We start from the raw sequence: 72,089 nt of genomic DNA, 5'->3' as shown, positions 1-72,089 counted from the left end.
CTGTACTGCAAAAGAAACAGTCAGGAAAGTGAAGAGACAACCAACAGAATGGGAAAAAAATATTTGCAAACTATGCAACTGATAAAGGGTTGATAACTAGAATCTACAAAGAAATCAAGAAACTCCACAAGATCAAAACAAACAACCCACTTAAGAGATGGGCCAAGGGCCTCAATAGACATTTTTCAAAAGAGGAAATCCAAATGTCCAACAGGCACATGAAAAAATGTTCAAGATCACTAGCAATCAGGGAAATGCAAATCAAAACCACAATGAGGTTTCACCTCACCCCAGTTAGAATGGCTCACATTCAGAAATCTACCAACAACAGATGCTGGCGAGGATGTGGGGAAAAAGGGACACTAACCCACTGTTGGTGGGAATGCAAACTGGTCAAGCCACTATGGAAGTCAGTCTGGAGATTCCTCAGAAACCTGAATATAACTCTACCATTCAACCCAGCCATCCCACTCGTTGGAATTTACCCAAAGGAAACAAAATTGGCAAAAAATAAGCTGTCTGCACATTAATGTTTATTGCAGCTCAATTCACAATAGCCAAGACCTGGAACCAACCCAAATGCCCATCAACACTAGACTGGATAAAGAAATTATGGGACATGTACTCTATAGAATACTATACAGCAGTCAAAAAAAATGAAACCTGGTCATTTGCAACAAGATGGAGGAATTTGGAAAACAACATGCTGAGTGAATTAAGCCAGTCCCAAAGGGACAAATATCATATGTTCTCCCTGATCGATGACAACTAACTGAGCACCAAAGGGGAAACTTGTTGAAGTGAAATGGACACTATGAGAAACAGTGACCTGATCAGCTCTTGTCCTGACGGTTGATGTACAATGTAATACTTCATCCATTATAGTATTTTTTTGTTCTAGTACCATTGGTTGAACTCTGTAATTAACACACAATTATTCTTAGGTGTTTAAATTTTAACTGAAAAGTGATCCTTGTTAGGAATTTGGAAAACATTATGTTGAGTGAAATAAGCCAATCCCAAAGGGACAAATACCACTTGTTCTCCTTGATAGGTGACAACTAACTGAGCACCAAAAACGAAACCTGTTAAAGTGAAATGAACATTATGAGAAATGCTGACTTGATCAGCCCTTGCCCTGACTGCTGATGAGCAACTTAATATGTTATCCCTCTTAGTATTTTTTTGTTTGTTCTATTTAATACTTTTGGTTGAATACTGTAATCAATACACAATTCTTCTTAAGTGCTGAAACTTAACTGAAAAGTGATCACTGTTAAATATAAGAGTGGGAATAAGAGAGGGAAGAGATGTGCAATTCGGGACATGCTCAAGCTGACTTACCTGAAACGGTAGAGTTAGAAACCTACCAGGGGATTCCAATTCAATCCCATCTAGGTGGCATGTACCAATGCCATCTCACTGTTCACAGTTGATCATAATGATAGGACTAAGAACCAAAGGGATCACATAAACAAGACTAGTGTCTGAAAACACTAGCTGATAGAATCAAAAAGGGAGAGAATGATCCAACATGGGAAGTGAGATACACAGCAGACCCATAGAATGGCAGATGTCCTAAACAGCACTCTGGCCTCAGAATCAGACCTTAAGCCATACGGATCTGGCTGAAGAGCCCATGAGAGTATTTCAGGCAAGGAAAGCCAAGACACTCTGGGGGAAAAAAAAGTAAATGAAAGATCTCCGCAAGTGAGATTCCAGTGGAAAGAACGGGTCATCAAAGAAGGAGTTAACTTTCTCTGAAGGGAGGAGAGAACTTCCACTTTGACTGTGACTTTGTCTAAATATGATCAGAGTCAGTGAACTCAGGGGGCTTCTATAGCCTTGGCAGCTCATGACAAGAGCCTAGGGTGATTACTGACGCCATAAACAAGGGTGTCAATTTGTTAAGTCAACAACAGGAGTCACTGTGCACTTACTCCTCATGTAGGATCTTTGTCCTTAGTGTGCTGTACATTAAGATTTAATGCTATAACTAGTACTCAAACAGTATTTTTCACTTTATGTTTCTTTGTGGGAGCAAACTGTTGAAATCTTTACTTAATGTATGCTAAATTGATCTTCTGTATATAAAGAGAATCAAAAATGAATCTTGATATGAATGGAAGGGGAGATGGAGTGGGAAAGGGAAGGGATCGGTTGGGAGGGACGTTATAGGGGGGAAGCCGTTGTAATCCATAAGCTGTACTTTGGAAATTTATATTCATTAAATTAAAGTTTAAAAAAAAAACTTCAAGTGTACATATCATGCAATAGAAACAGTTACCAGCCAGACGGAAAATGCCACCTCTACCCCATTGCTCATAGTTGCATTTCTAAATTTATAGAAGCATCTCATGTATGCTGTGAGCCACAGCACACAGCATTGTCTAAACTGTAAACCCCATCCTTCTTGGTCACGTCAAAATCATGCCAAAGCACTCATTCCAAGGAGGCATCAGTGAACAAGATTGCAAAGTGTTACAGGATACCCTTAGAAACTGAACAATGAAAAACATCAACCAGAATCTAGTGAGGTATACGTCTTCTGGATATTTGGAAGGGTTAGCTATAAAGTTTTGAAAACTATAAAGTTTTCAAAACAAGGGAATGAGTGGAGAAGGACATGGAATGGAACCAGCAGGAAATGGAATGAGTGGAGAAGGAAATGTGTCTCACTATTGTCAAAATCCCACAGGGAGAAGGGGACCCAGATTTTTCATGTCATTAAATGTTCTTATGTTTGAAAGTTCAAGGCTAACAGATATTTGCTGTCAAAGCAAAGAATTACTACATTTTCTGATGATGCCCTGATCAGTATATGATATGGCTAAGCTGTTGCATAATGTGTCTTCTCAGTCACTGGGATCAATCCCTCAAAGGCTACATGCATGCCATTCTTGTCTATCTCTAACTTTCATATCTGACATAAATCAAATACCTTTCAGGTGATCAGAGATGGCCAGTGCCACCCAGACTCGGAGGAAATGAAACATCTAGCAGACCATGCAAGGGTCAGAGGTGTTCTCTTCAATGTCGTCTGAAAGTGAGAATGAAAAGTGAATGGTCTTAGAGGACAGACTCAAAATGCCCAAAGGTTAGTTACAAGGGGAGAAAAAATAGCATGAAATGTAAGATGATAGCCTTAATGTACAATCTCAACACTAAAAGGTATAAACCATGCTTGACTGGTGGAAGACTAGAATATTCCATTTTCCTAATAATCTACCAAGGTTTTATAGCTTTCTAAATCACAACACTTCTGAAACAGAGGTCCAGGAACTCCCTTTCTCCTTTTCCATTTCCTCCTCTCTATTTCAAACACCAAATATATGGCTACTCCAATCTCTGACTACTTCCTCTTTAGATTGTACCTTTGGAAAAAGAAAATCTACATTTTTCACCTATTTGTGCCCCTGAGAAAGTCACCCAAGTGAATGTGGGTTTTCTCTCCCCTTTCTTACCCAATCTCATCTGTGGGAATTTGGAGAGATCTAGGAGTGTCCTAATCTGAGCAGAAATCCTTGTCCTGGAGAGTAGTGCTAAAGTAGAGGCCTCACTCTCCTTAAGCTGTAATGTGGGATGTCTTGTCCATCCCTGAAGCCCATTGAAGGGACTCTTCCTTGTCCTTAGTTCACTGCACATGGCATGATACAGATCAAAGAGTCACCTTGGGCAAAAGACAGGGGTCCCAGCTGATATCCTCAATGGTAAATACAAGAGCCAGAACATACTGTTAATTCTAGGATGCAAACCTCCACAAAGGGCACAGGGATACTTAGGGAAAAGACTTCAACCATGATTATTTTTTTATTAACTCCAATCCTATAACCGCTATAGAATGAATGTTTTGTGCAAATATGCAGAGGTTGAAATACTGCTCTGTATCATGATCATATTTGATGAGTTCTTTTGGGGGAATAATATTTTTTTATGAATTACCTACCCATTTTCTTGGATGTTTTGAACATGAGAATATGGAGAGAGATCATTACATCTCTCTAGCTGGTGAAGACAGTGAGAAGAGGAAAGGAAAAATGTCTTTTCTTGAGGCAAGAATGTGTTTTTAACAGACAACAACTTCATGCGTTTTGTTCCTGGTCTTCCCAGCCTCAGCAATTCAAAAAATAAATTTCTGTAGTTAAGTCACAAAGTCATGGTATGTTGTTATATGGAAACTCTAGGTGACTGACACAGCAATCAACTTTTGATGAACACTAGTTAATTTCATTTTTTTTCAACAGACAGCTTTCCTAATTCCTTAGATTTTGTATTTGTAGCAAATTCCACAACATGTTTTGGAATGTTCTATCTAAATTCCATGCACCACAAGGGAGAGAAACTGTTTTTAAAGGAAAGCATAATGAATTAAACACAAATCACTCTTCCTGAATTACTGTACATGTTCCATTCATGGCTGAAAAAATGGTTATCTATATTAGCACATCATTAAATGATTCCCTGAACAGCATCAACATGAATATAATTTTGCACAAGGTCATGGGATTGAAGAATAACTCACCTGAGGGCTATGTGGCTAGCAGAAGCAGGATATTTAAGTGTGGAGAATGGGGGAGCACAAGGCTTGGCATTTATAACTGTTAACCTCTGCCTTATCAAACCTTTGGCATCAACTCCTATCCCAAATCAGGAAACTAACTCCAATTCAGAGCCTGAATGAAGGAGAATCATGAAAATGCAGAACATTTAGAAGTTGTAAGAATCACTTATTGGGGGACTTCAAGTACTTTAGATCAAAAGGCACACCACCTAGTAAAGTTGAATGGCTGCCATCTATTTTATATGGAAATTTGAAAAGTATTTTCATATAAATAATTAGTATTGGTAGCAGTTCTAACTCCAAATTGGTCTTATTCTCTGAATCTTAACTCAAGACTTACATGCAGATAGATGTGCAGGCCAAGAAAAAACCTCATGCATTTCTACAGGCAGTGACACAAAACTTCCTCAAGGTTAGAACACAGGTGCCCTTTGTATTTCAAGTGTCCTGCGTATTCAGTCACGATGAGCAAACTACCTCCAGTTGACAGCTAGTTCATGCTTGCTGTGTTTCTGACAGGAAGAGGCATCTATCAAGTTTTGGGCACAGGAATTTATGTGTTTCCAATGAATCAAATTGTAATCTTGACTTTTCAACTATCCCTATTTTAAGATTTATTTTATTTATTTGAAAGAGTTACAGAGAGAAAGGTAGAAAGAGAGAGAGAGAGGTCTTCCATCCACTAGTTCACTACCCACATGGCTGCAATAGCAGGAATACACCGATCCAAAGCCAGCAGCCAGGAGTTTCTTCCAGGTCTCCCAGATGGGTGCAGGAGCCCAAGGACTTGGGCCATCTTCTACTGCTTTCCCAGGCCATAGCAGAGAGCTGGATTGGAAAAGGAGCAGCCTGGCACTTCAGGCCAGGGATGCCAGCACTTCAAGCCAGGGCTTTAACCCACTGCTCCACAGTGCTGGCCCTCAAGTGCCTTTTTATTATCTATGCTGCTTTCTGGGTGAGGTATGTTGAAAATTCTCCTTCTAAGCAAAAATGTAATCTCTGATCTATGTTCTTTCTCTTCCCTTTGTCATACTTCCAGTTATCCTCTAATTCCACGTCCTCTTCATCATCACCTCCTCCTCTTTTCTAGAAGAAAGCTATATTTGATCTCTGCAAACAGGCTTTTGCTGACAGATTGCAAGTGGATATAATATATATATATATAATATATATATATTATATTCCATCCTTTAGTTCTTCAAACAGGCAACCAGTAATAAGAAGATAAGCTACACTGGGAAATCTAATAGTTGGGGGTTTAATGTCTAATGCAGTTATTTTAAATTTAATATTGTTTTATTCTGCTGTAATCAACAATGGTCCATTTTTCTTTCATGTTTCTAATGAGGCTGCTTTATAAGGTCCTTCTTGTGTGATTTTTTTTTTTACCTTTGAAGTACCTGTATTCTTATCATGATATTTTCTTCCATTTAAGAATCATGTCAGTTTCTCCTGGTCATGAGATGGTTCCATGTTGAGTGATTTCATGTGCTTCTGCATACTCAGCATTTATCTTGGATTGCCACAGGAATTTGCCTCAGTTTGATGGAGAGCACCACACAAATATTTTCCTATTAGGATGGCTCTTGGCTTTGTCTGTTGTTGGTTCATGCAAAAATGTTCAAGTGTTTGCCATCCACTTCCTTTCTTCCTAGGGTTTTCTCCTCAAGCAAATTCAGCAAAGTAATGCAAATTATACTGTTTGAAAGATCTTGATGTTTTGTGGTAGAAACTTTCATGTTTTCTTTAGAAGAAAGAGAAGGGAATTTCAAATAAATGAACTTACTTCTGCATTAAAATAGGAAGAAGGGAAATCCAAAAACACAGGAAGCACAATTGGTCAGAGGCTTGGACTCACCACATGTGGAGTTGAATGCCACTGACCATCTCCAAATCTACCATAAGTCATCACAGAGTGCATCCCAACAGTCTCCCTGCTTCAGTAAGTTCTCAAGGTGATTCTGAGGGTTGCAGGAAGAAGGAAAGCAAACATAATTAACTTCCTTTTCAAATGCTAGAGTCTCCATGAGGTAAGACTTCCTATTCCAGAATAAAAAAAATTCCATAATATACTGTTCAAGTAAGAAGCAAATTTCCAGCCCAAGAGGGACAAAGTGCATTAGAATCATTTTACATTACAGGATTGCTAGGATTCACAAAAATGGTGGGGAAGAAGCCAGACGGAATCTTCCTCCTCACAATTCCCAACGAGAATCCCCACAGTCACCTACCCAACTCTGCTCAAGTCTAACAACCTATGAGAGAACCTAAAAGGACCACCAATCTGCAGAGCAGTGAGGAGCCAACAGAATCACTGGCACGAACACATGTTGCTCCTTTGCATTTTGGCCCTTCTGGGCTGCACACAAAGCCCCTTATCTTCAGTGTATGGTGCTAAGAAGAAAAGTGGGGTGTGGCCTTTTCTCATTCCCCATGCCTCATGAACCATATTCCTGTACAGAACATGGTTCCTGACTCTGTTCTCTCTTGAGAAACCTGTGCTCACAGTATTGAGGCTCCTGACTTGGCCTGAAGATCATTGTGGAGGCATTCATTATGCTGATGTGTGGATCTCTGCGATGTCACTCCAGAGGAGCTGACCTCAGGTTCCACAAGAAAGATCCTTTTAACCACCTTGAACCCACTCACGTGCATTCACTGCAGTACTGCAGGCAAGGCCAAATCCATCCTCTTCTTCTGACACCCTCTAGTGCCTGAGGGTGGTACTGACCCTGACTGCTAATACTGATAGAATTAAAAAGGAGAGAACAATCCAATATGGAAAGCAGGATACACAGCAGACTCATAGAATGACAGATGTCCTAAACAGAGCTCTGGCCTCACAATCACCCTTAAGTCATGAGGATCTGGCTAAAAAGCACATGAGAGTATTTCTGGCATGGAAAGCCAAGACACTGTGGCAAAAAAAATGACCTAAATGAAAAATCTCTGTGAGTGAGATCCCAGCAGAAAGAACATGCCATCATAGAAGGAGGTACCTTTCTCTGAAGAGAGGAGAGAACTTCCACTTTGACTATGGCCTTGTCTAAATAAGACAGGAGTTGACAAACTCAAGAGGCTTCCATAGCCTTGGCAGCTCATGACAAGAGTCTCAAGTGATTACTGACATCATAAATAAGAGTGTCAGTTGTTAAATCAACAACAGAAGTCGTTGTGCACTTACTCCCCATGCAGGATCTCTGTCATTATTGTGTTGAACTATGTGAATTAACAGTATAACTAGTACTCAAACAGTACTTTATACTTTGTGTTTCTGTGTGGGTTCAAAGAGTTGAAATCTTTACTTAGGGTATACTAAATTGATCTTCTATCTATAAAGATAATTGAAAATGAATCTTGATGAAGAATATGTTGGGTGAGGGAGTGGGAGATGGGATGGCTAGGGGGTGGGGGGGGAGGTTATGGGGGAAAAGCCACTATAATCTAAAAGTTGTACTTTATATTTATTAAATAAAAGTTAAAAAAAGAAAAATGAAATAAAGGGAGACCTGGGCATTAAGAGCAGTCGACAGCTGCAACTCAAGACTGGGTGAACTGAAACATCAATGTATAATGGAAAGCATCTCCATGGGAACACCAGAGGCCTTGCAGAAATAAACATGAGTGTGTACAGGAAGCCTGAAAGACTGTTTTGGTAGGAGTTGCCTCTAAGCAATGATTGGCCGTTGGTTTTCCTTTATCCTTTATACACACATAGATTTATTTGTCTTAAGGATATTATTGAACTATAAATGAGAACAGGCAAATTTTGCATTCAATGTAAAAATCAATGACAATGCACTTCTTTTTAATTAAATAAAGAAGCCTATTATAGAACAGACAGCTTATGAAAGGCAAGTCAGCACAGAATATACTATTCAGATAATACATAAACATATGATCTAGCTATGAATGATAGAAATTTTAATCAGAGATAGCAATGACACATTAACTCAGGAGTTAGTTTTTGCATGCAAAAATATAGAATTTTAGTTCCAGTGATCATGCCTTTACACACACACATACATACACAATTGTTTTAAAATACAAGGACTCAGATACCAACTGACTTGGATTTTAGAAGACACACCTGCTAATGGCTAATCCTATACAACTGAGTGTGACTCAGGAAATGTTGCTATGTTCTGAGACAACCATATATAGTTATGATATCTCCAACCCATGTGCTTCTCAGATTGTTGGAGCTGAAGACACTGCTGGAGGGTTTGGGGAGAAATAAGTAATTCTATAAAGAACCAACTACTGTGTTTGAGAGGATGGGGACATTTAATTTAAGATGCCTCAATTAGGGAAAAGGCTCTCAAAAGGATGTTGGAATCAGTCTGATCTGGTACTTCTTCACTTATCTTTTAAGAATAATGGAAACTGGAGCTGCGCTGTGGTGTAGTATGTTAAGTTTCCACTTGCAGTGCTGGTGTTCTACATGTTGGTGGCTGGAGTCCCAGCTGCTCCACATCTGATTCACATCCCTGTTAGAGTGAAAGAAACTCAACAACAACAAGCTAAACATCCAGGGAGAAATGGGAAATGACTTCAACATGATTTTTCAAAAAAACAGAAACTGAAGTGGCCAAAGGAACTTGAAATAATGCTCAGGATCACTAGCCATCAGGGAAATGAAATCGAAACCAGAATGAGGTTTCACCTTACCCATAAGAATGGCTCCCAGAGAGAAATCAACAAACAACCTATGCTGGGGAGGATTTTGGGGAAAAGGTACCCTAATCCACAGGTGATGGGAATGTAAATGGATGCAGTCATTGTGGAAGATATTATCGACCATAAGGGCTGAATATAGATCTTCCATATGATCCAGCAAACTGACTCCTAGGAATTTACACAAACCAAATGAAATCAGCATGAAAAAACATCATTGGTACCCCCATGTTCATTGCAGCTCAATTCAAAATAGTTAAGATATGGAATCAACCCAGATATCCACCAACTGATGACTGGACAAAAAAACCATGGTATGTTTACTCTAAGAATATTAATCAGCAGTTAAAAAAAAAAAAAAAAGAAATCCTGTCTTTTGCAACAACATTGATGAAACTGGAAAACATGATACTTAGAGAAAACAGCCAGTATCAAAAATGACACATACCATATGTGTTCTCTTATCTTTCATAACAAGTGCCTAAAATGTAATGTATTGGAGTGAAATTGATAATTTGTGATCCCATGTTTTTTTATAGCCTTTGTATCCATTATTGTGGAATTGTGTTGGTTTATTCATAGCATTTATAGGACACTTTACATATGGTAGGTCTAATCAAATGAGTATAAAGTAAACTAGAAGTCGGCACTGCAGCTCAATAGGCTAATCCTCCACCTGTGGTTCCAGCACCCCAGGTTCTAGTCCCGGTTGGGGCGCTGGATTCAGTCCCAGTTGCTCCTGTTCCAGTCCAGCTCTCTGCTGTGGCCAGGGAGTGCAGTGGAGGATGGCCTAAGTCCTTGGGTCCTGCATTCGCATGGGAGACCAGGAGAAGCACCTGGCTCCGGGCTTCGGATCAGCATGGTATGCCAGTCCCAGCACGCCGGCCCCAGTGCGCCAGCTGCAGAGGCCATTAATTGGTGAATCAACGGCAAAGGAAGAGCTTTCTCTCTGTCTCTCTCTCTCACTGTCCATTCTGTGGGAATAGGAGAGGGAGGAGGAAGAAGTGTGAGATTTCGGACAGGAGGGAGTGTTAGGTGGGAAACATCACTATGGTCCTACATTTGTATATATGTAATTCATGAGATATGTATACCTCAACTAAAATTTGAAATATAAACATATTGAGTAACTTGCAAACAATAAAATATATTTTTTAAAATGCAGAAGTAACAACAAAATATAAGTAATTCATGAACAATGGGAATAGGACATGATGGATATTTCTGCACAGATACATATATGACCAGAGGGCATTACAAAGGATGCTAATCTGAAATAAGCATGGACAAACCATTCTACACCAGTAGGAGCCTGCACCTCACATCCACCCCATGGCTACAAAAAATTTCAAAACTTTTCAAATGATGGAGATGACATAGGGAATTTGGAACCTTCAAACCATGATAGTGAGAAAGTTACAACACATTTGATATGTCACCTCCTTAACAAATCCGACATAAAATTAATTATGGCCAAAACATTTCACACCTAATAGTACATTCAAAAATTAAAAAATACACAAAATGCTCTTGTACATCAGAGTTTGTCTCCACAACATGCAAGTCAGTGTATGGTTAACTGGAAAAAAAAATTCAATGACTAACTACAAGGAATTATCAGTTCGTCATGAAAAAATATAGATATCTGCAATAATGTAGATGGTCATTGAATACACCATGCAAAACTAAAGGTCACCTAAATCCAAGGAGTCTGATCATTATTTTGTAGAAAACAATCAGGACCATAAAATCCATGGAAACAGATACAGATTGGTGGTTGTGTGAATGGCAAGGGAAGGGACTGAGAGTAAAACCATTAGCTGATAAGAAATTTGATTTGTAGTGATTAAAATATTTTAAAATATGACATAGAGGATGGTCACACAACAGAGTGAAATGTCCAAATGACATTACTTCAGTTTAAAGCTGTTACTTTGTTGAATTATTTTCTGCTCGGTATGTAAAAAATGCTTTTTCATGTTTGGTATTGGCAAAAGTATATCTAAAGCCAAAATAAATAATAAACAGGAATAAACAGATGGAAAAGAAGCTTGAAGAAACACATCCACATATGAAAACCTGGTGTGTGATGATCATATCCTTTCAAGTCTATATGAAAGGATATATAATTAAGGAGTTTCTGGACAATTCATTATACAGATTAAAATGATTTCACATGTATAATGGTTGCACTGAAAATATTCAAACTCTCTTATAAAGCTGACTTTAATGTAGACAGTAATAAACAAAAACAGCAAATGAACATGTAACTTATTTTATTAAATATGAATATTACAATGCCAACCAGCTGACAATAAAAAAACAGAAATGAAAAGTTTCAAGGAGAGCCTTTATCTGAGATGGGATTGTGTTTGTGATCATAAAACCCAGCCTAAGAAATTTGTACACAGTATTATTTTGAAGAAGAGAGGAGGACTGGCAGCAGTGAGGGGTGTAGTGGATATAACTACACCCGTAATCCCGACATCCCATGTGGGTACCTGTTCATATCCTGGCTGCTCCACTTGCAATTCAGCTCCCTGTTAATAATCCAGAAAAAGCAGTGGAAAATGTCATCCCTGACACTCACACGCACACCTGAATTAATCTTGCTTTGGCATGAACCAGTGTTGGGCCACTGCAGGTATCTTTACAGTCTATCACCAGATGGAAGGTTGTTAAAACTTTCCCTTTCTTTTCTGTGAATTGGTCCCTCAACAAAAACATTTTAAGGAAAATATGAATTGTTCATAAGGGGGTATATTCTGCAACTTATTTTTTAACAACAGAGTGCAAGATCAGTTTTATAAATTTTAGTTTCTAACCATTGAAAACTAAAAAAGCCTTAAGAGCTACTCTTCAGAATATCTGTTTCCTTGGGAACTATTCTATCCATTAATCCTTTCAAAGCATTCTTCTCAGGTCTTAGGAGAATAATGTAGCACTTGGGGACAAAGATGCAGCCCAGGAGCCCTGCACTGGAGCACAAGATGGAGAAGACCTCCACAGCCACCATGACCTTCCCCTTGGTGCTGTGGTAGACAGGCAGGAAGGTCACCCAGACACTGCAGAACACCAGCATGCTGAATGTCAAGAACTTGGCTTCATTGAACTTGTCAGGCAGATTCCTGCCTAGGAAAGCCACAGTGCAGCTCCCCAGAGCCAAGGAACCCAGGTAGCCCAGGACACAGTAGAAGGCAGTGACTGAGCCCTTGTTGCACACCAGGATGGTGTGGCCATGCTCAGAGTGAGCATCTGTGTCAATAAAGGGAGGAGAAGTCCCAAGCCAGATGGCACAGAGAGCCAGTTGGATCAGGGAGCAGATGGGAATAATGGATTTAGGTACCCCTGATATCAGCCAGTGTCTCATCCTTCTCCCTGGGGCAGTGACCTTGAAGGCCAGAAGCACAGTGATAGTTTTGGCCAGGGCAGTGGAAACAGCCACAGTGAACACCATTCCAAATGTGGTCTGCTGGAGGACACAGGTGGTTGTGTTGGGATGTCCAATAAACAGTAAGGAGCAGAGGAAGCAGAAGATGAGGGTGAAGAGCAGGATGTAGCTGAGACTATGATTGTTGGCCTTGACAATGGGAGTGTCTTGGTGCTTCAAAAAACACCAAGAACTGCAGCGGTGAGGACAGAGAAGCACAGAGCTGTGCAGACGAGGGTCATCCCCAGGGGCTCTTCAAAAGACAGAAAAGTCACCTTTTTGTGGAAGCACTGGTCTCACTCTTTGTTGGCATACTGATGATCTGGACACTTCACACACTGGTCTATATCTGGTGAGAAATGTACAATAACGTCATCCCAAGTTCAGTTATTTCTGATTCACAAGGACCTTCTAAATAGCTGAGTAGATTTAAGCAATATCTCCTTATTGTTTTTGAAGAGAGGAAACATAAATCACTTGCAATTAATTATGCCCATCTTTCCCATATTAGCCAGACTGCTATTACTTCATCTCCCTATTTTATCTTACATACTGTTGGGTACATTGCCTTTTTCTCCTAATGAAGCCTTAAGGTTTGTGCTCTGAACATATTCATGATGCTTTAAGCAATACCTTAATCTGTGTCATTTGTAACATCATGAATTCATGGTTTCTTTAGATTGGAAAGTGATGATCCAGAGGAATCCATGTGTCTTGAGGGCTAATCTGCCTTTCTACATGGCACATTCCTGATGCATTCTCGCTTTGAACAAGAGCAAGCACCCTCCCTCAACCATTACTTTAATGATGCAATTCATTTCCTATATTCATGGCCTAATAACAACCCACAGTTCACAAAATTTGTAATGAAAGATATATTTATTGTTTGATTGATTTAATTTGTTTGGATTGCCATGTTACAGATTGAGGAAGAATGACATGGAGAAAGTGGGAACTCTTCCATCTGCTAGTTCACAGCCTACATGGCCACAATAGCCAGAGATGAGCTGATCTATGGCCAGGAGCCAGCGGCTTCTTCCTGATCTCCCAATTGGGTACAGGGGCTCAAGCTCTTGGCTTCTCCTCCACTGGTTTTCCAGGCCATCAGCAGAGAGGTAGATCAGAAATGGAGCAATGGCCAGAGTTGTGGCACAGTAGGTTAATCCACTTTCTGTGGCCTCAGCATAAACAATGGGTGCCAATTCTAGTAACTGCTGCTCCTCTTCCAATCTAGCTCTCAGCTATGGCCTGGGAAAACAGTGGAAAAGGACCCAAGCACTTGGGCCCTTGCACCTGCATGGGAGACCTGAAAGAGCTCTTGGCTCCTGGCTTTGGATTTCAGAGCTCCAGGCATTGTGGCCATCTGGGGAGTGAACCAGCATATGGAGACCCCACTCTCTCTTTCTCTGCTTCTCTTTAACCCTGGCTTTCAAATAAACTAAGAAATCTTTTAAGAAAATAATATGCACAGAGCAGTGCCTCCTGGGTAATTTCTAGCACAAGTTGTAGTAAACATTCTTACCTCAACTTTGTTTCCAACCTTCACTCAAAATTTTCATAATTCTTAAGCAATCTGAAAATAACCTTTAGGGTTTAAAAGTGTTCTTTTTTGCATTCCATGGGTTATTTTAGCTCCTTGTTTACAAATCACAGATCTCTGTTGATTTATTTTTATGCAGTAATGCTAATTACTATCACTAGTATTTCATGGACTAATAAACTGAATTATATTGTGTGCACCAATTTAAGCATAATGGAGCCTCTTTAAAAAACACTGACAAGAACCAAATCAACAAGTCAGAGATGAAAAAGGCAATGTAACGAGAGACACCACTGAGAAAAAAAGTCATCAAGAATTACTACAAAGAACTGTATGCCCACAAATCAGGAATCCTAGAAGAAATGGATAGATTCCTGGATGCATAAAACCTACCTAAATTGAATCATGAGGAAATAGAACACCTAAACAGACAAATAACCAAGACAGAGATGGAATCAGTAATAAAGACACTCCCAAAAAAGAAAATCCCATGTCCCGGTGGCTTCACTGATGAATTCTTCCAGGCATTTAAAGAAGAACAAATCCCCATTCTTTTCAAACTATTCAAAACAATCAAAAAGTAGGGAATCCTTCCAGAACCCTTTTATGAAGGCTACTTTACATTAAGTTCCAATTCATAAAAAGACATGACAGAGAAAGAGAACTATATACTTCTGGAAACTATTATGGATGAAAAGGATTAATTACTACCTAAAGGTAGGAAGAATTTTCTCATTAGTCACATACCACTTCTTTTTGTTATTTTGTCAAAGATGAAGATTTATGGGACAGGTGTTAACTTCACCATGAAACAGGCACTGACTTACCTGTTTGGTTGGAAATCTCATTCTCTGAACAAGGTGTGCACAACAACAGGTAGGCTTTACCTTCAAATGGGTTTTCCTGAATCCAGGGCTACAACTCTCACTGCAGACTGAGCGTGGCATCTGAGAAAAATCAGATGAATATGGGTCACAGTTGGGACTGTTACCTAAGCTCAAAGTAGGGTATTTAGTCCTGGACAATTTATGCACTTAAATTGTAAGTACCTGTTTCTAATACACTGATTGCATGCCATATTGACTCTGTGCCATGAAATAGACTCAAACAAGTGGATGAACAAATGTGTTTATTATCCTTCCTCAGACACCATGAACAAAAGAAACATACATAGTTGGGAAGGGGAGTGGATTAATGTCTGTAAAGGTCTTTTTATGAAACCATGTGACACAAAACGCCAAACCAATTGTGGGTAACAATGTGTAATGTGAACTTTAAGTTAGGAACAACTTACCTCTGTAATTCCTGTGGCCCACTCTATTACATCCTCAGAGAGAGACAACAGTTGCTCATGTGGAGAAAACTGTCCTATTTTCACCTTACATCCAATACCTTTTGGAAAGTTCCACAAGTTGAGAATATCATACTCAGCATCCAATTTTCTCTTTTGATTCAAGTTCACTATGTCACCAGCAGGATTGGCAAATTGGAGGTGCTTGAGAAACAGGTGCAGCTAAAAGAAATGTGTCATCCTCTCATGAGACTGCCTAAGAATTTGTACAACAAACTCAAGTTAGAGAAAGCATCTTTGTAATCACAACTACACATAGGAGCATTATTGTAGCAACGCAATGAAGCCAAAAAAGGAAACCTGATAGAGAACTATATCACAGTAACTTGGATTTCAGTCATTTTCATTGAAAAACAAGGACAACCAAAAATCACTAGGTGTGAGATTCAAACAAAAGCTACACACACTCTATTATTTTCTCCATGTACTTATGGCAACAAACAGCAAAATGAAGTTACCCACATACAAATGTGTGAAAATTACATGAGATCATGATCTCCAGGATCCAGAAACTACTGAGCACTATCTGACACTGAAAGAGGAATTCTCCTACTGCTGAGTTTGAAAACAGAGACAACATCTACATATTTCACATATAAACATTAAATGGAGAGACTCTTGCATTCTTTTTAACACACATACTGATCCTTATTCACAATTACATCCCAGTAGTCAATGGAACCTTGTTGCTGATGGCAAACTAAATGAAGGGGGAAGATTTATATCTTAGAAACTGAAACAACTGCATGATTTCTGGTGTTTTGGAGAAAGGATCACAAGCTACTTGGTTTGAACACCTACGGAAGTTCTTAAGTGGATCACTCCAGGAGTACATGTCATGCAATAGAAACCAAATTACCTGCCAGGAAGAAAATGCCACCTTTGCCCCATTGTTTCCTGGCTGCATTTCTAACTCTTGTAGAAGCATCTCATGTACGCTGAGGGCCACAGCATACACAGCATTGTATATGTTGTAACTCCCATCACTCATAGTCATATCAAAATGATTCAGAGGCAATGATTCCAAGGAGGCATTCAGTGGACACTTCTGCAAGGTGTTGCAGGATACCCCAGAAACTGAGCAATCAAAAGCCAATGACCAGAATGTAGAGAGGTAAAAATCTGGGCATTTGGAAGGGTTAGCTGTCCGAAGAAATTTTTTGAAACCAAAAATCTCCCTATGGTGGTGTGAAAAAATGAGAGTCCCATGGAATGAGTGGAGCAGGAAATGTCCCTCAGAACTGGCAAAATCCCATTGTGAGGTGGTGACCCAGACTTTCCATGTCATTACATGTTCCCATGTTGGAAAGCTGATGCCTATGAGGGAATCAGTGTCACAGAAAAGAATCACCACATTTGCTGAAGATTTTATGATCTGATTGTGATACGGTCAGTGGACTGAAGAATGTGACTTCTCAGTGGCTGGGATCAGTTCCACAAAGTCTACACAGATGCCATTCTTCTGCATCTCAACTTTCAAATTGGACATAAACTGAAAACCTTTTGGGAGGTCTGATATGGCCAAACCCACCCAGGTCCAGCTGAAATGAAGCACCAGGGAGACCATGCCACGGGCCAGGGAAGTGTCTTTGGGGGCCATCTGATAGAGGGAAGGAAACTGACCACTGTCACTCAGAGGAGGTTCAAAAGTCCCAAGAGTCAGCTAAGGGAAAATGCAAGAAATCTGTGTAAGGTTATTGCTATAGTGTACAATCTTATTCCTGAAGAAATTAAGGAAACGATGGAAGTGTCAGAAGATTTTAGAATATTTCATTTTTCTTTTCTCCCACTACATGAGATCTTCCTAGTTCATGAGTCATTAGCTTCACAAGTTGACATAACCACTTCTCATTTTAACTCATCCACACCTCTGCTTCAGAATAAATGTCACTAATCCACCAATCCTTTGCATGCCTTCTCTTTAGATCACCCCCTGTGGCAAATATATAAGGTCACTGTTGCTTAAATTTTTGGGTCGAATAAGGGACCTAAATTGATGTTCTTTTTCCTTCTCTTTCCCTTGCACACTCACCTGTGGAATTTTGTAGAGTTCTAGCAGTGTCCCCATTTGGATAGCAATGCTTCTTCCTGATATTACAGCTACAGACTTGCTCTGTTTCCTACACGTGTAATTAGGAATGTCCTTTTCCAGTCCCGCAATCCAGATGAAAGGATTCTACATCACCATCATGTCACTGTGCATGATATTATAGAGATCAAATCCCAATGTCATATTGGGTAAAAGATGTGGATTCTTGTTGATCTCCTCAGTAGTGAAAACCAAGGCCAGAACATACTGGTAGTTTTTAGACTGAAATCTGTATGAAATGCACAAGGATCTTTAAGGGAAAAGCCTCCAATCCAGATTATCATCAATTCTACTGTAATTACTGTAATGGATGGCCATGGCCAAAAATTCATATGTTCTAATCCTTCTCTGTACATTTGCTAAGGAGAGAGTGTGAAGACTGCCATATTTGCAAGACACATGTCCACCTCAGAACCAAACTGCTACTCCCTAGATCTTGGTCTCCCAGATTAAATTATTCTGAAATATAAGATCTGCTGTTACACCATAATCTTGGGCATGTTTTCACATGGCTGACCATGCATTTGGATTTAAATCATCTCTGGCAACACCTACCTCTTTTACATTTTTTATTTGATATCTAACCTAAATAATAAATAGGCTCTGGAATGATTTCTCTAAAGTTCATTGACACCTAGGAAGAACATTGCAGTTGTCAAAGAAAGCATGATAAGGAAAGCACATCATCATGAGTATTGCTACTATAAATGTTTCCTATAATCACAAACTGCAATGATTCTTCATCTTATCAAATCATTAAACACTTCTTAAAACAGGAGTCATATGACCGTAAGGCTGCAGGTTTTAATGGGCAAAGAGAGTAACTCAACTGAAGGCTATGTGATCAGCAATAGGGATGCTGTCAGAGCACTGAATCGCAGATGGAAATCTGGAATTAATCCTGAAAAATCACTTCCCCATCAAATTTAGCCATCAACCACCATCTCAAGCCAGGAAAATGAAATCAGATTCAGAGCTTGAAAGATGGAAAGCAGTGAAAAAGTAGGGGCACTTTAGAGAAGCCTGAAACACTCAGTAGGTGGACTTGAAACACTGGGCTGTGAGACCTGTGACACTTTACAACTAAGACAGTTATGGATTTATTTAGAACACTAAGCATATGTTAAAGTAAATCATGACCAGTGGTATCAGTGTTTACTTCAAACAGACTTTCTTCACTCAGTTTTTCCTACAGAATTCAACATAAATAGCCTTCCATTCAATGAGCATGATGCATTTCTCCTTTCTGGGATCTGACATGTCACAAAAAATGTAAATGTGGAGCCCTTTGTATTTATTTCAGATGTCCTTTGTGTTGAGTCTTGATGAATAGACTAGGTCACGTACAATGCTTGCTAAGGGTCATTCTGTGCTCCAGAGGAAGTGACAGTTTTTTATTTCTTGGTTCATGGTGAAACGTAATATGCATCTATGTATATTATACACATATTCTCTCTATTTATATATAGGTGTTCTATAATCATGTATACAGTTGCTTTATATATATATTGTTTGATATATAGAGTTCCTACAAATATGTGTTATCAAATATTTCATTCATACTTTGTATGTAGAATGAGGAAAAATGAAAGACCTTGCTAAATGAATCAAATAATGTTCAGTTTTGTATTTCATATATCTCTGCTCCTCTCCTCATTCTTCTACACTTCCATCAATTCCCCATCCTCTCATTTTGTTCACCAGCTCCTGCCAGCACCAAAATATCTAGAACACTCTTTGACACACTGGGCTTTTTGAGAGTTTCCCTTTTGGTCTGTTTAGTGTTCTGTTTCTTGTCTCTAAGAACAGTTTATCAGTAGTTATTTTATGTTCTAAAGTTTATGAATCTAACATTGCAGGGTATAGTGTCTATTGATAATTAAGTGTTGCTTTTTTTCCCAAGTATCACCAATACAGGTACTTTCTACTGGGTTTGCTAAGATTTAATTTTGATCTCCCATTTGCATAGCATACATCTTGGAGGAACCTGGGCTCTATTCATAGCATCTTTTCCTGCTACTGGAAATTCACTACCTCCTGGTCTCTATCATTTCAGAGAACATTTAAATGGTGTGCTGTATGCAAAACATGGAGAATACTGCTGCTAATAATGGATAAATATTTATAAATGAGATACCATGTGCACATATAATATTAGGTGAATTTATAAATATCAATGTGAAGTGAATAATATCATTATAACAAGCTAGTATCCATTAGATATTTTCAGGAGAGATCTTTGGACAAATGCCTAAAATACTTAATTAGTTGTATCATGCTGTCCTAAAAGACAGTATATTGTGTTGGAATGAAATTTGAATATATATATATATGTATATGTATAATGACATATTTATATTTAGCTACAAAAAGAAAGTATCTGAAAGAGGAGCAGAAGCAGATAAAACCCCATCTGAAAGATATTTTCCTGAGAAAATGATAGAATCATGGACACATCGTCAATGTTGCCGATTACAACCATTAAAATTTTTATGGGTATATTCATCGTTAAAATTTAATTATTATTTTATTTGTGCAAAGGTGTTGCCCTGATATTTCTTTTATCTAATAAAAAGCTTACTTTCTTGAATTCCTTTTCTCCTTTATGACTGTAGAAGAAATGAGGTGTTCTTATGACCCCAAATCTAGCACATATTAGAAAACATTGTGAGCACATGTTGAAGAGCTCATCTAACTCAGATTTGTCCATTTCAATGCATGGGTTCTCTAACAATCTGCTACTGAGGCACAATAGGCCCCTAGCTGATGAACATGGATAGGGAATGACAAAAAGATAGCAACCAGACTCTCCCTCCTCCTATGAGGTAACATTTCCTGAACCATTAAAGATGCCAGGCAAGAAGAAATGTCTTTCTCTTGACCCCACACTAACTATCAGCAATTTTTAGGAGGGACAGAGGATGGACAGGGCAGGAACACAGAATGCATTTATCAATCATTAGCAGACCAAATAACAAGGAACTGTTATGCAAATCAAGGGAAATGATTATGACAAAGAGAACTTACCCTCTGAATGTTATATTATTTTTTGAATTATTCATGATTCTATCAATGAAGTATCTGTAAATGGGGAAAAAGGCAGCAATCTCAACATCTCCATCCTTGTAAAAACTCTGTTTCATGTGGTAAAAGCAGTAGCGATCATCACGACATGTCATAAGGCAATACAGCTGCAGAAAGAACAACAGAAAAATCAAAGGAAACATCTTTAAAGTCTGTGAAAAGCCCTAGGACACAATTGCAGTGGAACATGCAGGGTTATGCAGGTGCATATATATAGCATGCATATGTGTGTGTGTGTCTGGGTGTGTGTGATTGCTTGAATTAGGCCACATTAATACTGCTACATCTGACCTCTTTCCACCAGCTGTCCACTCATCCATGGGGGAACCTGAAACCCTTCCTGCCCTGAGGCTCTGAAGCTCAGGCCTTCTGTCCTGGTGGAAAACACAAGAAGAAAAACATGTTTGTGAATCATCCTCTTCACCCAGGTGCCAGGATTTCCTCCAAGTCCATGGATACAAAGACTCAAGGGCATAACACCTGTTAGTTATATTTGGTTTGAGGGCTTTGTCAATAAACCACTCCATGAACTTTTGGCAATTATGTACTGGGACTGCATCAGAGGGCATGAAGGGAGGCATCAAGTGAGGTTCTCAGTTGGGTTTCAGACCAGAAATCTCTAGTGTCAAAGAATTCAAAGACCTAAATAGCAACAGGCAACCACACATTTTCTTGATGCCACGCAGACCCCAAACCAATCCTGTTTATAGAGATACACACTAGGACATGTGATTTTCAATCACTGTGGGACCAGTAATCACCCTGAATGCACAAGTTCCCATTCAGGATGTCAAATCACTACATCTTTATTTGTAAAGCATGAAACCCTTCCACGGTGCTGTTAACCATGGTAATCCCATGCTGATCTGTTTTTGCACTTACAACCTTGGTTGATGCACTCATGAGAACTCAGGACTTTTTGAGTACTTCTCACTTTTTGCTATAAATCTGAAAATACCAGCCAGAATGTAGACTTCAGAATATTCATGGACAATGTGTGTTATGAAACAAACATGCACAAATTTCATCAATATATATTCATTATTATTTTGCTTAACTATTTCCCTCATATTCATCACTTTTTATCTTCTGCATTCATTTTTTTTTTGAATGGCAGAGTAAGACAGTGAAAGAAAGTGACAGAGAGAAAGGACTTCCTTCCATTGGTTCACTCCACAAATGGCCGTTATGGTCAGTGTGCTGTGTGGATCCGAAGCTAGGAGCCAGGTGTTTCCTCCTGGTCTCCCATGTGGGTGCAGGCACCCAAGCACATGGGCCATCCTCCACTGCCTTCCCAGGCCACAGCAGAGAGTTGGACTGGAAGAGGAGCAACCCTGACAGAACCGGTGCCCCAACCGGGACTAGAGCCCAGAGTGCCAGGGCTGCAGGTGGAGGCTTAGCCTAGTGACTCACAGCACAGGCCTATCTTCTGCATTCTTAATGTTGAATTTTATATTTTTTATAGCTTGGGATGAATGCTTCAAATGCAGAATTTCAGTCTTAGACAGAAATATATACGCTAATTGCATAAAAGTATAAAAATCTGAAATTATGCATTTCTGTCTAACTTTAACTTTAGCAACACTACCTTAAAAGTTAATAATATTTTTCTATTTGAGACTTTTTGTAATTTCTTTTGAAATCTAATAACATTTAGCTCACTATATAGCAATTTCCAAAAATGAAAGCAAGTGGACATTTGAGTTGGTAAGTACAGAGTTCTCTGTGTGTATAGGGAACACCCACATGAACTTATACTCAGTCTGCATCAGGAACACTGTCTCCAATGGACTTTATCCTGAACTGTCTTCTCAGGCTCAACACACTTCAAATCAAAATTAGAAATCACTATAAGCCCACTGCAAGAATAATGTCATAGCAAGCAGAAAAAGAAATAAAGCAAATCCACAACACAGATGTGCTCTAGCACATAGCACTCACTGTGTCAATTCTCAGTAGCTCCAAATTAGTTATGCTGCTATGCAAAGCCTACAATGGTGCATTTTTGTTAACTGTTCTGCATTATGTCCCACCCAAGAATCCCCACATCATGCATTTTCCAGCCATACTTCATCTGATGCAACTCCTCTGAATATAACAATACATAGTACCTTGCTAATTTTGCCACATATGGTAATCTACCAAGAATCTGTTTCTACCATTTTGTAGGGGAATTAGATAAGTGGTTCAATTCAAAGATGACACCCAAAGGAAGTAAGGTGGGTGGAACCCAAACTTGTTTACCACCAAAGCTAATTGGCCACACAACATCAGGAGAAGTGACAACAACTGATGATGAGCGTACAGACATATGGCTAGTCCTGTAAAAATCACCCCATAAAATGACCTTTAAGTGATTGGTTAGTTCTTTTGCCCTGCCCCAATGACTCTGCAGTTTTGTGCTTTAAAAGGGTTTGTTATGTGCACAATAAATGAGTTCTTGCTTGACTTGGCTCCCCGCTGCATCTGATTGTCTCTGGGATCATAAGGCTGGGAAAGGGGCAAGTGGTGCACTTACCTTTCCTTGTTCCCAGTTCATCCTTGTTTGGGTGGACTAAGACCCTGCACCATTATTCATCTTACCTAGGATTAACACTGTTGATTACTGGGGGAGTCCAAGATGGCTGAGAGGGAAGGGCATACTCTTCTAGTTTAGGAGTAGAAAAAGTAAAAGTGGAAGAAATACATTCTCAGGGGAGAGTTAGAGAGAAAAGTGCAGTTGGAATTCTATGGAAGGAAGAAGAATGTTGTGGATCAGTGTGGAAGGTGCAGATGTGCAGTACAATCAAGGACACACATAATCCCAGGAGCCCAGAGCCAGAGAAAGCAACAGCTTGGGGAAGGTGGGGAGATCAGACTGCAATCAGTGACCTGGGCCATGTTTGCATAACTGGAGGGAGAGCTTTCAAGAGTCAAACACCTGATAGAAATTGGGAGAATATAGCCACACATTCTTTTAGAAACATGTTTACAACTTATATGTTAAAAAGCAGAAGGAACAATAATAATATCATCAACAATGGGTATAGCAATTGAACAGACATTCTGCAGAGATAAATGAGCAAAAGGCCTTATCAAAGGTGCTAATCATCAGTAAACTTAGAGTGACCACCTCACATCTGTTCCATTGGCTATAACAGTTTTTGTTTTCAAGGATTTCATTTGAAAGGCAGAGGGAGAGGTTGAATGTGAGTGAGACAGAGAGAAAAAGAGAGAGAAAATGAGAGAGAGAGAGAGAGAGAGAGAGAGATTGTTTTCCATCCCCCAGGTCACTCTCCAAATGGCCACAATGGCTGGAGCTGAGCCAATTCAAAGCGGGGAGCCAGAGCTTCTTCTGGATTTCCCAGCCAGGTACAGGGGACCAAGCACTTCAGCCAGGTTCCACTGCTTTCTAAGATCATGGTAGAGCTGGATCAGAAATGGAGCAGCCAGTACTGGAACTGGTGCATATGGGAGGCTGGCACTAGAGGCAGTGGCTTTACCAGTTATGCCACAGCGTCAGCCACAATAATAGTTTTTGCAAGAAATTTGTATGCCTTAAACAAAAAAGATAAATAACAGAAAAAAGAAAAAAAGTAAAAAAGTAAAAATTTTTAAAAGTTCAAGGATACCTCTCATGAAATGGAAACCTGCCAGGCTGAAAATGCCACCTTTGCCCCAATGCTCATTGGCTGCAGGTCTAACTCTTATAGAAGCATCTCAGGTATGGTGTGGGCAGAAACATACACAGCATTGTCTATTCTGTAGACCCCATCACTCATGGTCATGTCAAAATCATGCTGAAGCATCCATTCCAAGGAGGCATTCAGTGGACAGTAATGCAAGATACTGCAGAATGCCCCCAAAAACTGAGCAATGAAAAGACATCAGCCAGAATCTAGTGAGGTAAGCATATGCAGGATATCTGGAAGGGTTAGCTATCAAGTTTTCAAAACCAGTGAATGAGTGGAGCAGGAAATGTGTCTCACTGGTTGTAAAATCCTCCTGGGAGATGGGGACCCAGATTTTCCATGTCATTAAGTGTTCTTATGTTTGAAAGCTCATATCTATTAGAGATTTGTTGGCAAAGAAAAGAATAACCATGTTTGCTGACGATGATCTGAACAGTATTTGATATGGCCAGGCCATTGCTTAATGAGTTTTCTCAGTGACTGAGATCAATCCCACACCACTTCACAGATGCTATTCCTGTTTATCTATAACTCTCAAACCTGACATAAATTGAATACCTTTCAGGTGATCAGAAATGTTCAGTCCCACATGGGCTGAGCTGAAATGATGCATCTAGGTGACGGTGCAAGGGTCTGAGATGTGTTCTTCAATGCCATCTGCAAGAGAGAATGAAACATGACCATGGTCACACAGGCTCAAAAGAGCAAAAGGTCAGCTACAGGGGGAGAAAAAATAGCACTCAACATAAGAGGACAGCCATAAAATACAATCTCAACCCTGAAATTTGTCAACAATGATTGAAAGTGGTGGAAGACTAGAATATTCTAATTTTCCTGACAATCTACCATGGTTTGAGAGCTTTGTAGATCCCAACTCTTCTGACACAGTCATCCAGGAAAGTCCCTTTCTCCTTTTCCATTTCCTCTTCTCTGCTTCAAACACCACAAATATGGCTACTCCAATCTCTGAGTACTTCCTCTCTAAATCATACTTATGAACAAAGAAAATCTCCATTTTTCAGCTTTTATGCACCTGAGAAGTTCACCCAAATGAATGTGGGTTTTCGTAGTTTTCCTCTCTTGGAAGCCCCCCTCCATGCCACTCTGGCTGGAGGTCCTTGTTTCTAATAAATACTTTTAAATTTCTTGGCTGTCCACTTGGAAATTCTTCTTCCATGTGAGGCAAAGAACCAAGGTAACAATAATTTTTGTGCCACCATTTCCCATAATATTTTTGGTGCCATTACTTGGATAGCAACTCCAATGTGACTCAGATTGCAACTCCTATGTGATGTGCATCCAACGTTGGATAATCTTACTGGACTGGTGAGCATGCAGACTGCTGTCACTTTTTTTTAGAGTGTCTCTTTCATAGTCACTCTCACTTTCCCTAAAACACTGAGTCCCTCTCAGCCATTTAAAAGTGATTAGTGTGGCTGCAGTTGTTGTGCATGTATGTGTGTTTGTAAAGGCAAGATTACTGGAACTGAAATTCTATATTTTTTTATCATTTATTTAATGAATATAAATTTCCAAAGTATGACTCATGGGTTACAATGGCTTCCCTCCCCCATACCGTCCCTCCCACCCACAACCCTCCCCTTTCCCAATCCTTCTCCCCTTCCATTCACATCAAGATTCATTTTCGATTATCTTCATATACAGAAGATCAGCTTAGTATACCTTAAGTAAGGATTTCAACAGTTTGCTCCCACACAGAAACATAAAGTGAAAAATAATAGATGATTTTTTTTAAATGATGATGAAATCAGATCAGACCTATTGTCATGTTTAATCCCAGTGAGAGTCAAGTTGGGAATTGATAATTTCTTTTCTTTTTTTTTTTTTTTACAGAAGATCAGTTTAGTGTACATTAAGTAAAGATTTCAATCGTTTGCACCACCATAGAAACACAAAGTGAAATATACTGTTTGAGTACTCATGATAGCATTAAGCCTCAGTGTGCAGCACATTAAGGACAGAGATCCTACATGAGGAGTAAGTGCACAGTGATTCCTGTTGTTGACTTTACAAATTGACACTCCTGTTTATGGCATCAGTAATCTCCCTATGCTCCAGTCATGAGTTTCCAAGGCTATGGAAGCCCCTTGAGTTCTCCGACTCTTATCTTGTTTAGACACGGTCATAGTCAAAGTGGAGGTTCTCTCCTCCCTTCAGAGAAAAGCACCTCCCTCTTTGAAGACCTGTTCTTTCCACTGGGATCTCACTCACAGAGATCTTTTTGCCAGAATGTCTTGGCTTTCCATGCCTGAAATACTCTCATGGGCTTTTCAGCCAGATCCGAGTGCCTTTAGGGCTGATTCTGAGGCCAGAGTGCTATTTAGGACATCCGCCATTCTATGAGTCTGCTGAGTATCTCACTTCCCATGTTGGATCACTCTCCCCTTTATTTATTCTATCGGTTAGTGTTAGCAGGTACTACACTTGTTTATGTGCTCCCTTTGACTCTTAGTCCTTTCATTATGATCAATTGTGAACTGAAATTGATCACTTGGAATAGTGAGATGGCATTGGTACATGCCCCCTTGATGGGATTAAATTGGAGTCCCCTGGTATGTTTCTAACTCTACCATTTGGGGCAAGTCAGCTTGAGCATGTCCCAAATTGTACATCTCTTCCCTCTCTTATTCCCACTCTTATGTTTAACAGGGATCACATTTCAGTTAATTTTCAACACTTAAGAATAACTGTGTGATAATTACAGAATTAAACCAGTCATATTAAGTAGAACAGACAAAAAAACTACTAAGAGGGATAATGTATTAAGTTGTCCATTAACAGTTAGGGCTATGCTGATCAAGTCACCATTTCTCATAGTGTCCATTTCACTTCAGGAGTTTTCCTTTTTGGTGTTCAGTCAGTTGTCACCGATCAGGGAGAACATATGGTATTTGTCCCTTTGGGACTGGCTTATTTCACTCAGCATGATGTGTTCCAGATTCCTCCATTTTTGCTGCAAATGACTGGATTTCATTGTTTCTTACTGCGGTATAGTATTCTAAAGAATACATATCCCATAATTTCTTTATCCAGTCTACCATTGATGGGCATTTAGGTTGGTTCCAGGTCTTGGCTATTGTGAATTGTGCTGCAATAAACATTAGGGTGCAGACCGCTTTTTTGTTTGTCAATTTAAACTCCTTTGGGTAAATTCCAAGGAGTGGGATGGCTGGGTCCAATGGTAGGGTTATATTCAGGTTTCCGAGGAATCTCCAGACTGATTTCCATAGTGGCTTGACCAGTTTGCATTCCCACCAACAGTGGGTTAGTGTCCCTTTTTCCCCACATCCTCGCCAGCATCTGTTTTTGGTAGATTTCTGTGTGTGAGCCATTCTAACCGGGGTGAGGTGAAACCTCATTGTGCTTTTGATTTGCATTTCCCTGATTGCTAGTGACCTTGAACATTTTTTCATGTGCCTGTTGGCCATTTGGATTTCCTCTTTTGAAAAATGTCTATTGAAGTCCTTGGCCCATCTCTTAAGTGGGTTGTTGGTTTTGTTTTTGTGGAGTTTCTTGATCTCTTTGTAGATTCTGGTTATTAACCCTTTATCTGTTGCATACTTTGCAAATATTTTTTCCCATTCTGTCGGTTGTCTCTTCACTCTCCTGACTGTTTCTTTTGCAGTACAGAAACTTCTCAATTTGATGCAATCCCAATAGTTGATTTTGGCTTTGACTGCCTGTGCCTCCCGGGTCTTTTCCAGAAATTCTTTGCCTGTGCCAATATCTTGAAGGGTTTCTCCAATGTTCTCTAATAACTTAATGGTGTCAGGACGTAGATTTAGGTCTTTAATCCACGTTGAGTGGATTTTTGTGTAAGGTGTAAGGTAAGGGTCTTGCTTCATGATTCTGCACATGGAAATCCAGTTTTCCCAGCACCATTTATTGGATAGACTGCCCTTGCTCCAGGAATTAGTTTTAGATCCTTGATTAAATATAAGTTGGCTGTAGATGTTTGGGTTGATTTCTGGTGTTTCAATTCTGTTCCATTGGTCTATCCATCTGTTTCTGTACCAGTACCATGCTGTTTTGATTACAACTGCCCTGTAGTATGTCCTGAAATCTGGTATTGTGATGCCTCCGGCTTTGTTTTTGTTGTACAAGATTGCTTTAGCTATTCGAGGTCTCTTGTGCCTCCATATGAATTTCAGCATCATTTTTTCTAGATCTGTGAAGAATGTCTTTGGTATCTTGATTGGGATTGCATTGAATCTATAAATTGCTTTTGGGAGAATGGACATTTTGATGATGTTGATTCTTCCAATCCATGAGCATGGAAGATTTTTCCATTTTTTGGTATCCTCTTCTATTTCTTTAAGGTTTTGTAATTCTCATCGTAGAGATCTTTAACGTCCTTGGTTAAGTTTATTCCAAGGTATTTGATTGTTTTTGTAGCTATTGTGAATGGGATTGATCTTAGCAGTTCTTTCTCAGTCATGGCGTTGCTTGTGTATACAAAGGCTGTTGATTTTTGTGCATTGATTTTATATCCTGCCACTTTGCCAAACTCCTCTATGAGTTCCAATAGTCTCTTAGTAGAGTTCTTTGGATCCTCTAAGTACAGAATCATATCGTCTGCAAAGAGGGATAGTGTGACTTCTTCCTTCTTGATTTGTATTCCTTTGATTTCTTTTTCTTGTCTGATGGCTCTGGCTAAAACTTCCAGAACTATGTTAAATAGCAGTGCTGAGAGTGGGCATCCCTGCCTGGTGCCAGATTTCAGTGGAAATGCTTCCAACTTTTCCCCATTCAATAGGATGCTGGCTGTGGGTTTTTTATAAATTGCTTTGATTATATTGAGGAATGTTCCTTCTATACCCAATTTGCTTAGAGTTTTCATCATGAAAGGGTGTTGAATTTTATCAAATGCTTTCTCTGCATCAATTGAGATAATCATATGGTTTTTCTTTTGCAGTCTGTTAATGTGGTGAATCACATTGATTGATTTGCGAATGTTGAACCATCCCTGCATACCAGGGATGAATCCCACTTGGTCTGGGTGGATGATTTTCCTGATGTGTTGTTGTACTCTATTGGCGAGAATTTTATTGAGGATTTGCGTCTATGTTCATCAGGGATATTGGTCTGTAATTTTCTTTCAGTGCTGCATCTTTTTCCGGCTTAGGTTTTGCATGCAAAAACCAAGTCCTGAGTTAATGTGCCAATAATATATCTGATTATAATTTTTATCATTCAAAGTTAGATCATATGTTTATGTATTATCTGAATAGTATATTCTATGCTGACTTACTTTTCATGAGTTGTCTGTTTTATGATAGGCTTGTTTATTTCATTAAAAAGGAAACACATTGGCATTCATTTTTAAGTTCAATGTGAAATTGGCCAGTTATCCTTTATTATTTAATAGTATCCTTAAGGCAAATGAATCTAAGTATTTATAAAGAGAAAAGGAAACCTACTGCAATCCCATTGCTCCTATCTAAATAGTCTTTTTTTGCATTTTTTTAAACTTTTATTTAATGAATATAGATTTCCAAAGTATAGCTTATGAATTACATTGGCTCCCCCCACCATGACTTCCCTCCCACTCGCAACCCTCCCCTTTCCTGCTCTCTCTCCCCTTCCATTCATATCAAGATTCATTTTCAATTTTCTATATATAAAGATCAGTTTAGTATACATTAAGTAAGATTTCAACAGTTTGTACCCACATAGAAACACAAAGTGAAAAATACTGTTTGAGTACTCGTTATAGCATTAAATCTCAATGTAGAGCACATTAAGGACAGAGACCCTACATGAGGAGTTTGCACCCCCATAGAAACGCAAAGTGAAATATATTGTTTGAGTACTCGTTATAGCATTAAATCTCAATGCACAGCACATTAAGGACAGAGATCCTACATGAGAAGTAAGTGCACAGTGACTCTTGTTGTTGACTTTACAAATTGACACTCCTGTTTATGGCATCAGTAATCTCCCTATGCTCCAGTCATGAGTTTCCAAGGCTATGAAAGCCTTTCGAGTTCACCGACTCTTATCTTATCTAAATAGTCTTTCAGACTTCCTGTACACACACGTGTTTATTTCTGCATGGCCATCTGACGTTCCCATGGAGATCCTTTCCATTATATTTGGATGTTTCAGTTGACCCTGTCTTGATTTGTAGCTGTCTGCTGCTCTTATGCCCATGTCTCCCTTCCTTTCAGTCAGGGTCAATACCGCCCTCAGGCACTAGAGGGTGCCTGAGGCAGAGCATGGATTTGACCTTGCCTGCAAGACTGCAGTAAATGCACCTGAAGGGTTACGGGATGGATTTAAGGGCTCCTTCTTGTGGAACCTCTCAGGTCAGCTCTTCAAGAGCGACACCTGAAGTTTGCAGAGATCCACACATCTGCCATAATGAATGCCCCCAAATTGATCTTCAGCCAAAGTCTGGTGCCTCAGCACTGTGCACACTGTTTTCTCATCAGAAGACAGAGGCAGGAATCCTGTGGTGAGTGGGAGACTCTGCCCAATGCTACTTCCTTGTGTTTTTAGATTTCCCTTCTTCATTTAACACAAATCAAGGTCTTTCAAAGAGTATGATTTGGATTATTTCCCTAAATTTTCTAGATGAGAAAACCCCAGGAAGAAAGATATGGATTGCAAACAGTTGAATGTTTTTGCAGACAAAACAACAGACAAAGGCTAAGAGCCATCCTAAAAGGAAAAGATTTATGTGTATTTCACTATGCATCTGGGGCAACTTAATGTGGAAATCCCAGATAAACTCTGAGACATGAGATGGAAATGAAATCACTCAACATGGGATTATCCCGTGACCAGGAGAAACTCTCATGGTTCTTAAGTGGAGGAAAAGATTGTGATAAGGACACAGGCAACTCACAAGTGAAAAATCATGCAAGAAGCAACTTATAAAGCAACCTCATTAGACACGTGAAGGAAAAATAAACATTGTTGATGACAGCAGAATAAAAGAATATTAAATTTAAAATAACTGCTTTAGCCACTAAACCCCCAACTGTTAGATTTCCCAGTGTCAGAATCTCTTCTTACCACTGATGACCTGTTCGAAGAGATAAAGGATGGAATGATATATCGTATCCACTTGCAAACTCTCAGCAAAAACCTGTTTGGCAGAGATCATATACAGCTTTCTAGAGAAGAGGAGGAGGAGATGAAGAGGACAGAGCAATTAGAGGAAAACTGGAAGAATGACAAAGAGAAAGACTAAATACAGATCAGAAAATATATTTTTGCTTAGAATGGCAATTTTCCACTTATCTCACCCAGAAAGCAACATAGATAATAAAGAGATACTTGAAAAGTCAAGTTTACAATTTTTTAATGTTGGAAACATATAAAATCCTGTGCCCAACAATTGAAAGATACCTCTTCTGGTCAGAACATACGAGCATGTCCACATGAAACAGACTGTTCATCATGACTGAATACTCAGGACACTTGAAACACAAAGGGCACCTGTGTTCTAACCTTGGGGAAGTTTTGTGTCAGTGCCTGTAGAAATACACGATGTTTTTCTTTACCTGCAAGTCAATCTGCATGCAAGTCTTGAGTTAAGATTCAGAGAATAAGACCTATTTGGAGTTAGAAGTGCTATGAATAGTCATTATTTATATGAACATACTTTTCAGATTTCCATAGAAAACTAGATGGCAGCCATTCAGCTTCACTAGGTGCAGTGCCTTTTGATCTACAGTACTTGAAGTCCCCCCAGTGATTCTGACATCTTCTAAATGTTCTGCATTTAAGATTCTCCTTCATTCAGGCTTTGAATTTGAATTAGTTTCCTGATTTGGGGTGGGAGCTAATGCCCAGTTTTGAAAAGGAGGAGGCTTAACAGTTATAAATGCCAAGCCTTGTACTCCACCATGCTCCACACTTAGATATCCTATCTCTGCTAGCCACATAGCCCTCAGATGAGTTATTCTTTCCCAAGACCTTGCAAAAAGTCATGTTCATGATGATGCTGTTCGAGGAGTCATTTAATGATGTGCTAATATAAATAACCATTTTTGGTCCATGATGGAACATGTGCAAAATTCAGCAAGATTGATTTGTATTTAGTTCATTTTGCTTTCCTTTGAAAATCAGTTTCTCTTCCTTGTGGTACATGTAATTTAGACAGAACATTCCAGAGCCTGTTCTGGCATTTGCTACAAATACGAAATCCAAGGACTTGGGAGAGCCATCTGTTGACATAAATGAGAGTAACTAGTGTTCATTGCAATTGACTCGTTGTGTTAGTCATCTAGTTTCCATTTAACAACATACCATGACTTTGTGACTTAACAAAAGGAATTTATTTTTTAGAATTGCTGAGGCTGGTAAGACCAGGATCAATATACATGAGGTTGGTGTTGGTGTTTGTCCAAGACACGTTTCCTGCCTCCACTAAAGATAGTTTTCCTTTCCTCTTCTTACAGTCTTCACCTGTTAGAGAGATGTAACAAACTCTCTCTGCAGTCTCATATTGAAAATTGCAAGAAAGAGCTAGGTAAGCCATAAAAAATTGCTATTTCCACCCAAAGACCTCATCAACTATGATCATGCTACAGAGCAGTCTTTCAACCTCCACATATTTGCACAAAACATTCAGTCTCTAGTAGTTCTAGGTTTGGAGTTTATAATAATCATGGTTGGAGACATTTACCAAAGATCCCTAAGGATCCATGTGCCCTTCCTGGCCAGGGAAAGCAGTGGAAGATGGCCCAAGTCTTTGGTCCTTTGCAGCTATTTGGAGACCTGAAGAAGCCCCTGCCTCCTGTCTTTGCATCAGCTCAGCTCCAGCTGTTTTGGCCTTTGGAGAGTGAACCATGGGATGGAAGATACTCTCTCTCTCTCTCTCTCTCTCTCTCTCTCTCTCTCTTTCTGACTGTATCACTCACATTCACTCTCTCAATCTTCCATTCAAACAAAATCTTTAAAACAAAAATTATTGTAGCCAATCGAGCAGATGTGAGGTGATATCTCAGTGTGATTTTGAATAGTATTACAAGTTTACTAATGTTTAGCACCCTTGGTAAGGCCTTTGGCTCTTCTATTTGTGCAGGAATGTCTGTTCAATTCCTCTATGCAGTTTCAATGATATTTGTACTGTCCCTTCTGTTTTTTTAATTTGTATGTTGGAAACATGTATCTGGAAGGATATGTAGCCATATTCTCCAAGTTTCTCTCAGGTGGTTGACTCTTGAAATCTCTCCCTCCAATTACATAACCAGTGGCTCAGGCACTGCAGTCTGATCTCCCCTCCCTCTCCAACACTGTTGCTTTCTCTGGCTCTTGGCTGCTGGGATTGTCTGTTGTGTCCTTGAACATATTCCATGTCTGCACCTTCCACACTGATCCACAGCATTCTTCTTCCTTCCATAGAATTTCCACTGTGGTTTTCTCTCTAACTATCCCATGAGAATGTGTTTCTTCCACTTTTACTTTTATATCTCCTCCTAGATTATAACAGTATGTCCTTCTCATTCAGCCATCTTGGTCTCTCTTCAGTAATCAGCAGTATTTTTCCTAGGTTAGATGGATAGTGGTGGAAACAGATTCCTGATAGATTACCAGAAATGGCAAAACTAGCAAACTGTCATGTTCTGTTATTTTCAGAGGAGCTGCATCAGATTAAGCATGGCTAGAAGATGGATGATGTGGGGATTTTTGTCTGGGACATAATTCAAAATGGTTAAAAATGCCGTGTTGTAGACTTTGCATACCAGCACAGCTAATTTGGAGTTACTGAGAAATGATACAGTGAGTGCTGACATGCCAGCTCATCTCTGTATTGTGGATTTTGTTAGTTTCCCTTACTGCTTGCTATGACATTAATGCTACAATGTACTTATAGCAATTTCTACTTTTGATTTGAAGTGTATTGAGCCTGAGAAGATAGTCCAGGATAGTCCATTGGAGACAGTGTTCTCGATGTGGAATGAGTGAAAGTTCATGTGTGTGTGTGTTCCCTGTACACACAGAGAACTCTGTACCTACCCACTCAAATGTCCACATATTTTTGTTTTTGGAAATTGCTTTGTAGTAACCTACATGATATTGGACTTCAATATAAATTATTAGAAGTCTCAAATAGAAAAAAACATTATCAACTTTTATGATGTTGCTAAAGTTCAATTTGACATAAATGTATTATCTCAGATTCCATATAAGTTTATGCAATTAGAATATATATTTCCCTGAAATAAGTCTGGAGTTCTAAAATTGAAGCATTCATCACAAACTATAAAAATGTCAAATGCGGCATTAAGGATATAGAAGATGAAAATGTTAAATATGAAGGAAACACTTAAGCAAAAATATTGAATATATCTGGATGCCAATTTTTAAAAATTCATCCATAACTGTTTCATAACACACATTTTCCATGGATTTCCTGAAGCCTCCTCATTGCATGGAGTTCATCCTCTCCATTCCCAATCTCTTTTCAGTGAATCAAGTGCATTCAGATTGACTCTATTTTTATTTCCTACACATTAGAGAGAACAGTGGATGCTTGTTCTCTGATTTAGATTTATTTTTCTTGTATAACTGAATAGAAAACAAGCTTCATCAATGTATCAGTAATAAGTTTAACTCGTCAAGAAATTATATTTTCATTTTTAGGCAAGTCACTGAATTCTGTTTGGTATTTTGTTCCTATACTGCATCTCACTTTGCATGTACCCCTAATCAAAATCTCCCTAATGGCATCAGAGCAGTGGCTAAGCAATGAAAAATGTGTTTGCCTTAAAATATTAGGCACCACATTTACAGTAATTTGAGTTTAGAAAACTTTTGAGTAGAAAAATAGAGTTCTCATATATGCCCTCTCTACCCCCCTTATTAGATTTACTCCATTGGCAATACCTCACACAGGTATACAAGCACAAATGATTAGTCAGTGTTGATCCTCATTATTGCCTATAGGACATGGTATCCATTTTGTTCACTCCTGTGTTGTGCAGTCTGTGGTTTGGCAAAGGATTAATAGTACCTAGCTGCACTGGTGGTGTCCTACATAAGCATCCTGAAAGTCACTTGCATTCAAGACGTACAAGTGTCTGCAGGCATGATCCTGACCTTGGTGTTTGTGGTGGTGGGAATAAAGAGGTGACTTCCAGCTGGTATTCTCTGCCTAGAGTTAAAAGCTATAAATAAGTACTCAAATAATCCCAGGTTCTCATGAGAGTATCAACCAAGGTTGTAGGTGCAAAAACAGATCATCATGGGATTACCTTGGTTAACAGCAACATGGAAGTTTTTTTATGTTTTACAACTAAAGATGAAGTGATTAGAAATGCAGAATGGACATATCTGAATTCAGGCTGATTACTGGTTGCATAGTGATTGAAAACCACATGTCCTAGTGGGTATCTCTGTAAACAGGATTGGTTTGGGGTCCATGTGCTATCAAAGTGATTTGTGGCTGCCCAGAACACAGGTTGAGGGAGGCTGCCCTGTTGCACTTTGAGTCATTGTAGTGTGTGACACTGGAGATTTCTGGTCTGAAAGCTTACTGAAAGCCTCACCTGATGCCTCCCTTCATGCCCTCTGATGCAATCCTGGTACATAATTCCCAAAGGTTCATGGAGTGGTTTATTGACAAAGCCCTTGGACCAAATGTAACTAGCAGAAGTTTCTCCCTTGAGTCTTTGTATCCATGGACTTGGAGGAAATCCTGGCACCTGGGTGAAGAGGATGATTCACAACATGTTTTTCTTCTTGTGTTTTCCACCAGGACAGAAGACCTGAACTGCAGAACCTCAGGGCAGAAAAGTATCAGATTTCCCCATGGATGAGTGGACAGCTGGTGGAAAGAGGTCAGATGGAGCAGTATTAAAGTGGCTTGTTTCAAGCAATCACACACACACACACAAACACACACACACACACACACACACTGTGTATCCACCTGCATGACCCTGCATGTTCCACTGCTCTTGTATCATAGGGTTTTTCACAGATGTTTCCTTTGATTTTTCTGTTGCTCTTTCTGCAGCTGTTTCCCCTTGTGACTTGTCAGGATAGTACCGACTGCTATTCCCAGATGGAACAGAGATTTTACAAGGATGGAGATATTGAGATTGCTGCTTTTTTACACATTTACACATATGAGGTTCCCATAATCATGAAGAGCTTCAGCAAATATCGCAGATTCAGATGGTAAGTTCTCCTTGCCATAATCATTTTCCATTTATTTACATATTAGCTACTTGTTATTGGGTCTGCAATTTTATAGGCAAATATGTTCTGTATCCCTGCCCTGTCCATCTTCTGTCCCTCCTAAAAACTGCTGGTAATTGATTTGGGGCATGAAGCAGACATTTCTTTCTGCATGGCACCATGGATGGTTCGGGAAATGTTATCTCATCAGAGGGGGAACCAGAATCTGGTCAGTATCCTCCTATCCTTCCCTGTCTGCTTTCATCAGCTCAGGGGCCTATTGTGCCTCAGTAGCAGATTCTTACAGAACCCATGCGCTGAAATGAATGAACTGAGTTACATGAGCTCTTCCACATGTGCTCACACTCTTTTCTGCTACATACTAGATTTGGGGCCATGAGAACACTTCATTTCTTCTACAGTTGTAAAGGAGAAAAGATTCATAAAATTTTTTTCTATATAAAAGTAATCTCAGGGCAACAGCTTTGCACAAATATAATAATTATATTTTACTGATGAATATACCCATAAGAATTTCAATGGTTGTAATCTAATACATTTACAGTGTTTCTCTGATTCTGCCTCTTCTGGGCAAAATAGATTTCTTAAGGGGGATTATTCTGTTTCTGCCCCTCTTAAAGATACTTTATTTGTAGCTAAATATAAATGTTTCATATACATGTATAGCATATATAAATTTCATGCCTACAGAATATAGTATCTTGTAGGACAGCGGAAGTGTTTTCTTCAAACCTGTTTATGAAGGTGCCAATTTTCTAATTGGTTTCTACTGTAAGGCTACAGGAAGTAGGTTGCAGCTGCATAGAACTTTGATAGAAGGTAGGTATTAGGACATAGATCATTTCAGTATCATTAAAGCCAATGGATTTGAGAAGTATAGTTGGTGCCACCAAGGTGATGCAACTGATGAAGTATTTTAGGCATTTATCCAAAGATCTCTGCAGAAAAAATCTAATGGATACTAGATTGGTAGAACAATATTACTCACTTCACATTGATTTTTATAAATTCACCTAATTTGATATGTGCACATGGCATCCAATTCATGAAATATTTATTCATTAGTAGTAGTATTCTCCATGGTTATGCATGCAGCACATCATTTAAGTGTACCCTTAGTGACGGAGACCAGGAGATAGTGAATTTCCAGTAGTAGGAATAGAGGCTATGAATAGAGCTCAAGTTCCTCCAAGATGTATGCCATGCAAACTGGAGATCATAATCAAATCTTAATAAACCCAGGGAAAATATCTGTGTTGATGATTCTTGGAAAAATAAGAAATACTGAACTGTCAATAGATTTAGGCGCTATACCTTCCAATGTTAGATTCACCAACTTTAGAATATACAACAGTTACTGATAAACTGTTTTTAGAGATAAAGAACACAGCATAAAAGAGATAAACTCTTACAAATTCCAGCGTGTCCGAGAGCCGTCTAGGCATTTTGGTACAAGGCAGCAGCTGGAGAAAGAAATGAGAGGATGCAGAACAATGGAAGTGTCATAGTAATGAGGAGAGAAACAGATATATGAAATACAAAACTGAATTTTATTTGATTCATAGCAATGATTTTCAAATTTCATGATTCTACAAAGTATGAATGACGTATTTGGATAACAAATATGCATAGAAACTATATATACATAAAACACTATATATATATATATATATATAGCTACTGTATGCATGGTTATAGTATACCTATACTTAAATATATATAGAGAATACGTATATAATATGCATACATATATACATACTATGTTACAGCAAGAACCAAGAACTGAAAAACTGTCACTTCCTCTGGAACACACAGTGACCCTTAACAAGCAGTGTGCATGACCTAGTCTATTCATGAGGAATTAACACACAGGACATCAGAAATAAATACAAGGGGCTCCTCATTTGCATTCTTAGTGAAATGTCAGATCCTAGAAAGTAGAAATGCATCATTTTCTTTGCATGGAAGACTATTTATATTCAAAATTGTAGGAAAACTTGAGTGAAGAAGGCCTGTTTGGAGTAAATACTGATATCACTCATAATGAAAAGTAGAAATGCATCATTTCCTTCACATGGAAGGCTATTTATATTCAATATTGTAAGAAAACTTGAGTGAAGAAGGCCTGTTTGGAGTAAATACTGATACCACTCATAGTGATTTACTTTAACATATGTTTAGTGTTCTAAATGCATGACTGGCTTAATTGAAAACCATCAGGTGCCTCATAGCCCAGTGATTCATGTTCACCCAGGGAGTGTTTCCAGCTTCTCTAAAGTGCTCCTCCCTTTTCACTATTTCCCTTCTTTCAAGCTCTGAATATGATTTCATTTTCATGGCTTGTGATGGAGGTTGATGGATAAGTTTAATGGGGAAGAGATTTTTCAGGATCAATTACAGACTCCCATCTACCATTATCAGTGCTCTGACATCATCCTTCTTTTCAATCACATAGCCTTCAAGTGAGATATTCTCTTCCCATTACAACCTGCAGCCTTATGATTGTATGACTGCTATTTCAAAAAGCACTTAATGATGTGGTAAGATGAAGAATCATTGTAGTTTGTGGATGTAGGAAACATTTAGAGGCAGTATTGAAGATGATGTGACTTTCCTCGTCATGCTTTCTTTGAGAACTGGAGTGTACTTCTAGCTGGGCATGAACTTTAGAGAGGGCATTCCAGAGCCTGTTGTAGTATTTACTTTATATATCAAATACAAACACTTAGAAGAGGTAGCTGTTGCCAGTGATGATTTAAATTGATGAGGTATGCATCCAAAAATAAGATCATGTTCTTTGGCTGCATGGACAACCATGTGATAACATACCCAAGACATTATGATGCAAAAGCAGATCTAATTTTTCAGAATCATTTAGGCTAGGAAACCAGTAAAAGTTGGTAGCAGCTTTGGTTCTAGTGAGGACATGTGTCCTACAATTACAACAGTTCACACTCTGTACTCAGCAAATCTACACATACGGATTAGAACATATGAATTTTTAGCCATGACCAATCCATCAGTCAGAGTAATCACAGAATTGATGATAATTTGGATTGGAGGCTTTTCCCTTAAAGATCCTTGTGCATTTCATGCAGGTTTCAGTCCAAAAACTACCAGTATGCTCTGGCCTTGGTTTTCGCTATTGAGGAGATCAACAAAAACCCCCATCTTTTACCCAACATGACCTTGGGATTTGGTCTCTATAATGTCATGCACACTCTTATGACTGTGATGGAGAACCCCTTCATCTGGCTTGCGGGACTGGAAAAGCACATTCCTAATTACACATGTAGGAAACAGAGCAAGTCTGTTGCTGTAATTTCAGAAAGCAGCACTGCTGTCCAAATGGGTACCCTGCTGGAACTCTACAAAATTCCACAGGTGAGTGTGTAAATGAAATATCTTAAATCTGACACTTCCAATATCTGCTTAACGTTTTCAGGAATAGTATTTTACACTACAACAATAACCTTACACAGATTTCTTGCCTTTTACCTTAGCTGACTCTTGGACCTTTTGAACCTCTTCTGAGTGACAGTGGTCAGTTCCCTTCCCTCTATCAGTTGGCACCCAAAGACACTTCTCTGGCCCGTGGCATGGCCTCCTTGATGCTCCATTTTGGGTGGACCTGGGTGGGTTTGGCCATCTCAGACCTCCCAAAAGGTATTAAGTTTATGACTGATTTGAAAGTAGAGTTGCAGAAGAATGGCATCTGTGTAGACTTTGTGGAATTGATCCCAGCCACTGTAGAGTCCCAAATTTCATACAAAAATAGTGCTCAAATTCAGATCCTAAAATCATCAGCAAATGTGGTGACTCTTTTCTGTGTCACTGAGTCACTCATAGGCACCAGCTTTCATTCATGGAGGGAGTTAATGATGTGGAAAGTCTGGGTCACCACCTCACAATGGGATTTTGCCAGTTCTGAGAAACCTTTCCTGCTCCACTCATTCCATGGGACCCTCATTTTTTCACACCACCATAGTGAGATCTCTGGTTTCAAAAACTTTCTTCAGACAGCTAATCCTTCCAAGTACCCAGAAGACTCTATCCTCTCCAGATTCTGGTCACTGGCTTTTAATTGCTCAGTTACTGGGGCATCCTGTAAAACTTTGCAGAACTGTCCACTGAATGCCTCCTTGGAATCATTGCCTCCACATCATTTTGATATGACCATGAGTGATGGGAGTTACAACATATACAATGCTGTGTATGCTGTGGCCCACAGCATACATGAGATGCTTCTACAAGAGGTAGAAATGCAGCCAGTGAACAATGGGATAAAGGTAGCACTTTCTCCCTGGCAGGTAACTTGGTTTCCATTGTTGACATGTACTCCTAAAGTGATCCCCTTAAGAGCTTCTGCAGGTGTTCAATCCAAGTAGCTTGGGAACCTTTCTCCAAAACACAAGATAAAAATGAGCCTCTGCCTGTAATTTGTCATTAGCAAAAGGGCTCCAAGGAAAAGTGGGAAGGTAATTTGGATAAGCATCAATGCTGTGACTTAAAAATATTCTCCAATTCTATCAATTTAAATTTGACATGTGAAATACGTAGACTGTATTATTCCATTTTCAACTTCAGCAGTACGGTAATTATTTTCAGGTCCAAATGTTGCTGAGGATGTTCATCTACAATGAACAAAAGGGATCTCATATAATTTGCACAGTTCTTTATTCTAGTAACTTTATTACAGATAGTTGTGCTAGGTACAGTGAGAAAATGAGTGTTGGTAGCTTGTACTGCACTGTTCGAAATGGTCTGAATCTCACAGCTAGATATTTTTGACTCCCCTTGTTGTTGTAGAAAAATGAGTGAAATCATACTTACCTTGATGTAGTTCTCTCTCATCAGGTTTATTTTTTTTACTTCAATTCATTGGGTTAACCCTAAACAGGTTCTATTGTTTATTTGTGATTATAGACAAAGAGAGGCTTTCTCTAACCTGGGTTTCATGTGTTATTGCTTGGGCAGTCTTCATGAGAATATGATGCATTTTTTCAGTTGCACACATTTCTGAAGAACCTCCAGTTTACCAATCCAGCTGGTGACCTAGTGAATTTGAATCACAAGAGAAATTTGGAAGCTGAATACGACATTCTCAACTTTTGGAATTTTCCATATGGTTTTGGACGTAAGGTTAAAGTAGGACGGTTTTCCCCATATGTTTCGCAGAGTGAACAGTTGTCTCTCTCTGAGAATTTGATAGAGTGGGCCACAGGAATTACAGAGGTAAGTTGGACTGATCATAAGGTTCATATGACACATTGTTACCCCCCAACTGCTAAGGGAGTATGTGCAGTATGGCTTATTAAAAAGACACTTAGAGACATTAAACCACTCCCCTTCCAATCCAAATACTTTCTTATGTTTTTAGTGGCTGAGGATGGACAGTACACACACATTTTCCACCACGTCTTTTGAATCTATTTAAGAAAATCAAATTGAATGTTGTCATTGTGTCAGAAACAGGTGTTTACAGTTTAAGTGAATAAGTTTGCAGGACTTGAAAACCCTTTACTTGGAACTTAAGTTATAGTCTGAACTATGACCAACACTCATCTGATTTTTCTCAGACTCCACGCTCGGTATGCAGTGTGAGTTGCAGCCCTGGATTCAGGAAAACCCCTCTTGAGGGAAAGCCTGCCTGTTGTTTTGATTGCACACCTTGTCCTGAGAATGAGATTTCCAATCAGACAGGTAAGTCAGTGCCTGCCTCTTGGAGAAGTTACCACCTGTTTCTTAAATTGTCAACTTATCCATGCAAAGAAAAAGAGGAGGAATATGACTTCTGAGAATACTCTTCCCACCTTCAGGTAGAAATTAATCCCTATAATCAATAATAATCCACAGAAGGATAAAACTTTCCAAAATACATTCTCTGTATTATTTTTGAAAGCATATAAAAGACTGAATGTCTCTGAAATGCTGACCATGTTGGAGTTCAGGATGATATGCATATGGTAAAAAATGAATAGAAACCAAGATTGGAGAATAATCACCCCATAATACAGTGTGGCATTGCTAAGATTTATTGCATGAATCAGAACTATACTATCACATGTATCATATAGATTTTCCAGTTTTTGCTTGTGTTGTATGAGTAGTTATTTGTACCATATATTTAGTATCATTCTATTTTTTTGAAACTTATTATTGATAATGAAGGGTTCTGGCAACAGAGTACACTCCATGGGAGTAGTGTGATGTATGTGCTAATTCAGTATAGGAAAACTCATGTCTGAGTTCTTTGTGCTTGTATAAGTAAAAATGCTGTCACCAAATTCAAGTGTAGCATGCTTGGAGTGAGAAAGTGCAACTCTAAACAAACTGTGTTATATGAAAAACTATCTTAGAAATCATACAGCATATCATCCTGAGTGTAATACATATCAAATATCATAAATGGGGCTAAACTAGCCTTTGACAAAAGTCATTGCTGCTCAAAATATAAATATTCAAGAAGCTTCTTATTCTTACATATGTACACACATTTATAAAATTTACATCAAAAGAACACAAGCTGACATACACGGTAATAAGTATGCATAGTGGACCTGGCACTGTGGCACAGTGGGCTTAAGCCCTGGTCTGAAGCACCAGCATCCCATATGGGTGCCTGTTCTAGTTCCAGCTGCTCCTCTTCTGATCCAGCTCTCTGCTGTGGCCTGGGATAGCAGTAGAAGATGGCCCATGTCCTTGGGTCAATGCACACACATGAGAGACTCTGAAGAATCTCCTGTCTTCAGGTCAGCACAGCTCTACTACTGCAACCATCTGGGGAGTGAACCAGCAGGTGGAAGACCTCACTCTGTCTCTACCTCTCTCTGTAACTCTGTCTTTAAAAAATAAGTATGCATACCAAGGTAGGTCAAAGACTGCAAATTCAGTACAAGCCCTTGAAGGTAAAATGTGGACATTATAAGGAAACTGAAGTAAGTAAACATTGGAAAAATTTAAAGTTTGTGATCATAAACAAGAAAGATTTATGGATAGCAGCACGATGGAACAGTGTGAACAATAAGATTACTCTGTGTGTGTGTGTGTGTGTGTATGTGTGTCTATACACAAAGAGAACTGAAGATGTCTATTTAAATATAAAAATACTAATATTAGAGCTTATTAATCATTTAATTCTGATACATTGAAAAATATAGAAGAAATTCAGATATTTCCAGATAGAAATATTATGAAATATGTTGAGCAATATTTGAAAAATCCAAATATACTCACAGTTATTAAAATAATTCCCAATACTTGAATTGTGATAAACAATTTTCATATGAACTCCTTTCTCAACTCCTATAGAGAAAAGGAAAATATAAAAATTCTGTTTCTTCTATGGGAACGTCTCAAGTTGATGGATCAAATACTGCCAGATATTTCAGCAGAATGAAATTGTAAGACACTATTCTTGAAATAAATTCATACATTTGAAATCTCAAACAATGTAAATCCAACAGTATTTTTTAAATAGGATACATCTTGCCCAAAGAGTTTCATAAAGTCTAATTCAGTTTATAGTACATAAAAATGTAATAATAATTAGCATAACTGAAGAAAAATAGTTAATAAAATCTAAGTGATCTATGAATTGTAAACAAAGAACAAAACCACTCAAACATGACAAAAAGTAGGATTAGCTTTCAATCCTAAAGTGAATTTTAGAATACTACAAAACATGGAAATTACAGCTGAAGTTTGGATACAAAGTTGATGAAAGAATGCAACTTCTACAGAAAATTACACAGGAGGTTTGGCTCCATGCATATTGTCAAAAAAGAATGACATTCAACTTAATGAAAAGGAAGATATAAAAGTGGCATCATTTAAAGTGATATTGGGATGGTGTATTGAAATCAGTGAATCGGTAATTGAATTAAGTAGTGCTGGTATACCAAATTGGACAAAGCAGTTACTTTTCCTTACCAATTCTGGAAAACAAACCTATGAAAGATGGCACATGTAATGTCTCAAAAGTATGAAATATCCAAAGGTAAGACTAACTAAATATTGGAAGAAATATGCAAGTTGAGACATCAGTCATCAATGGAGCAATATATTGAAAACAAGAGGATACAGACAGAGCTGGAGAGAAAATTCATGTTTAAGGATAAAAAGACAGGAAAGTGGAAATATGCCAGTAAGTTTCAAGGTGATCTACAGACTGACTTTGATTACAGGCAGCATCCTAGTGTGTTCTTTGATGAAAATGTTCAAGGGTGGCAACTAATCCAGCTGGTATCAAGTGTACAGCTCTTTTGTGTTTCTCTAGAACCTGACCATTTGCCTTCTAATGGTGGTTTGTCAATCAGTGCTTTCCCCTATCATGACATAATTCAGATTCTACCTTAAAGAGATATGTTTTAGTGAGATTGCTAGGTGATTTCTGTGCAACCCAAATTCACAAAGTATATCTCCAAGTCCATGATATTAAGAGTGGGAACCTAGGGCCAGTGCTGTGGTATAGTAGGTTAAGCCTCTGGCTGGGATGGTAGCATCCCTGTTGGTCAGCAGTTTCAGTCCCAGCTGCTTCACTTCTAATGCAGCTCTCTCCTGATGCTTGGAAAAGCAGCAGAAGATGGCCCAAGTTTCAGAGCTCACACCAATAAAGGAAGCCCAGAAGACGCTCCCAGTTACTGGCTTCAAAACAGATGAGGTCCAGCTATTAATGTCTTTTGGGTGTAAGATCTCTCCCCTCCTCTTTTTACCTCTTTCCCTTTCTCCCTGTCTCTTTCTCCCTGTCCTCCTCTCCTTCTTTCTCTCTCTCTCTCCATTCTGCTTCTCCTCTTCCTTCTGAAACTCTGACTTTCATGTAAATTATAAATAAATGAGTACTCATTAAAACAAAGACTGCAACCATTGGGTGGTTGAATAGGCCATGAGAGTACAGAGGAAATAACACCATTAAAAGAAGGGCTCATTTCAGGCATGGAAATCCATGACTCTGCAGCAAAAAATAGACTACATGGAGGATCTCTTGAGACCTCTGTTGAAAGGAAAGGTCATCAAAAAGGGATGTACTCTTCTCTGAAGAGAGGAGAGAGCAACTACTTTGCATATGGCCCTGTCCAAATACCGATGGAGCCTCTGGTCACAAAAGGCTCCCATTGCCTTGGCAGGTCATGGCAAGAGCCTCAGGTGATCACTGACATCATGCATACATAAACATGTTAATTGTTAAAGTAACAACAGAGGTCACTGTTTACTTAGTCCCCATGTAGGACCTCTGTCCCTAATGAGTTGTACTATGAGAATCAACTGCAAAATTTGTCCCCAAACTGTGCCCTATATGTGGTCTGTGTGTGTGGATACAAACTGTTGAAATCTATGCTTAACATGGAGTTGGTCCTCTGTATTTAAAATCAAACTAAAAATGAACCATAATGAAGAAGGAGATGGTAGAGGAAGAGGAAGAAGGAGGTGTGATGGGAGTGGGAGTGGGAGGGTGGGTATAGGGAAAAGAACCCCTATATTCCTAAAGGTGAATGTATGAAAAATGCAATCATTAAATAAAAACTTAAAAACTGAGGGCTGCTGCTTGCTCTTGTCAAAGTGAGCATGCAGCAGAATGTGCCCTGTATAAGGGCAGAGTAGCCCTCACCACACATGCAAACCTCTGGCATCTTGATCATCAGTTCCCAATCCAAAGTAATAATGAAGAATGAATTTGTCTTGTTAAAATAACATAGGCTAAGGTATGTTTTTAAAGCACCATGAATAGGTTCAAAGAGTAGCCCTTAGGGCTTGGTTAGGAGAAAAAGAGAATGTACTCATCATTATGAACGGTACTTAGAAAGACAAAGTGTTAACTCTGGCTAACATGAGGAAGATGAACATAAATAATTGCCAGTAATTTTGTATGTCATTTTAGATGCTGCTTTCCACATTAAATAAGGACTATTTGCCTAAACTAGCTATGTTGGGTATTCTAGAATGTACTTGTGAATCAGGAATAACTGAACTTGGGATGACGTTACTGTACATTTCTCACCAGATATGGACCAATGTGTGAACTGTCCAGATCTTCAGTATGCCAACACAGAGCGAGACCAGTGCTTCTACAAAAAAGTGACTTTTTTGTCTTTTGAAGAGCCCCTGGGGATGACCCTGGTCTGCACAGCTCTGTGCTTCTCTCTCCTCACCGCTGTGGTTCTTGGGGTCTTTGTGAAGCACCGAGACACTCCCATAGTCAAGGCCAACAATCGTTGTCTCAGCTATATCCTGCTCATTGCCCTCATCTTCTGCTTCCTCTGCTCCTTAGTGTTCATTGGTCGTCCCAACACAACAATCTGTGTCTTCCAGCAGACCACGTTTGGAGTGGTGTTCACCATGGCTGTTTCCACTGTCCTGGCCAAAACTATCACTGTGCTTCTGGCCTTCAAGTTCACTGCCCCAGGGGGAAGGCTGAGACACTGGTTGCTCTCAGGGGTACCTAACTCCATTATTCCCATCTGCTCCCTGATCCAGCTGGCTCTCTGTGCCATCTGGCTTGGGACTTCTCCTCCCTTTATTGACACAGATGCCTACTCTGAGCATGGGCACATCATCCTGGTGTGCAACAAGGGCTCTGTCACTGCCTTCTACTGTGTCCTGGGCTACCTGGGTTCCTTGGCCTTGGCAAGCTTCACTGTGGCTTTCCTAGCCAGGAATCTGCCTGACAAGTTCAATGAAGCCAAATTCCTGACATTCAGCATGCTGGTGTTCTGCAGTGTCTGGGTGACCTTCCTGCCTGTCTACCACAGCACCAAGGGGAAGGTCATGGTGGCTGTGGAGGTCTTCTCCATCTTGGCCTCTGGTGCAGGTCTCCTAGGCTGCATCTTTGTCCCCAAGTGCTACATTATTCTCCTAAGACCTGAGAAGAATGCTTTGAAAGGATTAAGAGACAGAATAGTTTCCAAGGAAACAGATGTTCTCAGGTTTAGCTCTTAATGTTCTCACAGTTTTCAGTTGTTAGAGACTAAGATTTATAAAACCGATTTTGCATTGTGATGTTATAAAATAACTTGCAGAGTGTAACCTTCTTATGAACAGTTTATGCTTCTCTTAAAATGTTTTTGTTCTGATGCACCAATTCACAGAAAAGAAAGGGAGAGTTTTAGCAACCTTCCATCTGGTGATAGATACTGAATATATCTGCTGTGGCCCAGTGCTGGTTCATCCAAAGCAAGATCATTTCAGTTGTCCATTGGAGTGTCAGCATCTTAGGCCATCTTCTACTGCTTTTTCTGGATCATTAACAGGGAGCTGGATTCCAAGTGGAACAGCCAGGATTTGAACTGTCACCCACATGTGATGTCATAGTTACAAGTGGTGGTTATATCCACTACACCCTCATGCTGATCGCAATCCTCCTTTCTTCAAAAATAATACTGTGTATAAATTTCTTAGCCTGTGTTTCATGTTCACAAACACCAAGTAATCTCAGATAAAGGCTCTCCTTTAAGCTTTTTATTTCTGTGTTTTCATTGTCACCTGGTGGACATTGTATTATTCATATTTTAATAAAATGAGTTACATGTTTGCTGTTTTTTAAGATTTATTAATTTATTTGAAAGAGTTTACACAGACAGAGGAGAGGCAGAAGGAGAGAGGTCTCCCATCTGTTCAGTTCACTTCCCTATTAGCCACATTGGACAGAGCTGCACTGATCTGAAGCCAGGAGCCAGGGGTTCCTGGTGCAGGGTCCCAGAGTCTTGGGCCATTTTCTGCTGCTTTTCCAGGCCATAGCAGAGAGCTGGATGAGAAATGGAGGTATACTAAGCTGGTCTTCTGTATATTAAGATAATCGAAAATGAATCTTGATGTGAATGGAAGGGGAGAGGGAGTGGGAAAGGGGAGGGTTGTGGGTGGGAGGGACGGTATGGGGGGGGAAGCCATTGTAACCCATGAGTTGTACTTTGGAAATTTATATTCATTAAATAAAAGATAAAAAAATAAAAAAAACACATTAAGGACAGAGGTCCAGCATGAGGAGCAAGTGCACAGTGACTCCTGTTGTTGATTTAACAACTGACACTCTTAGCTATGACATCAGTGATCACCTGAGGCTCTAAACATGAGCTTCCAAGGTTATGGAAGCCTTTTGAATTCACAAACCCTGTCAGTTTTTTTTTTCTCAGGGGCATATATGAAGTGGAAGTTCTGTCCTCCCTTCAGGATAAAGTACATCCTTCTTTGATCGCTCTTTCTTTCCACTGGGGTCTCACTCACAGAGATCCTTCATGAAGAACTATTTTTGCCACTATGTCTTGGCTTTCCATGCCTGAAATTCTCTCATCATGTTTTCAGTCAGCTCTCAGGGGCTGATTCTGAGGTCAGAGTGCTGTTTAGGGTGTTTGTCATTCTATGTGTCTGCTGTGTGGACTGCTTCCCATGTTGGAACTTTGTCTTCTTTGTAATTCTGTCTATTGTTGTTATCAGGCACTTGGTCTTTTTTTTTAACATTTATTTAATGAATATGAATTTCCAAAGTACAGCTTATGGATTACAATGCCCCCCCATATCTTCCCTCCCACCCACAACCCTCCCCTTTCCCTCTCCCTCTCCCCTAGAATTCACATCAAGATTCATTTTCAATTCTCTTTATATACAGAAGTTCAGTTTAGCATATATTAAATAAAGATTTCAACAGTTTGCACCCACATAGAAACACCAAGGGAAAAATACTGTTAGGCAACTGTTATAGCATTAAATCACAATGTACAGCACATTAAGGACAGAGATCCTACATGAGGAGTAAGTCCCAAAGGGACAAATATCATATGTTCTCCCTGATCGGTGACAACTAACTGAGCACCAAAAATGAAACCTGTTAAAGTGAAATGAACACTATGAGAAACGGTGACTTGATCAGCCCTTGCCCTAACTGTTGATGAACAACTTAATACGTTAACCCTCTTAGTTTTTTTTTGTTTGTTTTTTCTACTTAATACTTTTGGTTGAATACTGTAATCAATACACAGTTATCCTTAAGCGTTGAAACTTAACTCAAAAGTGATCACTGTTAAATATAAGAGTGGGAATAAGATAGGGAAGAGATGTGCAATTCGGGACATGCTCAAGCTGACTTACCTCAAACGGTAGAGTTAGACACTTGGTCTTATTTATGTGATCCCTTTGTCTGATGTTCCTATGTATATGACCAATCCATATTTAATATGATCACTTTTACACATAAGATGGGAACAGTGCTACCCAGCTAAAAGGGATTTGGAGTCCATGGAACATTTTTAGCTTCACCATTAGGGGTAGGTCTGTGTGAATGTGTGCTGATCTGTACAGCTCCTCCCTCTTCCATTCCCATTCTTATTTTTAACTGGAATCTATTTTCAATTGATAATACATTTATGATTAATTCTAGGTTAAGTAAGGAGTTTAGCTAATGGTATTAAGTAGAGAAGAAAAAAAGAATGAAGTAATAGATAAAGTGAAATAATAAAGTGTTCCTCGACAGTCAAGCCAAGGACTGTTCAAATAATTGCTTCTCATAGTGTCTATTTCACTTCTACAGGTTTCCTTTTAGGTGCTCTGTTAGTTGTCACAGATCACGGAGAAGATACGATATTTGTCCCTTTGGGACTGGCTTCTTTCACTAAGTATGATATTTTCCCTTTAGTTGTAAATGAACAAATTTCATTCTTTTAAACTGCCAATAGTTTTCCATATAGTACATTTCCCATAGTTTCTTTCTTTCTTTCTTTCTTTCTTTCTTTCTTTCTTTCTTTCTTTCTTTCTTTCTTTCTTTCTTTCTTTTTTCTTTGGACAGGCAGAGTGGACAGTGAGAGAGACAGAGAGAAAGGTCTTCGTTTTCCATTGCTTCACCCCCCCAATGCCAACTGCAGCTGGAGTGGTGTGGCTGGTGCTCCATGCTGTTCTGAAGCCAGGAGCCAGGTGCTTCTCCTGGTCTCCCATGCGGGTGCAGGGCCCAAGCACTTAGGCCATCCTCCACTGTACTCTGGGGCCACAGCAGAGAACTGGACTGGAAGTGAAGCAACCAGGACAAAATCCAGTGCCCTGAGTGGGACTAGTACCCAGGTTGTTGGCACCGCAGGCAGAGGATTAGCCTAGTGTGCTGTAGCTCTGGCTCCATAGTTTCTTTATCTAGTCTTTGGTTAATGGGCATTAAGGTTGATTCCATATCTTGGCTATTGTGAATTGAGCTACAATAAACATACAGGTGCAGATGTCTCTTTTATTTGCTGATTTCATTTCCTTTGGGTACATTCCAAGGAGTGGGATGGATGGATCCTAGGGTAGGGCTATATTCAGATTTCTGAGGTATCTCAAAACTGTTTTCCATGGTGGCTTTACCAGTTTGCATTCCCAGCAGCAGTGAATTAGGGTACCTTATTCCCCACATCCTCACTGGCATTTTTGTTTGTTGATTTCAGTATGAGAGCCATTCTAACTGGAGTGGGGTGAAACATCATTGTGAGCATTTTTTCATGTGTCTGTAGGCAACTTGGATTTCATTTTTTGAGAAATGTCTACATGCTTTACCCACTTCTTGACTAGGTTGCTTGCTTGGCTATTGTTGAGTTGTTTGATCGCTTTATATCTTCTGGTTATTAATCCTTTATCACTGGTGTGGTTTGCAAATAATTTCTCCCATTCTACTTGTTGCTTCATTACTTTCCTATTTGCCATACAGAAGCTTTGCAATTTGATGTAATCCCACTTGTTAATCTGGGTTTTTATTGCCTGTGCTTCTGTGGTCTTTTCAAGGAACACTGTGCCTAGGCTGATGTCTTGCAGGGTTTCCCCAATGCTCTCTAGTATGTTGATGGTATTGGGTCATAGATTTAGGTCTATAATCCATTTTGAATGGATTTTTGTGTAAGGTGTAAAGTAGGGCCCTTGTTTCATATTTCTGCATGTGGAAATCCCTATCCTTGCTCTAGGGAGTGGTTTTAGCTACTTGAATGAATATAAGTTAGCTCTTATAGATTGTTGGATTGATTTCTGCATTTCTATTCTGTTCCATTGGTCTATGCATCTGTTTTTGTACCAATACCATGCTGTTTTGATTATAACTGCTTTGTAGTATGTCTTTAAATCTGGTATTGTGATGCCTCTGGCTGTATTTTTGTTGTATAAGATTGCTTTAGCTATCCTAGAGCTCTTAGGTTTCCAAATGAATTTCAGCATCATCTTTTCTACATCTGAGAAGAATGTATTTGGTATTTTGAATGGTATTGCATTGAATCTGTAATTATTTTTGGAAGAATGGACATTTTGATGATGATGATTATTCTGATCTATGAACATGGAAGTTTTTTCCATTTTTTAATATTGTCTTATTTCTTTTTGGAGAGTTTTGTAATTCTCATGATAGAAATCTTTTACCTCCTTGGTTAAATTTTTTTCAAGGTATTTACTTTTTTGTAGCTATTGTGAATGGGGTTGATCTTAGAAATTCTTTCTCAGCCATGGCATTGTCTGTGTATACAAGGGTTGTAGTTTTTTGTGTATTGATTTTATATCCTGATGTTCTACCAAACTCTTTTGTGAATTCCAGTAGTCTCCTTGTGGAGTCTTTCAGTTCCCCTATATATATAATCATGCCATCTGCAAATAAGGATATTTTGACTTCATCCTTACCAATCTGAATCCCTCTCATTTCTTTTTCTTGCCTGATGGCTCTGGCTAAACTTCCAGTACTATATTGAATAGCAATGGAGACAGTGGGCATCCTTTTCTGGTTCCATATCTCAATGGGAATGCTTCCAGTTTTTCCCCATTCAATAGGATGCTGGCCGTGGGTTTGTCATAAGTTGCCTTAATTATGTTGATGACTGTTCCTTCTAGACTAAATTTGTTTAGAGTTTTCATCATGAAAGAGTGTTGTATTTTATCAAATGCTTTCTCTACATCTATTGAGATAATTTTATTCTTTGATTTGTTAATGTGATGTATCATATAGATTGATTTGTGAATGTTGAACCATACTTGCATACCGGGGATAAATCTCACTTGGTCTGGGTGAATGATCTTCCTGATTTGGTGTTCAAATCGACTGGCCAGGATTTTGTTGAGGGATTTTGCATCAGTGTTTATCAGGGAAATTGGTCTATAATTTTCTTTCTCTATTGCATCTTTTCCAGATACAGGGATTAAGGTGCTGCTGGCTTCATAGAAGGAATTTGGGAGGATTCCATGCCTTTCAATTGTTTTAAATAGCTTGAGAAGAATTGGCATTAGTTCTTCTTTCAATATTTGGTAGAATTGTGCAGTGAATTCATCTGGTCCTGGGCTTTACTTTGTTGGGAGGGTCTTTATTACTGACTCAATTTCCATCTCAGTTATGGGTCTTTTTAGGTTTTCTGTCTTCAAAGGTCAGTTTAGGTAAGTTCTATGTGTCCAGGAACCTATTCATTTCTTCTAGCTTTCCCAGTTTGTTCGCATACAGCTCTTTGTAGTAATTTCTGATGATTCTTTTTATCTCTCTTGTGTCTGTTGTTACATTTCCTTTTTCATTTTTAATTTTGTTGATTTGGGTCTTCTCTCTCCTTTTCTTGGTTAGTTGGGCTAATGGTGTGTCAATTTTGTTTATTTAAAAAAAAAAAAAAAACAGCCGGCGCCATGACATACTTGGCTAATCCTCTGCCTGCAGCACTGGCACCCTGGGTTCTAGTCCCGGTTGGGGCACCAGATTTGTTCCCTGTTGCTCCTCTTCCAGTCCAGCTCTCTGCTGTGGCCCAGGAAGGCAGTGGAGGATGGCCCAAGTGCTTGGGCCGTGCACCCACATGGGAGGCCACATGGAAACACCTGGCTCCTGGCTTTGGATCAGCGCAGCGCGCTGGGTATAGCAGCCGCTTAGGGGGTGAACCAATGGAAAAGGAAGACCTTTCTCTCTGTCTTTCTCTCTCTGTCTGTCTAACTCTGCCTGTAAATAATAAATAAATAAACAAATAAATAAATAAAACAAAATAAAAGCTCTTTGTTTTGCTGATGTTTTGTATTTTTTTTGCTTTCAGTGTTGTTGATTTCTTCTGTAATTTTAATTATTTCTTTCCTTCTACTGGTCTTGGGTTTAGTTTGCTTTTTATTTCAAAGTCCTTCAAGTGGATAGATAGTTCATTTATTTTTTTTTTCATTTTCAATTATCTTTATATATAGAAGATTGATTTAGTATAAATTAAGTAAAGATTTCAACAGTTTGCACCCACACCGGAACACAAAGTGTAAAATAGAGTTTGAGTACTAGTTATAGTGTTAATTCATATTGTACAACACATTAAGGACAGGGATCCTACATGAGGAGTAAGTGCACAGTGACTCCTGTTGTTGACTTAACTTTTGTTTGTGGTGTCAGTAATAACCCTAGGCTCTTGTCATGAGTTGCGAAGGCTATGGAAGCCTTTTGAGTTTGCTGACTCTGATCTTATTTAAATGAGGTCATAGTAAATGTGGACATTCTCTCCACCCTTCAGAGAAATGTACCTCCTTCTTTGATGGCCCATTCTTTCCACTGGGATCTCACTCGCAGGGATCTTTCATTTAGGTCATTTTTTTATTTGCAAGAGTGTCTTGGCTTTCCATGCCTAAAATACTCTCATGGGCTCTTCAGCCAGATCTGAATGCCTTAAGGGCTAATTCTGAGGCCAGAGTGCTGTTTTGGGCGTCTGCCCTTCTATGAGTCTGCTGTGCATCCTGCTTCCCATGTTGTATCCTTCTCTCCTTTCTTATTCTATCAGATAGTATTAGCAGACACTAGTCTTTTTTATATGGTCTCTGACTCTTAGACCTATCATTATCTTCAATTGTGAACTGAAATTCATCACTTGTACTAGTGAGATTTCAATGGTACATGCCACCTTGATGGGATTGAATTGGAATCCCCTGGCAGGTTTCTAACTCTACCATTTGAGGCATGTCAGGTTGAGCATGTCCCAATAGATAGTTCATTTGTAGGGTACCTTTGTTGTTTCTTCATGTAGTCACCAATTGCTATATACTTTCCTCTTAACACTGCTTTTGCTGTATCCCATAAGTTTTGATATGTTGTATTGCCATCTTCATTTGCTTCCAGAATTTTTTTGATTTCTCTTTGGATTTCTTCTATGATCCACTGTTCATTAAGGAGCATGTTGTTCAGTCTCCATGAGTTTGCATATGTTCTAGAGATTCTTGAGTTGCCAAATTCCAGCTTCATTCCATTGTGGTTCGAGAAGATGCATGGTATGATTTCAATTCTTTTTAATTTGCTGAGACTAGCGTTATGGCGTAGTATGCAGTTCAATGCACTGCTGAGAAGAATGTGTATTCTGCAACTGTAGGATGAAAAGTTCTGTAGATAACTGTTAGGTCTATTTGGTCTATGGTGTTGATTAAATTTGATGTTTCAGAACTGATTTTCTGTTTTGTTGATCTGTCCATTGCTGGAGTAGGGTATTGAAGTCCCCCATTCCTATGGTATTTGAATCTATATCTCCCTTTAAATCTTTTAACATTTCTTTTTAGTATTCAGGTTCCCTGTAGTTGGGTGCATATACATTTATAATGATCACATCTTCCTGTTGAATTGATCCTTTGATCATTATATAGTGTCCTTCTTTGTCTCTCTTGGTGGTCTTTGTGTTAAAGCCTATCTTGTCTTATATTAGGATGGCCACTTCAACTCTTTTTGGTTTCTGTCGGCATGGAATATCTTTTTCAATCCTTTCACTTTCAGTCTGCAAGCATGTTTTTTGGTCAGATGTGTTTCTTGTAGGCAGCAAATAGATGAGTTTTCTTTTTAAATCCATTCACCCAATCTGTGTCTTTTAACTGAGGAGTTGAGACCATTTACATTCAGTAGTATATTATTGTTATGTACCGACTTTGCCCTGCCATTTTTCTGTAAATTGTTCTGTTTATGCACTTTGGATTTCAATTGTTCTTTTGCTGGGTAATTATGTCCTTTTCCAGTGATGTTCCTGTTTCTGTGTTTGTGTGAAGCACATGTTTGAGCATGTTTCCTAGGGCTGGGCATGTACTAAAAAAGTTTGTTTCAATTTCTATTTGCTGTGAAAGATCCTTTTTCTCATGCATTCATAAATGAGAGTTTTTCAGGGTATGGTAATCTGGGTCAACCGTGATTTTTCTCTTAAGACTTGGAATATGTCTTGCCATTATCTCCTTTCCTGTAGGGTTTGTGACGAGAAGACTGGGATGAGTTTATTTGGGTTCCCTCTGAATGTAATTTGGCATTTCTCTCGGGCACATTTTAAGATCTGAAATTTAATGCTATAACTAGTACTTAAACAGTATTTTTCACTTTATGTTTCTGTGTGGGAGCAAACTGTTGAAATCTTTACTTAGTGTATGCTAAACTGATCTTCTGTATATAAAGAGAATCGAAAATGAATCTTGATGTGAATGGAACGGGAGAGGGGGTGGATAAGGGGAGGGTTGCGGGTTGGAGGGACGTTATGGGGGGGAAGCCATTGTAATCCATATTCTGTACGTTGGAAACTTATATTCATTAAATAAAAGTTACAAAAAAAGAAAATGCAATGAAAAGATAAGTTTACTTTGGTGCAAAAATTTTTGAAATGTATCCATACAAGGATCTATAGAAACACTATAGAAAATTCATATTTTGAAAAAACTAATTGTGGGTTGTACATATTTGTAGCAAATTAAAATTAGCTTTTCATTCTATTTTCATGAAAATTCTGAAGTACCTACAAAAAAAAATGTGTTACTGAGGAGAGCTTCTTCTAGTTCTGATGTTCTTCTTTCTCTTTGAGGATTTTTCTGACACTATCCACTGTATTGTTATTTACTTTACTGAATTCTTCATATCTCAATTTCATTCTGATTTCTCTTCAATATCTCAATTTCCTGGGAGCACATTTCATTTAGGTTGTGAATGTGTTTCTGATTGCTTCTAAGTATTCTGATGATTAGTTTTCTGAAATCTGTTTCTGGAATATCTTCAATCCCTTGCTCTTCTGCTTCTATTACTGAAGAGCTGATGTAATCTTCCATTCTGGAGCTAATACTATCATCCTTAGGTTTATTAAAATTTTCCCCTTGTTTTTTGGCACTTCCAATTTCTTTCCTCTTTAATATGTGTCTTGGTGCTTGTGGCAAGATTTCCCTCTGCTATGTGTCTACATTGCCAGTGGAAATATGTAGTTCCACCTCGGAAAGTCCTGCTTGCTTCTGGATGGTGATGGGGGCCGATAGAAGGGCTCTGGTGCACTAAGCCCTGCCTACTTTGGCCAGGTTCTGGTGTGTGAAATGAGCTAGGGATTTCAGTCTTTAGAACTTCTCACTGTCATATAGCTCATGTGGTGGTAGTGGGCGAAAGTACTCTGAAATGTTGTGATCCTTGTTCTGGGAGGCAGGTGTGCAGTGAAGTAGCCCCACAGTCAATGGATATGCACACAGAAGGCAAATATGGTAGCACTGTGTTTATTTTCGGAGATGTAAACAGATAATATGGCTTCTCCCAGCTGATTGGAGGGGGAGACATAGGTGGGCAGGAGTATGCCCTAGTTCTCTGTCCTTTCCCCTAACTTCCCTCTGGGAATTTCAAACAGTTGCCCACTGCTAACCACAGCTCTGGGGTCTCGTAAAATTACATCACACCTGGTACACCTGGTGGGGGGTGGTGTCACATAAGTTACCCCATTTGGGTTCTTCTTCACACCTCTTCTGTCGCTCAGTGGCTCTTTGCTCCCTTTGTGTGGTCCTGCTCCATCTCTGCTGAACTCCCACGCTTCTCATGACAGTAGGATAGTAGGATAAAATGGACAATTGATGAGCCACTGTTGATGCATCACTTTGCCTAAAGTTTCTAGTTTACTTTGGGGTGGCTTTTTTGTTGCACAATCCACAAGTTTTGGCAGTGGAATAATGATATGTATTCTCCATGATGGTATTCTAGAGAGTAGTCCTGAAAACTACTTGCACTCCAGATACATAGATATCTGTAGGGTATGATCCTGCCCTTGGTGGTTATCATGGTAAGAATAGAGATGATTTCCAGCTGATTTCTCTGCTTTAGGGTGAAAATGGAGACTTTGGCACTTAGCTCCCATGGCCTCATAAGGGCTTAAATGAGAAATACCCATGGTTTTAGGTGTAAATCTTCATGGAATTAGTGTGGATGTTAGAACATTGGGGAAAGGTGTCATGCATGGATATGTGAACATACAGATACATTGATGTCGATGTACTGATTAGGAATCTCTGAATTGAGAGTGATGAGTGGGGCCACAGTACTTGGGAAACCTGTACTTGTGGGTTTCTTTGTGCACAGGATTGCTTTGAGATCTGTGTGGGAAACAAGGAAATGTTCTGTGGCTGCCCTGGATACTGGGTGTGTGGGGCTGCCCCTTCCTCTTTTGTCCTATGGGGAGTCTGATGCTGGAATGCTCTTGGCTAAGTGCTGATTGAGACTGGTCCTTTAGGTTCTCACCTGACAGCTCCCATTGCACCCTGTGAGGCAGTCTATTTGTGTCATATTAAACAGCAAAGTTTTTGGATCAAATCTAATAGCAGTTTGTCTCTAGGATCTTGCTATCCATAGACTTTGATATCATCAAAGCACCTGGGTGTAGAAAAGATGGGCCAAAAATAGGATTTCCATCTTGTATTTTTCACCCGGACACAAGACCTCAGCTGCAGAGCCCCAGGGAAGAATGATTCTATACTCCATGGAAGAGGAGGTGGCTTGGCAGAAAGGAGTTAGATTGAAGATCATTGGAATGGCCTCTCCAGTCTAGTAGAAACACACACAGATGAGCATACATGAATGCAGAAAAATACAATATGTGTGTGTACCTGCCTAGCACTGAAGGTTCCTCCACAATTGAGTTCTAGGGTTCTGTACAGATTTCCTAAATGCTTCCTTTGCTTTTTCTCATTCCCCTACTGCAGGTTCCCTTCCTTGTGTGTTGGCTGGTTGATAGTTTGTACTTTCTTGAGATGCAAAACAGCCTTCATCAGTATGGAGATATGCTGCTTGCTGCTTTCCCCCCATGTATAGATATATCACTAACAGAAGCATCAATAATCCCTTATTCATATGCCAAGTTTAAGTGTCCTTTGCTTTCTTTATGTTTTCTGTGGTTGTCCTGTTAGATACTTCTTGAGGATTCTGAAAATGGTTAGATAAATGCTTAGATAATTGGTGAGATATAATTCTGTGTCCCTGGCCTGTCCATCCCTTACCTCACATAGAAATTGTTGATAAATTATTTGTGGTCTCATGATCACATTTCTTTTTCACCTATCTCTGAATTGTGGGATGAGAGACTGCTTCTCCTCATAGAAGAAAAGAGAGGGTATTGTCTTCTCTTCTTCTCCACTATGATCAGCTCAGAAATCCTATAAGCCTCGGCAAACACTGTCTCCCAACTGATGCCATGAAATGAACATCCTTGTGTTTACTTGAGCTCTTCTTCTTGCTCTGATCTTTTCTGCAAGGCACTTGTTTTTGGGTCTATAGAAATGCATTTTTAAAAAAATATCCCAATGGAAAATAAAAGATAGACCAAGATAGAATATATTTCATTACAGATGATTAATATTTTTGTGTTTAGACAACTACTTAAATATAGATATTTCAAAATATAGGTTATACTGACTCCTCCCTTAGGTTTTCCTTTCATAGTAAAATATGATAAATATTTTTCCTTTATGATTATTCAGGCCTAAATATATTTTAGGTATAGCATAATTTTATTTGAAACCAATTTTTGAATGTTCCCCACTTTCTTTTTTTTATTTTTTTTTTATTTTTTAAACTTTTATTTAATAAATATAAATTTCCAAAGTACAACTTTTGGATTATAGTGGTTTTTCCCCCCATAACCACCCTCCCACCCACAACCATCCCATCTCCCACTCCAATCCCATTCTTCATCAAGATTCATTTTCAAGTATCTTTATATACAGAATACTTTATATACAGATACTAAGTAAAGATTTCAACAGTTTGCACCCATACAGAAACACAAAGTATAAAGTACTGTTTGAGTAGTAGTTTTACCATTAGTTCACATAGTACAACACATTAAGGACAGAGATCCTACATAAGGAGTAAGTGCACAGTGACTTCCGTTGTTGATTTAACAATTCACACTCTTATTTATGATGTCAGTAATCACCGAGGCTCTTGTCATGAGTTGCCAAGGCTAGGGAAGCATTTTGAGTTCGCCGACTCTGATCATATTTAGACAAGGTCATAGTCAAAGTGGAAGTTCTCTCCTCCCTTCAGAGAAAGGTACCTCCTTCTTTGATGGCCTGTTCATTCCACTGGGATCTCACTCACAGAGATCTTTAGGTCATTTTTTTTTTTTTTGCCAGAGTGTCTTGGCTTTCCATGCCTGAAATACTCTCATGGGCTTTTTAGCCAGATCCGAATGCATTAAGGACTGATTCTGAGGCCAGAGTGCTGTTTAGGGCATTTTCCATTCTATGAGTCTGCTGTGTATCCTGCTTCTCATTTTGAGTCATTCTCTCCTTTTTAGTTCTATCAGTTATTATTAGCAGACACTAGTCTTGTTTATGTGATCCCTTTGACAATCCAATCTTTTTTTTTAAGCATAAATTTGGCTTTAATAGCCTTATCAATTACTTTGGTCTAATAATATTTACAGAATTCTTTGTCCAACAAGATCAAGCTTCCATGGATGGACCACAGTCTGGACAACAAAATACACCTGAAACTGTGAATGTTCACAAAACACATGAAGAATGTTCCCAGATAATAAATTTTAAGAAACTGTAGCAAGAAGAACAATTGAAGCATGAAAAAGAAAAGGAATGAAATATGCAATAATGCAATAATGACATTTGCTAGCAGTTTTATGTCTTCCTTCCCAATATGTATGCATTTTGTATCCTTTCTTTGTGTTACTGCACTGTCTAGTAATTCCTCCATAATATTGAAAAGTAGTGGTGAGAAAAAGACACTTCCCCCTTTCTCCAATTTAAGGGAAAACTGTCCAATTTCACTATTAAAGCTGGTTTTGGTAGATATTCTTTATCTAGATGAGGAATTTCTCTTCTGTTCCTTGTTTGCTCAGTTCTTTTATGCCAAATATCTTCTACAAAAGGTGATGTAATCATTTAACATTTTTGCAGTTTGTGTAGTATGTCCAATTTATTGATTTTTTAAATGCTGACAGCCTTGCTTACGTGGGATAAATACCACTTGCTTGTACTACATAAAATTGTTGGATTTTACCTATTATTATTTTGCTTTTTATTTTTATTTTGAATCTTTGTTCATGTGAAATGTTTTTCTATAGTTTTCCTTTCTTAGAAGTTTAACAAGTTTTTTATTAAGGTAATGCTGATTTCACCAATTGAGTTATAAATTATTATCTACACTTCAGATCTCAAGAGGAAATTGTAGAGCGTTGTCCTTTTTTGTACTTGGAATGTATGGTAGAATTCAACTATGCATTACCCTTGCCTGATATTTTCATTCCTTTTTTTTTGGTGGTGGTGGGAAGAAGTATGCATCTTTGATTCAATTCTTTTAAAGGAAATGGGCCTTGACTGATTATATTTCTTTTTGTGTAAGTATTGGCAATTTGTGTTTCAAGCAATTGTTCTGTTCATTTAAGTTATCAAATTTTTGAGCATAGTGATTTTAGTAGCCCCTTATTATCCTTAAGTTTCTATGGAACATTAATGTTCATTTCCAATGAAGGCCACTCTTTGATTTCTGATACTGGTAATTTCTGTCTTTCTCTTTTCTTAATGAGCAGGGAGAGAGGTTTATGAATTTGTTATTTCACTGAATTATCTTTTGGTTTTGCTGATTTTCATATATTATTTTCCTATTTTTCAATATTATTCATTTATACTTCAATTTTCATTCCAATGTTCCTCACTTTCTAACTGACTTCTACCTTAATAATGCAGTCAGTAGGAAGCGAGTACATAGATCTTTGATAGAAGATAGATGTTAGGGCATCGATCTTTGCATTATGATTTAAGCCAATGGATTCCGACAATCCATGATAATGTACCATATGATTTGTGCAACCAAGCATTTCATGTGATACAGTATTGTAGGCATATGTCTGCAGAGCACTCCACTTTTGTGATGATGCATAGTAACCAGTTATAACAATATTATTCCCTTCACATTGATGACCTTAACAGGTGGCCTGAGTTGGTATGTGCAAATAATGTCTCATTGATACTTTTATTTATTAGTAATAGTACTGGCCTGCTGCACCAGTGGAACAGGACCTGAAGGAGGGAGTGGCAATGAAAAGAGGGACAAAGGTGCAGAGAATGGAGCCAAGACAAAAAGGCTGATCAAGGCTCATTTATTCCAGTGTCTCAGCGATATTTATACACAACCAGCTACAGCTCAAAGAAGCACAAAAGATAACAACATACACATGCAGCTTATCAGGCTTCCAGTAACACAGATAATTTTAACAGTGTTTTTGATCATCGTCCTCCTTCAGGATGGGAGTATGTGACTTTCTTATCCCAGGAATTCCACAAGCCAAGATTGGCCTTGAGTTGTCCAAAGGCTGCCTACATCTCCTCCTTTTTTATTTTATTGAGAATGGCCTCTGTCTTAGGTTGCCCTCAGTCATCTCTGTACTTACCCATCATTGGTAACTCTGGCAGCTTGGCGTAGAGCCTGTCTTAGGTTGGTACAGGTTTCTGAGTGTCTTACCCAACTCTGAGGATCATTCCAGCTAGGCATTAGGTGAGAGTCAAGGATTGATAAGATATTTGGCCAAATATCAATTATTTTCATTACAAAGGAGGTTTAGTAAGAAGTTTTAAATGATGGATCTCAGTCCTTATAGACTGTAGTGAAGTTAACATAAGTTGTAAAACACACAGAAAACTTCCCATACAAAGTAGGAAAAGCAGTAGTGGTCCAGCCAACATTAATAACCAATGGATCCTCTGAAACCCTCCAAATGATAGGGGCTTGTTAATGAACATATGTTGTATTTCACTCTTAAGCTTATGAATAACAGACTCTCTATATAGCACTTTATTGTAATGTTAAAACAACATCCCCCAGGCACAATTTCACAGCTTATATAATCTTTCAACAGCAAGTAATCAACAGCTGCATGGTTGAAAAGTACTCCTGAGTGAACTCGATACAATTCTTCAGCTATATTGGATAGTGCAGTAGCAGTAAGATTGATTATTTTGGTAACCAAACATGCAAGCCTTCGTAGTCCATGATTATTTTCATAAGCCAATCCAGGAACTCCTACTACCAACATAGCCATGGTAAAGGCAGTGCCTTGTCTGATTAGGATAACATTGTCATCGCAGTTCTCAGGTAATGAACATTGCCATCATCTCTTTGGAAATATGGATGTCAGCATCGGGGACACATGGCCCAATGAGCAGTTGCAGAAATTATCAAGGGCTAATGATGTAAAAGCATATTAGCTGCATGAAAAATACCCATCCATTAGGAGCCCGCATTCCATACCAGTACTGTATCAGGTCCATTCTATTGATTGGTGATAGGATCCCTCCATTTCACCATTGCTCTTTTTGCAGCTGTTTGTGTATGCCAGTGTCTATCAGCTGCAGAATGACCATCTTTATCCAATGTGAGAAAATTTAAAATGAATAAAACATGTGAGAGCCATTTGTTAGGAGAACGGGCAGAAAGCCCAAATTCTCCCTTTTTTATTTGATTTAAATATTGCTTTAAAGTATTATGTGTCTGTTCAACATAGCATTGACCCTGAGGATTATAAGGAATACCAGTAACATGAGATATAAAAAACGTTGTGCAAAAATTTTAAAAGAAGTAGAAGTATAGGTAGTCCATTATTCATCTTGATTTGTTTTGGGGTTCCCAAGGAAGCAAAAGCTTACAAGCAATGGGCAATAACATGTTTTGTAATTTACCTGTATGTAAGGAAGCAAAAATAAATCCAGAACAAGTATTGATAGACACATGTATATACTTCTGTTTACCAAATTCCATGAAGTGGATGATATCCATTTGCCATAGTTGATTGGGGAACAAACTGAGAGGGTTAATTCCATAATAAGGTACCTGAACAGGATAGAGCAGGTAGAACAGGATTTTACAACTTGTTGAGCTTTTTCTTTATGTTTTAAATGTAATGTATTAGCATTTAAATGATGTAAAGTGTGATATTTTGTTGTTCTTTTAATAGAATATACATGCAGAACAGAATCTGCCAAAGGACTGCCCTCTACCAAAGGTCCAGGAAGATTGGAATGTGCTCATATATGACCTATAAAGAAAGGGCAAGTACACTGTCAAATGATAGTGCAAATGTGAGAAAACAAAGTAGAAGCAGCAGAAGATTCAGGAATAAATGTACAAGTTTCTAATTCAGGCACCGATAGGAACACATACTTGCTATCAGTGTATTTGTTAACTGCTACACCCAAAGTAGGCTGCAATGCAAGTGCACCAGCAGCTAATTCAACTAGGTATAGAGATGAAAAAGGGGTGTTAATAACTGTACGGTGACCATCATGAATTACAGAAGCTTGACCAGTGTTGAAACAGTCAGTAAATATCAAGGCAGCATTCTCTAAGGGTTGAAAGCTTGTATTTTGTTGGAATACACAGGGATGTTGTCACGAAAACTGCAATAATTTATCTGCTGGATAGTTATTATGAACTTGTCCTGAAAAAGAAGATAATCCAAGTGGCCAATATTTGGGGAAAGACAGGAGCCAAATCAGCTGTTTGTCAGCATATGGTTGATATATACATGTCGGCTCTATCCCAAATATCTTTCTACATTCTAATCTCCCTTTAGCTATAATCTCAGCTATTGCATTATAATATGGTATGACATTCTTTTTAGGGGTAGCCTGTAAATATATCCAAAGTAAAGGAGCTTCTTGCCCCAGCAGAGCAGAGGGTAAATAATCTGTAATCAAAATAATAAGAATTAAAGGCTGATTATAATCTATATAAGAAACAAAGCTCTGAGATAAGTCTTGTACCTTTTCCAAGGCCAGCCATGCTGCAGGAGTAAGCACTTGTTGGGAGGTAGGAGAACTATCTCCTTTCAGGATATCAAATAAAGGTTTAAGGTCTCCTGTTGTGAGGCAGAGATGGGGACAAAGCCAAATAATATCCCCTAGAAGTTTTTGAAAATCATTTAAAGTCCATAAAGAATCCAATCGTAAGGTGACTTTCTGTGGAAGTATTTCTCGTGGGTACAACTGGAAGCCAAGATATTTTTTTGGACAGGCAGAGTGGACAGTGAGAGAGAGAGACAGAGAGAAAGGTCTTCCTTTGCTGTTGGTTCACCCTCCAATGGCCGCCGTGGCCGGCATGCTGCGGCTGGCGCACCGCGCTGATCCAATGGCAGGAGCCAGGTGCTTCCCCTGGTCTCCCATGGGGTGCAGGGCCCAAGCACTTGGGCCATCCTCCACTGCACTCCTGGGCCACAACAGAGAGCTGGCCTGGAAGGGGGGCAACTGGGACAGAATCCAGCACCCCGACTGGGACTAGAACCCGGTGTGCCAGCGCTGCAGGCAGAGGATTAGCCTATTGAGCTGTGGCACTGGTGGAAGCCAAAATATTGATAAGGATATTGAAGTTGCATTTTTTCAGGGGCTATTATAAGACCAAAGGCAGATAACTGTTCTCTCTTTTCCGTCAAACATTGTATAATAAGAGGTTCTTCATGACCAGCTATCAAAATATCATCCATATGGTGTGTAATATATAAATTGCTATATATCTCACTAATTTTTTGAAGAGCGACATCAACAAATTGTTGGCACAAATTAGGACTATTGGCCATTTCCTGAAGTAAAACCCTCTATTGTTATCTTGTCATAGATTTTTAAAATTTTACTGATGGAACACTAAAGGCAAACTAGGGACAATCTTCTGGATGTAAAGGTATTGAATAAACGCAGTCTTTTAGATCTATTACCATAATATATGAGTCTCTTGGAATAGCATTAGGCAGTGGTAGACCCAGTTGCAAGGCCCCCATAAGTTCCATAGTAGCATTAACTGCCCTAAGGTCCTGAAGCAACCACCATCTCCCAGATTTCTTTTTGATAACAAAAATAGGACTATTTCAAGGAGATTTAGAAGGAACTATATGCCCTATTATCAATTGTTTTTTCATCAATATCTGTGTAGCAGCTATCTTTTTCTGTGGTAAAGGCCACTGATCCACCCATATGGGATTATCCGATTTCCATTTTATTTTTTCTGCATGGGACACAGGCTGACCAGTTGCCATCAAGGGAAACCCTAGCCTCTCTGGTCATGATTAACAGTTAAAGTAACTGGAGATGTTATGCCTTGTTGTTGCTTGCCTAAGCCTTTGCCTGGCAAATGACCTTGTCGAAGCATGTTAATGGTAACAATCTCATTTAGACTACACATTAAGGTACCCATTTGAGTTAGAATATCATGTCCCCATAGATTAATAGGTAACCCAGCTAAACTACAGGGGCAACAGGTTCCAGCATTACCTGCTTTATCCTCCCATTTGGAACTTTGTTTTAATATCTGACTCTGATCAATAGCTTGTAACTGAGTCATAGTTAACACTTTTTTCCATCCTTTAGGCCAATTTTTTTGCAGAAATGACAGAAACATCAGCTCCCATATCTAGTAACCCCATGAACAATTTTTCATTTAATTTCAATTGAAATTCCAGTCTGTCCTTTGTTGTAGGCTGGACCCAATAAGCATCTGAGAACCAAAAACCCCCTTCCCCATGGGAATTTGCCAATATGGCTCCAAATAAGACAAGAGGAAGAAGGACCAACTGAGCAGTGTGCTGTCCTGGAGAAAGTGTGACAATAGTATCATTAGCTTGTGCTATGATTTTAATTTCTCCCATGAACTCTTCATCTATAACTCCAGGTGAAACTTGCAATCTGGCCATAGTAGTACTACTTCTTCCTTACAAAAGCCCAAAAAATCCCTTAGGTAGTGGTACACTGATCTCCATAGGGAGTGCCTGAGGTCCCATTTTGGGTGGTAGGACTGTGTAGATGGGGATACTGAGGTCCAGTCGTGCACTGCCCCTAGTGGCTTGCTGCAGGGTACTGACTGATTTAAGGTGTTTTGTTGAAGAAGAAATGTCATGGCCCCAAAGATTTGTCGGTTCTCCTGTGCTGGGTCCTGGGGCTGGCTGCACTTCCAGTTTCCCGAACTCTGTTCTTTTAATGAATTACCTTCTTTATTAGTTTTGGAGGGACATTTATTGGCCCAATGCCTTCCACTTTTGCACCAGAGGCAAATCCCAGGAGGAGTTTATTTTGATTTTTAGCTTTTGGACAATTTTTTTCACACATGTCCCTTCTGCCCTCATTCATAGCACCCTCATTTATTGGGCATAACCCTCCTTGTTGATTCTTGTAATGACATATCATGCAGAGTGGCAGGTCCTGAATGTCCTGTTTTTAAGTGAATCCATTTTGCTAATCCATCATCAAAGGGACTGTCACAGAACACCTTAGCCACAGTAGCCAATTGATCCATCTCTGCGCTGTACTTATGTTTTGTAAAATTTACAGAACTGTGGGCATCACTAGGCAATATTCACACAGCCCTGGAAAGGGATCCATACTGAGAATTAAACATCATCAGTAAACATCACGGGCACATTTAAAGTTCAGCTTGACTGTGTGTTCCCCCGGGATGAAACAGCAGCAGCAGAGGCTTGCTCCAGCTCCCTCTTAAAGCCCCCAAGGGCAAGGGTGGCTCATTGGCAAGATTTTAGGCAAGCAGTGTGTCCCATCTTGGATCTTAGCCAGAGAGCCAAGACACGAAGCATGCCTACTTGTTTACCAGAAACATTCCTTTATCCTCCTCCCTGTGAACTGGCCAGGTTCCCAAGGAGCAGGAGAAGGTCATCTGGCAGACAAGTTACTTGTTTATCAGTGCCAAACCTAGATACAAGCCTCTCCATCCCAAAAATCTGTCCTTACGTTTGGTCCTAGGGTTGCATCAAGGTGTAGGCATAATTAACATGGGCTCATTGCATCATAAGAATACAAATTTTTATACAAGTATACATCCAGTAATCAAACACAATAATATTCAATGTGTTTTAAGGATAAATTAAAACATATCTAAGGGGGAATTAGCCTCTTGGGCACCCATGTGGGGGACATAAAATCATCACCGTTTCAATAAAACAACTCAAGCTGCTGCCTACAGCCTCAGAACTGGCTAGACAATCTCATGGCATGGAGATCTGAGGCATTGTTACTTGTTAAACAGACATGTTGAGGTGCAACCTTATAGAGTAGGGTTCCTCACATTGTCTCTCATATTCAGGTCCCTGTTCAGGCACCACTTGTGTGGGCCTGCTGCACCAATCAAACAGAACCTAACGGAGGGAATGGGAATGAAAAGAAGGACATGGGCACAGAGCATGGAGCCAAGACAAAAAGGCTGATCAAGGCTCATTTATTCCAGTGTCAGCAATATTTATACATAACCAGCCACAGCTCAAAGAAGCACAAAAGCTAACAACATATGCAAGCAACTTATTGGGCCTCTGCTAACACAGATAATTTTAACACAGTGTTCTTGATCATCAACCTCCTTCAGGATGGGAGTATGTGACTTTCTTATCCCAGGAATTCCACAAGCCAAGATTGGCCTTGACTTGTCCAAAGGCTGCCTACAAGTGATAATTGTGTCGCATATATGTGTTTTCATTATGTAAAGATCTATTCAATTCTGACTGGGCTTCTTTACTTTTCTGTTTTAAAATAAGAGTGTTCATATTTTACGTAGAAACACATAAGCATTTATTTTCCATGTGGAAGCATGATTTACTCCTTTATTGTACAAGATGTAGACATGGGAAATTAAATCAAAAATTAGATATAAAGAAAAATAGATAAACCATAAACAGTCATATTACTCAGATGCAATCCTTTTTTTAATCTTTTATTTAATGAATATAAATTTCCAAAGTACGACTCATGGGTTACAATGGCTTTCCCCCCATGCCGTCCCTCCCACCCGCAACCCTCCCCTTTCCCACTCCCTCTCCCCTTCCATTCACATCAAGATTCATTTTCGATTATCTTAATATACAGAAGATCAGCTTAGTATACCTTAAGTAAGGATTTCAACAGTTTGCTCCCACACAGAAACATAAAGTGAAAAATAATAGATGATTTTTTTAAATGATGATGAAATCAGATCAGACCTATTGTCATGTTTAATCCCAGTGAGAGTCAAGTTGGGAATTGATAATTTCTTTTTTTTTACAGAAGATCAGTTTAGTGTACATTAAGTAAAGATTTCAACAGTTTGCACCCACATAGAAACACAAAGTGAAATATACTGTTTGAGTACTCGTTATAGCATTAAGCCTCAGTGTACAGCACATTAAGGACAGAGATCCTACATGAGGAGTAAGTGCACAGTGACTCCTGTTGTTGACTTTACAAATTGACACTCCTGTTTATGGCATCAATAATCTCCCTATGCACCAGTCATGAGTTTCCAAGGCTGTGGAAGCCCCTTGAGTTCTCCGACTCTTATCTTGTTTAGACACGGTCATATTCAAAGTGGAGATTCTCTCCTCCCTTCAGAGAAAGGCACCTCCCTCTTTGAAGACCTGTTCCTTCCACTGGGATCTCACTCACAGAGATCTTTTGCCAGAGTGTCTTGGCTTTCCATGCCTGAAATACTCTCATGGGCTTTTCAGCCAGATCCGAGTGCCTTTAGGGCTGATTCTGAGGCCAGAGTGCTATTTAGGACATCCGCCATTCTATGAGTCTGCTGAGTATCTCACTTCCCATGTTGGATCACTCTCCCCTTTATTTATTCTATCGGTTAGTGTTAGCAGATACTAGACTTGTTTATGTGCTCCCTTTGACTCTTAGTCCTTTCATTATGATCAGTTGTGAACTGAAATTGATCACTTGGAATAGTGAGATGGCATTGGTACATGCCACCTTGATGGGATTGAATTGGAATCCCCTGGTATGTTTCCAACTCTACCAATTAGGGCAAGTCAGCCCGAGCATGCCCCAAATTATACATCTCTTCCCTCTCTTATTCCAACTCTTATGTTTAACAGGGATCACATTTCAGTTAATTTTCAACACTTAAGAATAACTGTGTGATAATTACAGAATTAAACCAGTCATATTAAGTAGAACAGACAAAAAAAAATACTATGAGGGATAATGTATTAAGTTGTCCATTAGCAGTCAGGGCTATGCTGATCAAGTCACCATTTCTCATAATGTCCATTTCACTTCAGGAGGTTTCCTTTTTGGTGTTCAGTCAGTTGTCACCAATCAGGGAGAACATATGGTATTTGTCCCTTTGGGACTGGCTTATTTCACTCAGCATGATGTGTTCCAGATTCCTCCATTTTGTTGCAAATGACTGGATTTCATTGTTTCTTACTGCGGTATAGTATTCTAAAGAATACATATCCCATAATTTCTTTATCCAGTCTACCATTGATGGGCATTTAGGTTGGTTCCAGGTCTTAGCTATTGTGAATTGTGCTGCAATAAACATTAGGGTGCAGACCGCTTTTTTCTTTATGAATTTAAACTCCTTTGGTAAATTCCAAGGAGTGGGATGGCTGGGTCGAACGGTAGGGTTATCTTCAGGTTTCTGAGGAATCTCCAGACTGATTTCCATAGTGGCTTGACCAGTTTGCATTCCCACCAACAGTGGGTTAGTGTCCCTTTTTCCCCACATCCTCGCCAGCATCTGTTGTTGGTAGATTTCTGAATGTGAGCCATTCTAATGTGCTTTTGATTTGCATTTCCCTGATTGCTAGTGACCTTGAACATTTTTTCATGTGCCTGTTGGCCATTTGGATTTCCTCTTTTGAAAAATGTCAATTGAAGTCCTTGGCCCATCTCTTAAGTGGGTTGTTGGTTTTGTTTTTGTGGAGTTTCTTGATCTCTTTGTAGATTCTGGTTATTAACCCTTTATCTGTTGCATAGTTTGCAAATATTTTTTCCCATTCTGTCGGTTGTCTCTTCACTCTCCTGACTGTTTCTTTTGCAGTACAGAAACTTCTCAATTTGATGCAATCCCAATAGTTGATTTTGGCTTTGACTGTCTGTGCCTCCCAGGTCTTTTCCAGAAATTCTTTGCCTGTGCCAATATCTTGAAGGGTTTCTCCAATGTTCTCTAATAACTTAATGGTGTCAGGATGTAGATTTAGGTCTTTAATCCACGTTGAGTGGATTTTTGTGTAAGGTGTAAGGTAGGGGTCTTGCTTCATGCTTCTGCACGTGGAAATCCAGTTTTCCCAGCACCATTTATTGAATAGACTGTCCTTGCTCCAGGAATTAGTTTTAGATCCTTGATCAAATATAAGTTGGCTGTAGATGTTTGGATTGATTTCTGGTGTTTCAATTCTGTTCCATTGGTCTATCCATCTGTTTCTGTACCAGTACCATGCTGTTTTGATTACAACTGCCCTGTAGTATGTCCTGAAGTCTGGTATTGTGATGCCTCCGGCTTTGTTTTTGTTGTACAAGATTGCTTTAGCTATTCGAGGTCTCTTGTGCCTCCATATGAATTTCAGCATCATTTTTTCTAGATCTGCGAAGAATGTCTTTGGTATCTTGATTGGGATTGCATTGAATCTATAAATTGCTTTTGGGAGAATGGACATTTTGATGATGTTGATTCTTCCAATCCATGAGCATGGAAGATTTTTCCATTTCTTGGTATCCTCTTCTATTTCTTTAAGGTTTTGTAATTTTCATCGTAGAGATCTTTAACGTTCTTGGTTAAGTTTATTCCAAGGTATTTGTTTTTGTAGCTATTGTGAATGGGATTTATCTTAGCAGTTCTTTCTCAGTCATGGCATTACTTGTGTATACAAAGGCTGTTGATTTTTGTGCATTGATTTTATATCCTGCCACTTTCCCAAACTCCTCTATCAGTTCCAATAGTCTCTTAGTAGAGTTCTTTGGATCCTCTAAGTACAGAATCATATCGTCTGCAAAGAGGGATAGTTTGACTTCTTCCTTCTTGATTTGTATTCCTTTGATTTCTTTTTCTTGTCTGATGGCTCTGGCTAAAACTTCCAGAACTATGTTAAATAGCAATGGTGAGAGTGGGCATCCCTGCCTGGTGCCAGATTTCAGTGGAAATGCTTCCAACTTTTCCCCATTCAATAGGATGCTGGCTGTGGGTTTTTTATAAATTGCTTTGATTATATTGAGGAATGTTCCTTCTATACCCAATTTGCTTAGAGTTTTCATCATGAAAGGGTGTTGAATTTTATAAAATGCTTTCTCTGCATCAATTGAGATAATCATATGGTTTTCTTCTGCAGTCTGTTAATGTGGTGAATCACATTGATTGATTTGCGAATGTTGAACCATCCCTGCATACCAGGGATGAATCCCACTTGGTCTGGGTGGATGATTTTCCTGATGTGTTGTTGTATTCTATTGGCCAGAATTTTATTGAGGATTTTTGCATCTATGTTCATCAGGGATATTGGTCTGTAATTCTCTTTCAGTGCTGCATCTTTCTCTGGCTTAGGGATTAAGGTGATGCTGGCTTCAT

General features: G+C 39.1%; 1 protein-coding gene and 1 pseudogene across 1 annotated transcript; one reads left to right on the top strand and one right to left on the bottom strand.

Moving 5' to 3' along the window:
• Positions 1 to 12,083: 12,083 nt before the first annotated feature.
• Positions 12,084 to 23,271, bottom strand: LOC138847788 (vomeronasal type-2 receptor 116-like; annotated as a pseudogene).
• Positions 23,272 to 30,696: 7,425 nt separating this feature from the next.
• LOC100347108 (vomeronasal type-2 receptor 116-like) lies at positions 30,697 to 47,518 on the top strand. The gene is made up of 7 exons (XM_070067588.1): positions 30,697 to 30,732; positions 36,399 to 36,562; positions 39,682 to 39,967; positions 40,087 to 40,893; positions 41,591 to 41,818; positions 42,163 to 42,286; positions 46,584 to 47,518. Exons 1-7 carry the CDS (start codon positions 30,697 to 30,699, stop codon positions 47,516 to 47,518), a joined length of 2,580 nt encoding a protein of 859 aa, XP_069923689.1.
• The last annotated feature ends 24,571 nt before the right edge of the window (positions 47,519 to 72,089 follow it).

Source organism: Oryctolagus cuniculus (genome assembly GCF_964237555.1).
Source record: "Oryctolagus cuniculus chromosome 16 unlocalized genomic scaffold, mOryCun1.1 SUPER_16_unloc_1, whole genome shotgun sequence".
NCBI lineage: Eukaryota > Metazoa > Chordata > Mammalia > Lagomorpha > Leporidae > Oryctolagus > Oryctolagus cuniculus.
The sequence above is the reverse complement of the archived record's forward strand: the minus strand, read 5'-3'. Positions and strand labels throughout refer to the sequence as shown.

Bases quoted from the DNA above. Each gene is read 5' to 3' on its own strand.
- LOC100347108 (XM_070067588.1), top strand. From the start codon at position 30,697: ATGGATTTAAGGGCTCCTTCTTGTGGAACCTCTCAG. The intron at 40,894-41,590 runs GTAACTTGGTTT...GCATTTTTTCAG, and splicing joins TAGCACTTTCTCCCTGGCAG to TTGCACACATTTCTGAAGAA. The intron at 41,819-42,162 runs GTAAGTTGGACT...GATTTTTCTCAG, and splicing joins GGGCCACAGGAATTACAGAG to ACTCCACGCTCGGTATGCAG.